General features: G+C 42.0%; 1 long non-coding RNA gene and 1 other non-coding gene across 2 annotated transcripts; one reads left to right on the top strand and one right to left on the bottom strand.

Moving 5' to 3' along the window:
- The first annotated feature begins 12,378 nt into the window (after positions 1-12,378).
- On the top strand, positions 12,379-56,031 carry LOC118656788. Its single transcript, XR_004967692.1, has 6 exons — positions 12,379-12,461; positions 14,325-14,516; positions 25,854-25,977; positions 26,271-26,308; positions 28,425-28,576; positions 55,754-56,031. It is a non-coding gene; the product is annotated as an uncharacterized LOC118656788 (long non-coding RNA).
- LOC118657155 lies at positions 55,839-55,944 on the bottom strand. Its single transcript, XR_004967889.1, has one exon. It is a non-coding gene; the product is annotated as a U6 spliceosomal RNA (small nuclear RNA).
- Positions 56,032-72,089: the final 16,058 nt, after the last annotated feature.

Here is a 72,089-nt window from a genome sequence, read left to right as displayed (position 1 = left end):
ATCTACTGATGGGCACTTAGGCTGTTTCCAAATCTTAGCTATGGTGAATTGTGCTGCTATGAATATAGGGGTGCATATCCTTTCTAATTGGTGTTTCTAGTTTCTTGGGATATATTCCTAGAAGTGGGATCACAGGGTCAAATGGGAGTTCCATTTTCAGTTTTTTGAGGAAACTCCATACTGTCTTCCATAGTGGCTGCACCAGTCTGCATTCCCACCAGCAGTGCACGAGGGTTCCTTTTTCTCTGCATCCTCTCCAACACTTGTCGTTTGTTGATTTGTTGATGATAGCCATTCTGACAGGTGTGAGATGGTACCTCATTGTTGTTTTGATTTGCACCTCTCGGATGATTAGTGACTTTGAACATGTTTTCATATGTCTTTTGGCCTTCTGTCTTCTTTAGAAAAGTATCTATTTAGGTCTGTTGTCCATTTTTTGATTGGGTTGCTTATCTTCCTTTTGTTAATTTGTATGAGTTCCCTGTAAATGTTGGAGATTAAACCCTTATCGGTGATAACATTTGCAAATATGTTCTCCCATGCAGTGGGCTTTCTTGTTGTTTTGTTCATAGACTATTTTTGCTTTAACTGTTTTTTGTTTTGTTTTCTTAGTCTTATATATCCTTTACACAGTACTCTCTCCTAATTTAACAATAGGGTATATTGAGGTTAGTAGCTGGACTTCATTCATTGCTTTTTATCACATTTAACTTCCAGTCCAAAGCTACTGATTTTCAGTAGTAGAGTCATCACTTAAATGACATCTGGATGATACTGTTATAGACTATTCAAACAATTTTAATTCTTAACAACTGTCAAATTTAAAATGAGTACAATGGCTACTAAAATCACTGGTGGGAGTCTGGATGTACATAATGGATAATGGAACCTGCTGATCAAAGGGTGCAGGTATTTCTGTTAACCAGGTAGGTGACACTTTCCTATGGCATTAACAGAAACACAGTTTGCAAGTCATTCAGCTTGCCCATCTTGAAATTTTTCAAGTTTTGACAAATTTTTACATTTAAGGAGATTCATATAGTTTTAAATTTTGCTTGAAACTGAGGCTTTATTATGATGATGTGTGTATTGCACTACTTGAAATAATTCACATTCACATGAGATGCAAATATTATAGAGTTGGTGATGGTGAGACCTTGCCAACCTGGCCTTTCCCTCACTCCCCCCATGTTACTGAGATGGGAAAACATCAAAATTCCATGAATTTGCATTAAGTTTCAAGTTAGACTCAAGAATTCTAAATACCAAGTGAAAATTTGTCCAATCCATTCAGCCTTTGGAGCTTGAAACTCCAAAATTGGCTTGGGTTATCTTCAAGGATTTATGACCTGGGTCGAATTTGAGGTTTATGAAAGGGCCCAGTCAGAGTTGCTTTAGTTTGGGATTTCAAAAGAAGTGTTTTGCACATTACTTTGTAAACACATTGAGCAAGTTATCATCATCCGCTGATTTATGTCCTGCTCTTCCTAAATGAGTGGACTATCTACTTGGGTCTTCATTTCTTCATTAATATCATGGGTGGAATTTTGTGTCCCCCAAGTTTATATGTTGAAATTCTGACTCCCAGTATGTCAGAATGTGACCTCATTTGGAGATTGGGTTTTACAGAGGTAATCAAGTTAAAATGAAATAAATAGGGTGGGTTCTAACCCAATATGACCAATGTCCTTATAAAAAGGGGAAATTTGGACACAGGGATACGCACACTGAGAGAACACCATGTGAACATCAAGATAGAGATCAGGGTGATGTGTCTACAAGTCAAGGGATGCCAAAAGTGGCCTGCAAACCATCAGGAGCCAGGGAGAGGCCTGGAATAGCTGCTTCTTCACAGCTAGCAGAGGGAACCAACTCTGCTGACACCTCAGTCTCAGACTTCAAACCTCTGGATCTGTGACATGATAAACTTCTCTTGTTTAAGTCACTCTGTTTGTGGTACTTTGTTATAGCAGTCCTAGCAGACAAATACAATTTGTAAAATAAGAACATAGACGAATGGCATTTGTTTGGAATTTTGACCTAATTATCATAATGCATTACATCGGTTGATTTTCATAAGAACTCAGAAAACTAGGCATAAATTTCATTGAATATATAAGTTAATGGAGACCAAGATACTTGAACAATATTACACAGCTCCTTTCGTTAGTTGACATTGGGGCAAAGAAGTCTAGTCCTCTAGTGTTTATTACTGGCAGGGTTTTGGAATCAAAGGCAGGATTAACAGAGATTATCTAATCTACATTATTAGGAATTGAATTACATAATAACAATAGCTAATGTTTGTTAATCTCTATGTGTCAGGCGCGGTTTCAGACTTTACCAAATTAGGTCATTTATTTTTTTTTATAAGAACTCTATGAAAGAAATACTATTATTTTTCTCACTTCATAGGAAAGAAAAGTGACACAGAGATTATATAACGAAAAAAGTGTTTACAGCTATGTGAATGAGTTTCTAGGAGGGAGGTGGAGATTGCCCAATTTCTTTCTCTGATAATTTTATTTTAGTTTATTTTTATGTATAATACAGACATCATATATCAATTGTGAGGAAAAAATTCATGAGATTTTACCACAATACCAGATAAATTATTTTAACGTTTCTACACTGCCTTCCAGACTTTTTCATTTGCATAAATAATCTCTACCTAAGGTAATAGTAACATGTATAAAAATTGATATTCTGCTTTCTTTCCACTTAATATCATACAGAAGCCTTTTCTTTGTCATAATGTAGTATCAGCTGTGACCATTTTAATGAATAGTTCAGAAGCACTCCATTAAGCTTTAGAGGTTCTTCTTTTTGGGAGAATTGAAGAGTAACCTGGCTAAACTTAAGAAAAAGCTTAACACGACTCTTCAGGTTACCTACAATATTATATATCTGTGCTTTGGTGCTTAATTAGCAAGCCCCAATGATATTTGTAGAAAGCTGTTCCAGTTACCTCTTTTTGTTGTTCCAGTTACTATTGCTACATAACCTATCATTCCAAACTTGCTATAAAATAGCAATCATTTTCTTATGTGAATGGATACTATAGGAAGAGAATTCAGAAAGGGTATAGTCAACAGAGTGGGAACAACTTATTTCTGCTCCATGATGTCTGGGGCTTCAGCTGGGAAGACTTGGAGATTGGAGGTCAGCTTGATGAAAGTCTAAAACTACCCACATGCCTATGGGTTGATGCTCACTACTGGCCGAGATCTCAGCTGGAACCTCAGCTGGAACATCTAGAGCCGGCTTCTTCATACTTGGACTTCTTCAAAGCCTAGTGGCTGAGTGCCAAGAGCAAGCATCCCAACAGAACCAGGCAGAGCTGTGAACCTTTTATGAACTTGTCTTGGAAGTACATAGTGTTAGTTCTACCATTAGTCATAAGTCCTCATAGAGATCAAGGGAGGGAACCTAGACCCCCACATCTTGATGTGAGGAGAGTTAAGATTACATTGAGGGCCTGTAGGATGGGAGCTATCATTGCGGTTAGTTTTGAAAAATAAAATCTGCCATAAGGTCCTTGAAGTAAAGCTCTCCATTTATTTGTGACTGCTCTCAGTTTGCTTTCACAGTTCTTGGGCCAAAAGTAGGTTTACAGTTGTGAGTACACGAAACACAGAGTTTATTCTTGTATTATTATTGATTAATTACTGTATTATTTTCCATATGCACAATGTACACTTACTTTTTTATTTTTATTTTATTTTATTTTTAAAATATATTTTATTGATTTTTTACAGAGAGGAAGGGAGAGAGATAGAGAGTTAGAAACATCGATGAGAGAGAAACATCGATCAGCTGCCTCCTGCACATCCCCCACTGGGGATGTGCCCACAACCCAGGTACATGCCCTTGACCAGAATTGAACCTGGGACCTCTCAGTCAGCAGGCTGACGCTCTATCCACTGAGCCAAACCGGTTTCGGCTACCTACTTTTTTAGTTGACACTGGGACGAAGAAGTCTAGTCCTCTAGTGTTTATTACTGGCAGGGTACACCTACTTTTGCCACATCCTGTATATTTGAAAATATAATTATACTTCTCTTTTATCCAGATTAAAAAATTATGATCTTTTTTTGGGGGGATACATTTTGCTCCTAGTAAATAGTTGCTGAACAAAAGAACTAATCCTGGTTTTATCAACAACTTTATGACCTTGGACTAGTGACTTTTCTCAACTTCAGTTTCTTCATCTGTAATATCAGAACCTACTTCATAGGGCTGTTAAAAGAGTTAAATACATTAATGCAAGTAAAGCAATTAGTATCATGCCTGGTTCATAGTGAGCACTCCATAAACCAGGGGTCCTCAAACTATGGGCCGCGGGCCACATGCAAATACAAATATTGTATTTGTTCCCATTTTGTTTTTTTACTTCAAAATAAGGTATGTGCAGTGTGCATAGGAATTTGTTCATAGTTTTTTTTTAAACTATAGTCCGGCCCTCCAACAGTCTGAGGGACAGTGAACTGGGCCCCTGTTTAAAAAGTTTGAGGACCCCTGCCATAAACAATAATTGCCATTGTTGTCATCATTGTGGTCAAGGCATGGATGGCCTATATCATTTTTTCCCCCATAGCAGAGATAAGGGGTGCCTTGACCTAGTGCTTTGAGAGAAAAAAAATCTCAATATTACATTGTTTTAAAATTTCAAATATCCTTAAAGGAAGATATGGGATAATAAAAATATGATTAAAAAGGGTGGCAGAATGAATTTAACTGGAGCTTGAAGAATAGTATGTTGAATTGGTGTCATGACTTGCAAAACCCAAATGGAAAGAAAGTCCAGTGAATCTTAAATTGAGGAAATGGGGCCTTTGAGGAGTTGACTGTATATTGAAATCCCCAGTGGTATCGCCTGGGGCCCATGTCTTCATTTCTTCACCTCCCACCTCTTGGCTCAGGCATGTCTAGCCCTCTTTCCATAACTCTTTGCATGTCCTTGTACTCATAAGGCTGGGTTCCCTAGTCTTCCAGGGCCATCTATATTTTATATTCTACAACCTTTTGGAACAAACCATTGCATTTTCCAGCTTTTACAAGGAATTGAATCCCACCGAGGACATTTATCATGATTTTTATAGGTCTATTAAGGACTGGGGCTTTGGGGGGAAAAGGTTCAGATTGTAGAGCATTTAATAACCTGTGCATTCTTGCCTCTTCTTCATCCCTTACTCTTTATACCTCCTAAAAATCTGATCTCTAGATACCAGGCCCTTCCAAACTTGATTAGCCCCCTAGAGGGATGATCCAATTTATCATCTAGACCAGTGGTTCTCAACCTTCTGGCCCTTTAAATACAGTTCCTCATGTTGTGACCCAACCATAAAATTATTGTTGTTGCTACTTCATAACTGTAATGTTGCTACTGTTATGAATCATAATGTAAATATCTGATATGCAGGATGGTCTTAGGCGACCCCTGTGAAAGGGTTGTTCGACCGCCAAAAGGGTCGCGACCCACAGGTTGAGAACCGCTGACCTAGACACTCTAGATTCTAGAGAGAATAAGTAAGAAAAAATGTAAACAGAAGAGAATTTGGGAGAATTAAAATAAAATATTTGCCTATATGAAGTTTAGTGCTGCTTTTAACCATGGAAATGCAATTTGACTGGAGTATGCTGAAATATATTTTGTATGCATTATCCAACTTCATACTGAGATCAGCACTATGACTGAGTGCTATTATTAATCCTTATTTTGCAGCTGAGGAAACTAAAGCTCAGTGAAGTAAAGTAGACAAAGCTATTTGAAACCATGATGTCTAACTACAGAAACTTCACCTTTAAATATTATTCTGTTCTATGTTATTGCTAACTCTGTATGGTTTTCCCACCACTGGGCGAAGAATTTTTCAAACTCAAATGGTTTAAGGAAGAGTTGTATGTCTTCCCTGATCTTCAGGAGTGCTTTTTACCTTTTAGGGGGAGGTTCTGTGATCCCTTATTGATAAATTGGCGCTCTCCCAATTTTGTCTTTTTAAAGTGCTTTTTATATACTTACTTAAAACATTTTAATAGAGAAATCACCAATGTGCCAGAGTTACAAATGAATCATTAAACTGTAAACGATGTTCAATAGGAAAATAAGACCTCCCTAGTTTTTTTAGCAATTATTTTATGATATTTCTGATTAATGATTTCATTCTGGCCATTTTAGTGTTCAGTGGTCTTCATTTGTTAGTGTTGATTATAGAATTCCATGCCTCATTGGAATCTGACTCTTTTTGGCCAAGAAATGTGAATTAAAATCAATAGAAATATCATTAGCATCCTAATATCATGAAAGATAGTATAACCATTTCTCATACATTCAGTTTTATTAAAACTTGCTAAAGTGTGAAATATGTAGGACAAGTAATGATGTTTTAATCTTTCACCAAGGTAACAATTGAAAGCTGATTGATTCCATTCAGTAATTATAAAATCAGAATGATGGAAGATTGTAATCAAGTAGGATTCATTCTCCTACTTTGTCACTCCTCCATGCAAGATAAAACTCTAATTTGCATCACCTCTTTTATCAGGAAAGAAATCAAACTTCTATTTGCTTCACTAAATCCAATATAGCCTTTCCTGACTCTGGAGGGGATGGCAAGGCGGCAGCTGACTACTAATGTAAGAGAAGAGGGGACAGTCTTTAAGACTAGATCGTCCCTGTGAGAAGGACCAACTCAGGATCTAAGTATTCAACTACAACATTCCTCCAACCTTTGCATGACCTACCTATACTGAATGAGGTAGGGGCTTGTCTATTACAGTGCTGCTCTGCCTGACTCCCTATTTTTTTTTAAAAAAGGTTTTATGCCGGGAGCCGGTCCATGCTTGCTGTTTCAAGGGACCTGACATATATGGCATACTGTTCTTAATATGTTTGCTCACCTTCTTGGCACTATGTGTTTTAACCAAGGTCTCTGAGAAAGGTTGTTTCCCCAGGTAGGGATTTTCCCCTGAAGTTAGGGAGGGAATAAAACCTCTTAACTAGTGCCCGGTGGGTAATTAATCACTTTAACTACGAACAATCTGCTTAAGCTACATAATCTTTACTCCCTGGAATGGAGATAAGAAACGCCCTAACCTTTGTAATAGAGATTGATAGGATTGAATCAACTGGTATAAATACAGATGTAATAAGACAGTAAGACACAGAACTTAGAATACGAAACCAGGAGAGAAAGAACCTAGGCACAGAACCTACACAGAACGTTCTCTAGAGACAGAAGAACTTCGCTGGAGAGAACATGGCAAAAGATCCTGGACAGAAACTGGCCTCAGAACCTAGAGACAGAACCTAGCAAGAGAACATGGCAAAAGATCCTGGACTGAACCTGACTACAGAAACTGGCAAGAGAACCCGACTAGAACCTAGTGACTGAACCTGGCTGGAGAACCTGGACAGAACCTGGCTGGAGAACCTAGCGAGGGAACATGGCTACAGAACCTGACTGGAGAACCTGGAGAGCCTAGCAAGAGAACAAGGACACAGAACCTGGCTGGAGATCCTAAGCAGAACCTCTCTGGAGATCCAGACCAGAACTTGGCAGGAGATCCTGACAAGAGAACCCGGCTATGATGATCAACTGAACGCTGTATCCATGTCATTCCTTCTTCGCCGACTCCGTCCACACCTTTGGGGACCCCTGGACCCGCTGGGGTTGGACCCCGGCAGTTTTATTGATTTTAGAGAGGGAGTACGAGATAGAGAGATAGAAACATTGATGATCAGCTGCTTCCTGCATGCTCCCAACTAGGAAAAACTTTCTAACAAGGCAAGCAAGTTCTTATGCAGGTCAGGCTCCTTAAGAGAAAGACATGGAAACAACCTAAGAACCTAAGTGTCTACTGATGGATGAATGGATAAAAAAACAGTTGTGGTGTATATATTATTTATATATATACTAGAGGCCCAGTGCACAAAATTTGTGCACGGGGTCAGGGGGTCCCCTCAGCCCAGCCTGCACCCTCTCCAATCCAGGATCCCTCAGGGGATGTCTGACTGCCAATCCTGGGGATCGGGCCTAAACCGGCAGTTGGTCATCCCTCTCACAATCCTGGACTGCTGGCTCCTAATTGTTCACCTGCCTGCCTGCCTGATTGTCCCTAAATCCCCCCCCCCCCCACCCCGCTGGCCTAGTCGCCCCCAACTGCCCACCTCTGCTGGCCTGGCCACCCCTAACTGCCCCCCCCTGCTGGGTTGGTTGCCCCCAACTGCCCCCACTGCCGGCCTGGTTGCCCCACACAGCCTGCTTGTACAGTCGTTTGGTCGTCTCTCACTAACCCCCCTGCTGGCCTGGTCGTAGGCAGCCATCTTGTGAGGGCATGAGGGTTAATTTGCAAGTTATCTCTTTATTATATATATATATGTATATGTATTTCTCAGCGATAAATAATGAGGAAATCCTACCATTTGCGACTAAGTGAAATATGTCAGACAGAGAAAGACAAATACTGTATCATCTCACTTATATGTGGAATCTGGAAAAAACTCATAGGAAAAGAGATCAGAATTGTGATTATCAGAGGCAGAAGATGGGAGAGGGGAAATTGGAGGAATGTGGTTGAAATGTACCAACTTCCAGTTATAAGATAAATAAGTACTGGGGATGTAATGATGACTGTAGTTAGCACTGCTGTATGATATATAGGAAAGTTGACTCAAAACGATGTCCATCTTCTTAGGCCTTCTGGTTCCCATTCTACCAGCCTTACTGTTTAAACACCTATACTAGGATCTGATTATTCATGGTTTAGAAATGACCTTATAACACATCACACAAGTTGATCAGGAAGTATTTTCATTCTCATAGGAGTTGAAGCTCTAAAGATTTTTCTTTAATGTAGTTAATTAAGGATGTGAAAGCTAGGACTTAAGGATGCCTTTCTACAGTTCAGGGAGTTAGGAGAGAACATTAGGGTAATTCTGCTCTTTGCTATATAAATATCTACTTTTATTGTTTTGTTACAGTTACTGACCTTCCAAGCAGTAGAGTGTTGTGCAAAGATTATTATTTTTGGAGCCAGGCAGACCTGAATTTGGATCCTAGCTCAAACAGTTACTAGCTATGAGGCCTCTCATCTGTGAACTTGGAAAAATAGTGCTTGTTTTGCAGGGTTGTCCTGTGGATTAGAGATACTATATTTATAGTGCCTAACATGGTGCCTGATATATTGTTAGAGCTAAATATATGATATATATATATTTTTAAATATATTTCTTTATTGATTTCAGAGAGGAAGGGCGAAGAAGAGAGATAGAAACATCAATGATGAGAGAGAATCATTGATTGGCTGCCTCCTGCACACCCCACACTGGGGATGGAGCCCACAACCCAGGCATGTGCCCCTGGCCGGAATCGAACCTGGGACCCTTCAGTCCACAGGCCGATGCTCTATCCACTGAGCCAAGCCCGCTAGGGCTAAATATATGATATTTTATAGGGAGGATTATCACTGCCAAATTTCAAAAAGTGAAAATTGATGGCCACAGAAGCCAGGTAATGTATTTTAAAAATTCACAACAAACTGTGGGATGATGCTGAAGAGAAATGAATATAGTTCTTTTTAAACTCTGTGGAGAGAAAGGCTTTTTAGAATGTTGGAGAAAGTTTAATATTCAGGAACACATGGGCATTGACTCTGCTTTTTCTGTTACCCAAGTTGTGGCTTTGCTGATGAATAGTATGTTGTAGAACCATAAGAGTTTGGCACTGGAATACATTCCCCTAGATGGGGGTATATAGATTATTCGTGTAAATTCTGATATGGTGATTTAATCCCAAGTTTAAGAAGAATTTGGGGTGTGTGTGTGTGTGTGTGTGTGTGTGTGTGTGTGTAGCATTGGTAGGACCCTTGCTTGCTTGGTAAATGTCTGTACCATCTGCAAGCTCTGTAAGGGAAAGAGAAAAGCCAGATCAAAATACATAGGATCTACTGCTGTTGTGGGTGGAACTTCCCTTCTGTTATGAATTCTCGACTAGAAAGATTGGGAATGCAAAGCAAGTGTATGTGAAGCACTCCTTGCTACTCCAACCCCTCTGGAGGCACTGCATTCCCTCAGCCCAGTGGATCTCATCCTGGCCTCATATTAGAAGCACCTGGGGAGTGATTAAAAATGAGTGATGCCTGGACTCCCTCTGACCAATTAAATAAACATTTTAGGAAAGGGGTCCAAATATCCATGTTAAAAAACACAAAACAAACCTCCCTAGGTGATTTGAATGTTCCAGGGTTGAAGGTCACCGCTAGTCAAAATTTCTCAATACTAACCACACTATAAAACCCCAGGAGCTCCCATGCAGGGCAACAGTGAATAGAAAGGTAGATAAGACATAAAAGAGCTTATAACTCTGCTTTGGTGTATTTGTTGGTGGGCATCGATCTGGGAAATACGCCTTTGGCTAACATCACCTGGAATCAAGAGCTCATTGTTTATTTTCAACCAATAAAACCCCATAGGAGGTGAGGTGATGGGTTCTGGGAATGGGATGTCAAGATGTGTCATTTTGGTTGCTGAGTTTTTAGGAAATGTTCTTCTTAGAGCACCTCCCTTGGGCCTGATGGTTTGGCAGCTTTACGTCTAGCACTTAGCTGCCCAATCCCACTGGGGATCCTTCCTCTGATTTCCGGATGCTGAAGATAACTTTATTGGCAAAAGCAGCATTTAAAACCAGCCCCTACAAAGAGCTGCTTCATTGTTATCCCTTCAGAGGTGAGGACCCTACCAGGTAGGCACCTGTCACCTGGATGTTAACAGAGCGAGTGGCACCCATCCCCTAGTCCCCGTGGAGGAATCAAGATCACAGTTGCTAGAACTGAAGGGACTCGAGAGGTGATGGGTCACTTCTCTCGGTAGGGACACCGAGGCCCAGAGAGGTAACTCCAGAGAGTGAACAGTTTTAAGCAGTGACTTAGGAAGCAGCTGGTTTATAGTGTAGATCCTCATACCAAGGTTAAACTTTTCCCATTTTATATTATTTTCTCCATTTTCTTTATGTCCTTATTTTCCTGGCTTTCTCTTTTCCTTTTCCTAGTTTCTTCTGACTACACACACACACACACACGCACGCACGCACACACACACACACACAGATTTATTATAAGGAATTAGCTCATGTGATTATGGAGGCTGAATGATCCCATGATCTGCTATCTGTAAGCTGGAGGCCCAGAAAAACCAGTAGTGAAATTTGAAGACCTAAGAGTCAGAGATTCCAAATTTGATTTAAAAGCCTGAAAACCAGGAGTTTGCCAAGGGCATAGATGATGCCTCCCTGCATTGGGGGGGGGGGGGGGGGGGAGGGAGGGGGTGCCATCTGCTCTATGCAGTCCACCAATTCAAATGCTCATCTCTTCTAGAAACACCCTCACAGGCACACTGTGGTCATGATTCCTCCTTGGTGGTTATGGATCGTGTTCTGGGCTTGGGGAAAAATGACTCTTCTTAACATGCTTATTAACAGACTGTAGTGGGTATTAACTTATTTTTGGTGCCCATCAACTCTTCACCTCTTCTCCATGCTGAGATCATGTAGTTAAATGAAGCTGGCCCACTTCTAGCTCCAGGGGTGGAACATGTGACCCAGGCCTAAGCCAGTATGCACATAGCATTTCTCCTGCTTATAGCTGTTGGTTTGAGATTAGCTTGTGAGTCTACGGAGCCAGTGGGACTGTTGAAGGAGAACCATGCACTATTTTGCATTGGAACCTGAAAAAACATGAGCTGTAGCTGTAGCCAGTCATAAAGGAAAAGTCCATTTGAGTGTGAACCAAACTAGAAGATGAAGCCTGATAGGAAACAGAAAATGTTTGAATATACTCGGAGGAGATTTAGACAACTGGACAGTTAGGGGAAAAATTAGTGGAGATAAATGTTATGGGTAAAATAGTGCCCCCCAAAAGACATGTCGAAGGCCTAACCATTGGTATTTCAGATGTTAGTAAGATGTCAGTTAAGGTAAGGTCATACAGGAGTAGAGTAGGCCTTTAATCCAAGATGACTGATGTTCTGATAACAAGAAAAGAAGGGGAACAGAGAGAGAAACAGAAAGTGAGAATACCGTGCGAAAATACAGACATACACAGGGAGGAAAGCCAGGTGAGCTCAAGGCAGAGATATGCCTACAAGCCAAGGAATGCCAACGAATGCCGACAGACACTAGAAGCTAGGAAAGGGGAAAGGAGGACTTCCCTGGAGCTTCCAGAGAGCATGGCCTCCCCGATAACTTGATTTCAGGCCTCTAGCCTCCAGGACGATGAGACAATACATTTCTGTTGTTTCAAGCCCCTTAGGTTGTGGTACTTTGTTATGGCAGCCCTTCGAAACTCAGTAAGTGTATAGAAAACTTAGACTTTTTTTTTTTCAGTTCCAGGGAAAAGCAAAACTTGTTCGAGAAAGGAAAGATAAATATGGTATACCACATGACCTACTTGTTGAGAATGTAATGGTAATAGTACTGTAAATATTGATTGTTTATCTTACCAAAATTATACTGAATGTAAGAGTGATGGGGTCGTGTGTGTGTGAAATCATCTCCCCTTGTGCACAGTTAATATAAGGTGATTAAACTGAAATATGAAGAGGTAGCAGCATAAACACATAACTTAGAAACATGGGGGCAAATCGTAAATGATTCGGTTAGGAGAGCTGAAAGTACCTGTTTCTGGGGGGCAGGAAACAGAAGGTGGGGGCTGCGGGGACGGCTGTTTTTTTGGAATGAGTCTTGTAGAACTATTTGACTCCACCCTGTGCATGAGTAACCTTCATATAAAGAAATGCTACTTAAAAAAAGGAAAAGAATTTGAACCTACGAATCAAATTTCTTACAGGACTAAGGAATGTCCTGACCTTGGACAAAATAAGAAATAGAATAAATTTGTGTTGGGGGCTAGTTATCCTCAGATATGTATCCGTTTCCTAGGTGTGTGTGGGGGTGGAGGGAGAGTAGATCCTCTATGAAGCTTTCACATCTAACTTTGTCCCATATTCAAATGCTGCTCTTATAAAAGAATGCGGCCCTACCTGGTTTGGTTCAGTGGACAGAGCATTGGCCTGTGGACTGAAGGGTCTCGGGTTCGATTCTGGTCAAGGGCATTAAACCTCATTTTCAGGCTTAATCCCCAGTAAGGGCCATGCAGGAGGCAGCCAATTGATGATGTTCTTCTCTCAACGATGTTTTTATCTGTCTATCCTTCTTCCTTTCTCTCTCTCTCTCTCTCTCTCTCTCTCTCTCTAAATAAATAAATAAATAAATAAATAAAATACATACATACATATAAAAGAATGAGAACCTATGTTACCCCAAGTTTGTAGTTACAGTTTAAAACCATAAAGTTAATTTTAACATTTTAATAGGGATCTTTCCTTAAAACTGAAGGAGGTTCTTAAGATGAATGATATGTTTCCTTGGGGTGGGAGTTACAGGCACTTTCTTATCCCACTGGAATTCTGAGTCAGATAGGTTTATTTTCAGCTAGGAGCTAAGAGCTGAGTGTACTTGGCTTCTTACACTGATCTTAAGGCAGATGCCCTCTCAGCCATTCTCTCCAACCTCTCATCCCCCTTAAGGAAAGAAGCGTCGAGCCTGCACTGCTGCTTTTCACCATCAGAGGGCAGTGTGGGCGCGAGTGCCTGGGAAGGAGGAGGAAAGATGCTTAGCACTAAGGGAGTGGGAGGAAGTGTCTTGCAGTGTTTGCACTTAAAGCATCTCGGTAGCTAGATATTGCATTGGTACAAATGATACGTTTTCGTCTAAATTTTGTGCCAATCAAAAAGACAAGAAGTCCCGACCTTAATGCATTTGGCATGGCTACCTATCTCACCACAAGCCAGGACTTTATTAGGAAAATGAAGAGAATGGCAAGAATAAGTTTAGAGATCGTCATTCCGCTCCCCCCCCCCCTTTTTCCTACTTGCAGAATAGATTCTGAAAGAACACGGTGTCGGCTGGAATCGTGCTCTGCTTTCTTCCCTATTATTCTAAAATAGATGTGCTTCTCACACGCATGGATAGACCATTTACCCCTGATTTGTATCTCAGGGACAAATCTGGCTTATTAGCACCATTATTTGTAAACTGCTAACCTGTTTCCCTGTGCTGGTGTAATGCTGTCTTGATGGGCTGCTGTGAAAATGTGAAGATGTCTGTCAGGCAGGAAAAAATTATGTAAAAATGATGTGGGTATAGAAAATAGGATCGACAAAATGTAATAAACTCCTCCTGGGCTGAAGAGCAGAGCTGCATATGTAATGAAGTACTTTGGGATTACGTCACCTTTTATATAACATCTGGCGATGACTTTTATTTCAGAGCTAATTTGAAGAAGCCAGGCGCTTTTCTTTTCCCCTCCCCAAGACTGCCTTTATCTGAAAGAAGAAAGAAAGAACTGTTACATTTTGCATGCAAAGAAAGCCTGAGTGGCTAGATTACTCCCTCAGGGCAATGGAAAACTGAAAAAGAAATTGAAAAGGGTCAGGCAAACACGGCAGAAACAATGAAGAGGTATGTGTGATTCTTAGTGAAATTGGACCGTCTTAGCAACCAGACAGGTAACCTTCGTGGCTTTACCCTCCTCCCTTCTCTCCCCTGCCTCTGTAGACCTGACCCAACGATGCTCTGGAAAGCATTTGTCCCTAAATAGCTGATCTGAAGTGAGAGACTGAGAAAATTACTGAAAAATTGGAAACATTCTAAATTTTCTTCCTTTCTTTTCCCTCAAACTGACACCTTTCTCCCCCCAATTATATTCACATTTTTTTTGATCTGTCACGACGGATTATTCAGGTGGTCAACTCGCCATTTTAATTTGTCTACATAGACAATGGGGAGAGGTCTCCAATGACATTGAATGGACTTCACTTTGAAGGCAGGAACCAGGAGGGAGAAGACCCTCTTTGCACCTCCTCTTTTCCCATTGTCACAGGTTCTCTGCCCATGCTCACCTCTGTACATGCTGGACCTTGCTACCCTGTGTTTGCCAGACTCATCACGTTATGTTAAAGTTTCCCATTCGTGCCTCAACCCTGGAAATGCCTTTTCTTGAATTTCAAGGCCATGCCTACAATTCAGAAGAGGCGGTGTCTCACTTTTGTACCGAATGGGTTCCCAGTCACATGTTTGGAAGTTAGTTGGACATTTGAAAATTGAACAATAGCTTTGCATGTTGTAAGGAAGAATTTGTTCTCAGGGAGCTAAAGTATATGATGAGATCTCTAATTTTGGTTTCTGATAGTGACACCTCCCTCTGTGTGGGTGCGAACAGGCACATGGGACAGAGTGGGTGGCAACTGCCAGTCATATGGGCTGGGGATGTTGACCCAGGAATCTCTCCTCCCAAGACTTAGCTTTTCTTTCGTTGGCCCACCCTGAAAGGGCAAAGCTGGAGTGAGAGGGTCTGGTTCTCAGCCCACCTCCAAGAATGACCACAAGGTGGTAGATGTGAGGTTGCTAGCTGTGAGTTTGCTGGAGCATTAGAGGGATGGGGCAGGTCAAAGGGCACTGCCAGGGATGGCGGACCTGTGTGGGCTGGCAAACTCCAGGCTTTGTGGTCTATGATTTCTGGAGTACTTGGTGGCAGGGGTTGACTTTCAACTTAGCCATGTAGACTCATCTCTAGCCTCCGGGGAAGAGATTCTTCTATTGTTTCAGCTTGGACCTGACCTTTCCTTCTAATAGCTGCGGCTGCCTGGCATGAGACGATTCTATCACTATTCCAGGCAATGTAGGAAAGACTGAATTTTGAGTATGAAAGATCTGAAGATGCCAGTGTTTAATACTGGCATACCTTGAAGATATTGCAGGTTTGCTTCCAGGCCACCGCAATAACGTGAGTTGTAATCTTTTTGCTAGTGGAGGGTCTTGCCTTCAATTGGAAAAATAAAAAAGCCGTGTCTGTGAAGTGTAGTAAAACAATAGTGTGGTATCTTGGTTATGTATTGCTGCATAACATACTACCCCAAAACTTAATGTCTTAAAATAACAACATTGATAACAACAACTTTTAATTATATTTCATAATTTTGTGGGTCAGGAATTTGGGCAGTGCTTGGCTGGGTGATTCTTCTGCTTCCCATGGCATTGACTGGGTACTCTTCAGTTGGTGGCTGGTATGGTCTGAAGGTTCAAGATGATTTCACCCACATGCTTGATGTCTTGACAGAAATGGCTTTGGGCCCCTTTCCCTCTCCATGTGGTCTTAAGGCATCTCTCCACATGGACAGTTAGATTTTTGCATAGTGCTTCGTTTAGGACTCAAGAGAACAAGGAGGAAGCTGCCAGTTCTCTTAAAGATTGGACTTGGAATTGGCATGGCACCAATTATGCCATAGTCCATTAGTCAAAGCAGTCACAGAACAGTCCAGAATCAAGGAGGATGGAAACAGATCCCACCTCCCAAGGAGAGTTGTGTCAAAGAATGTGTGGCCATCTCTGATCTACCACATGGGGGTTACATAAATGTAGTTGGTGTGGGAGTGGAGCCACAAAGAGGATATGAGGGGGAAAGACATTCCTAACTAGGAATCAAAGTTTTCCCAAGGGAAATGGTTTCACTGGGAGGCCTAAGCTCACCTTTTCTGTTGTTACCTGAGAAAAAGGTACTTCTGCTAAGCCAGGGCAGTAGGGAGATTTGTGTACCCTTTTGTACTTTTGGTTCCAAATAAAACTCTGGTTTAAGTGCTTAGGAACACTGCTGGTAGGTGCACTGGAAAAACATCAGTGGTTAATGTCTGCAGGACACTTTGCAGATGATATCGGCGAGTTTCCAAAGGAAGAGTGGGAACATTTCTGTCTCTCCATTGTGTCACACAGCTTTGCCAATAACTAAGTAAGCAATGGATTTTGCAGGTTTTGAAAATGTTTCAAATTTTTCTTCTGATGTAGAGAAGAGGAGGGGAAAGAGAGGATTTTTTTTAGTCTAATTTAATTTTCTTTGTCTGTAAGTTCAATACAAGATCCCAGCAAAAGTTTTGTAAAACATGATAGCAGCAGTATGTTTCTCTTTATTGTAGACGTGATATAATATTGTCAGTGTCATGAGGTCCCCTTTTAGGCACAAATTTAATGTAACTAATTAGTTTTTGAAAACATAATATGTGCACATAGTACAAATTTTAAGGGAACAAAGGACATATAATAAAAATCTCCCCCACATGCTTATCCCTGAGTCCTCCATGTGCCTTCCTCAGAGGCAGTCACTTTTTTTGTTTGTTTGTATATACTTCGAAATTCTTTGCATACCCAAATTCCCCCAACATGTGCATGTGTGTGTGTGATTATAGGATATATAATTAAATAACTCCCCCCACAAACAGAAGCATGCTGCATACTGTTTTATACTTTGCTTCTTCATAAAACAATATATTAGAAATTGTTCTATATTAGTAGATACATGTCAATTTCTTCTTTCCCAAGAGTTACGTTATATTCTGTTGCATGAATGTAGTATCATCTTTTTAAATTTTTTTTAAAAATTTTAATATATCTTTATTGATTTCAGAGAGTAAGGGAGAGGGAAAGAGAGAGAAAAACATCAACGATGAGAGAATCATTGATTGGCTGCCTCTTGCACAATTGGGGATTGTACCTACAATCCCGGCATATGCCCTCACCAGGAATCAAACCGTGACCTCCTGACTCATAGATTATGCTCAACTACTGAGCCACCATGGCCAGGCTTATTATTATTATTTTTTAAATCAGACTTTTGTTGATGGATATTTAGATTGTTTCCAATCTTCTATTATAAGCAACACCACAATGAGTAGTCTTAGACATGCAATGATAGTTGTGTATATGTGAGACTACATGTAGAAATGGAATTGCAGGGTTGAGAGCTATGAATATTATAATTTTGATATTGATTATCAAATTATCTTCCATAGAGGCTCTATTTGTTTACATTTCTCTACCCAGCTTTCATTTTTAGATTCTGGGCATTGTCAGTGGAGTTTGTTCTGAGAAGGTCATAGACAGAAAAAGGCTATACGATTGAATAAGGAAAGATTGCCATTTGTATTTTTATATCAGCCTCATTTTATGAGATTTCTAAGTAGTTTATCAAATATTTTAGCAAAATAGACCCTGTGTCAGGCAGTCCTCCCTGCTAGGAAGCCTGCCACATGGAGGAATGAGAAGATTGGGTACAGAGTGAGAGGAATGTTTCCAATCTGACATCACTAGGACTCACTGTGGGATCCTGATTACGCCAATTATTCTTTCTTTGACCTCAGTTTTTATTTCTTAAAAAAAAGTATTTTTATTGACTTCAGAGAGAGGGAGGGAGAGGTAGAGTGAGATAGAAACATTAATGATGAGAGAGAATTATCAATGGCTGCCTCTTACACGTCCCCTACTGGGGATTGAGCCTGAAACCCAGGCAGGTGCCCTGACTGGGAATGGAACTGTTCATGGGTCAGTGCTCCACCATTGAACCACACGGCCAGGTTCAGTTTTCTTATTTGTCAAATAAGTACTTGTCAAATGATCTCAGAAGAATCCTTGGATCCAAAATTGATTCTATGAAACTCCCTTCACTTTTTATCTCATATAATAAAAGCCCAGCAACCATAATGGAGTAATGACCAGAACGACCACTTGACCAGTCGCTATGAGATGCATTGACCACCTCTTGATCTCTCCCCCTGGCCCGCAGGCTCCAATCACAGGGTGGTGAATGGGGAACCATGGGGAACTGGGGTGGGTGGCGGCGGGGCGGGACTGGGGACTGGCGAGCGGGCAGAAGATGGCCCAGATTGCAGGCTAGGCCTAGGGACCCTACCTGCACACGATTTCGTGTGCTGGGCCTCTAGTAATGTAATAAAAACTTCTGTACAGGAACAGCTACATAATTTCCAAGACCACACGCAAAATAAAAATGTAGGGCCCCTTGTTCAAAAATGATTAAGAATGCCAAGATGGCCACAGTGGCGTATTAAGCGAAGTGTGGGCCCTTTTAAGTGCAGGGACCCTGTGCAACTGCACAGGTCATAAGCCCATGAGGCTGGTCCTGTGCCTATGAAGATTATTGCCTCCAATCAATGGTGTATTGCTACATAAGTATTTAGTGGCAGTTTGATATAGACGTGTGCTTGAGACACCACTGTCCTTTTCTAAGGAAAGCTGCCTTTGTCCACAGCGCCTTGATAAGGAAGTTGCCCTAACCTGTATCTTGTGCACTGGGTGTCTGCTGATTAGACTAGAGGTACACACCTGACTGGAGGGCAGTCAGTTCATAGGCAGGTGAGTAGCTCGTAGGATGACCTGACAGCAAAAGCTCTGACCAGTGGGAGTTCAGTAATTAATTGGTAAACAGACTCTTTCTGGAATTTGAACTGAGAAATATGGAGAAGATCAGCCAGCCAGTTTGGGGCTTTAGGGTGTGGTATGAGTGGAAGTGGATAGGTAAAGAGAATCCACACATATTCCCTGTGTAACTCAACAGTGAACCCTCATGACTGGATGTAGCTAAGTAAAATTATTTCTGTTCTTTGCAACCCCAAGAACATAATTAACCCAAGGTTATGCTAGACTAGAGCATAGCTTTAGCCTATTAATGCTTAAGCCATCTAGGGAACGTGGCTTAAATACAATGAGAAGTATGAAAATAGAAAAATAGTTTCGAAACCTCGTTTTCTCCTTCAACTGCCAGCTACTGCACTGGGATCGGCTGGAGAGTAGCCCGTGCTGGCCAGGTGAGTGGTGATCTGAGCTCACTGAGTGCTGCCCTTCTGTCTTTCTTGCTTCTTGGCCAACTTTCTTATATATCCCTGGGACTGCTTTTTTTTTTTTTTAAACTTCTCCTAAGTTTTATTTTTGACATCTTGTTCTACTTCCAGTGGAGTAGCCCTAGGAAAAATGTAGCTGTCAATTGTGCAAAAAGACACGTATTTTCTTGGTATATGTCTTTTTCCTTTCTGTTGGACTGTGCTAATGGGTCCCTGGAGTCTGCAGTAGGCTGAGGCAGGAGCTGCACGAAATGACCTCTCCAACCTTTGGCAGGTTACCCATGCTAAGAAAAGGATTCCAATATAGTCATTTCCCAACCCCTAATTATAGAATGTCTATATAATTGTTTGATGCTTTTCCTGTTCCTTCACGGTTCAATAGAGGCGAGTTTGTTGGTCTTCAAATGCATACCCAACTAATTTGGTCAGGAATGTCACATAACTTAGCATTGACAGTAATTTGCTTTCTAGGATGCATTAAAATCTGTAGCGTGTGGGCACATTACTTATAATAGCACATACTGCACATGAAGCATGTATAGAGCGGCACTTTGCAAATGGACCCTGATGCATAGGACCCTGATGCAATCACTCTGTAGCCTGCACACCCTGGATAAACATGACATAGACTCAGAGGGCTCATGTTCCTCATAGATAGATGCCTCTCGACAGTGCAGGGTTTAGCCGTGTTAAGGGGTAGACTAGGAAAACCAGTCATCCAATTGGCATTATTGTGGAGAAAGGGACATTTATGTTAATGCACTGCCTCCAAGGTTTTGCCCTGCAAAGGCTTCTGTCTGAGGGGCGGGGGGTGAGGGGGTGAGGTGGGGTTGGAAACTGGTGAACGGCCTAGAGTTCTATGTTCTTTTTTGCTTGGGCCATCAGCTGCACTTTGCCACACCCTGTGGGTATTTCGGAGAGCACTTGAACAGCAGTGAGGGACTGGCTTGAGCCTGTGGGCTGTCTGGGGTGATTGCTATGGGAATGTGCTAGAGCCATAGGTGGGTACCAGTTTTGTGTGTAGGAAAGGAAAAATGAACCTTGTAGTATTTCCAGGTTCAGATTTTGCTGTAAATTCCAGGAACCTAAGCCTTTCCGTGTCTGTATCTTCTCCTCGTAAATGGAAATGCTAAACATCGATGTTGCTCTTAACGCCGAGACATAACCCCCACGTATATTATTGCAATACTTTTTGCTTATATGAAATATACCTAGGTTTTTGAAGATAAAAATTTAAGTCAGATTTTATCAGAAGAGTTAATATTGGGGAAAATATGGCTGGTTGAAAAGTAGTTCAGGAAGATCTATCTATCTGCCTATCTATCAATCATCTGTCTATCAATCAACATTAGAAAATTTATTAAGAGGCCACAGTGTTAACAGGAGGATGGCATTTATTTAGGCATTTAAAGCATTGCCGGTAAAATGTCTCTCCAGAATCACAAACTCAACGCTGGTAATTGGAAGTGGGAGGGAAAGAACTCTTATGGATTAGAACCTGGTTATCCTGAGGAAATCCAGAGGGGAAATCAATAGCTTATTTCTGGGATGCAGAGGGATTAACAGCAGATTACTGCATTTCTCTCTACCAGAAGCAATTTGGTTTATTTTATCATTTCTATTTCCCATTTGGTTATGAGAACATTCCCAGCTTACATATTTCATAGCCCACACATAAGTTCTGAAAACAGTGTCATTTAACTTACAGACCTGTCAGTGAACATTACCAATTTATACAGAGTCATGGTCTCTGCTGCAAATCCTCAAAGAGAACAAAATAAATGGCATAAACAGAACCTGGGGTCAGTGTCTCCTGTTTCTATGTGATACTGCCATGAATTGCAGTGGGTAAGTAACGCTACTCCCCACCTCCAGGTGACAGGGCCGTGATAGGCGCCCACAGAACCCGCTGGCTCTGGTGTGGACTAGAAGAAAGTATATAATTTTTGGATTAAATGAAATGTCCGTGAACAGTAGAGATTAGGCAAAATTGTGAGACATTCCAGAGTTCAGAAGGAGTGAGGGACTTGGGCAATAAGATGGAACATTCTCTTAAAAGTTTGCCACACTTTCATTTATCCTAGTTGTAAAGTATTCAAACAATTTAGAAAAATATAGAATAAACTAGATGCTCTATGCATGAAATTCATGCAAGAAGCGTGGCCCTCACAACCGCGGTGGCTTGCCTCAGCCCTCGCAGCCCTGGCTTTGATGGAAGGTTGTCCGGAAGGACATCAGGAAGGTCGTTTGGCTGTCCGGTCTAATTAGTATATTATGCTTTTATTATTATAGAAGGTAAATATCTCATGTTCTTACCCTCCTGAATTTTCTTCCCTCCCCAGAGGTAATGATTATTTGGTGTTTTCAGAATATGCGGACTTTTTACGCCCAAGTATATGTTTGTACTCAAGTGTGTAGGTTTTTTAAAAAAGTAAATGGGATATTTTATACATAAACATTGTCTTGTCATTGAGCACTATGTCTTAGACCAACTGCATTCTTTACAAAAATCTTTATTGTTGTAAGTATTACATTTGTCCTCTTTATTCCCCATTGACCCCTTCTAGCCCGCCCCCACCCCACACCCCAAGCCTTGACCACACTATTGTTTGTGTCCATGGTTATGCATATACGCATACAAATTCTTTGATTGATCTCTTCCCATCCATCCACCTCTGCCTTCCCGCTGAGATTCACATTCTTTTTGTTTTTTAAAGATTTTTAAATTGATTTTAGAGGGAGAGGGAAGGAGAGAAACACCGATGTGAGAGTGGAACATCAATCGCCTGCCTCCTGCGTGCTCCCCCACTGGGAACTGAGCCCCCAACCTGGACATGTGCCCCTGACCGGGCATCTAACCAGCAATCCTTCCATGCAAGGGATGATGCCCAACCAACTGAGCCACATGCCCAGGGCCCAGCTGAATTCTTTTACATTATAATATGGCTCTCCTTTAGGTGGGCATTAGGCTTCTTTATGATAAACAATACTGCAGTGAATATCCTTGCTTATGCTTCTTTGTGCACAGGTACAAATATTTCTCTAGAATAGAGATTTACCAGTGGAACTTCTGGGTAGAACTATATGGATAGTTATATTGACAGATGTTGCCAAATTGCCTTCCTACCAGGGTATGAGGGTATCCATTTTTTCCATATCCTTTATAACTCTGGACACTATCAATCTTGTTAATATTTGCCAATGTTGTAGATGAAGGATGATTTAGTTGTTTTAATTTGTGTTTCCTTGATTGGTAAAGGTTGAGCATTTTTTCTATACTAATTGGCAATTTGCTCTTCTATAAAATGTTCTTGTCCATTGCACATTTTTTCCCTATTGTGTTGTTTGTTTTATTGACTATAGTCACTTCTTAGGTATCTTATGGATATAAATGGCATGGGTTATATATATTTCCCATGTTTTATGTACTTTGACACTTGTTTTTTCCTATATCCATGGTGTCTTACTTTACCCAGAAGTTTATGTAGTTGAATCTGTCAGTACTTTCTTGTATGGTTTAATAATTTTATACCTCTTCCAAGGTTATAAAAACATTTCCCCTAATACTCTGTAGCTTAAAAAATTATTTGGCCCTTTAATGACTCTGATATATAGTTTTGTGTAATGTAGGGAAACTTTCCTTTTATTTTTCTGAAACAAATTCTCATTCTAAACATTCCCACCACCTCTGATCCACCTCACATGTTTCTCTATGACATCTTGGATTTGTGGATTCTTTGGATGTCTGTAGAGATATACCCTGAAATTGTATGCAGAATTTTGTGTGATATATGAATAGCTGTGAAAGATTCTGGACATACTAGGAAGGTAAAATAGACTGGAATTATTTGTTGAGCTATTGAATATGGGGATTAGTGGGAAGAAGTCAGGGGTAATAGCCAGATTTTGGGTTTGGGTGATGGGTTGGTTGGTTGGTGGAGTCATTGCTGAACTAGGAGCTGTAGACTGAGTACCAGATTTTAAGGAAAAGCTGAGTTTTACTTTGTACATTTGCAATGCTGCATATTGATATAGAGGCAGTAGTGAACGTGATCACCCTAAGTGAGAGTACAGACAGAGCAAAGATCTACAGAATACCAATGTTTCAGGTGTTTTTGGAGAAAAGGGACAGTTATAAGGTTGAGAAATAGAGATATGAGAAAAGTCAAGGGGAAATATCCCAGTAGCCATGGGAGGAGAGGTTCAAGAAGGAAGGAGTGGTCAATAGGGTGAAATACTGAGAGAAATCAATTGAGATAAAGACAGAAAAGGTCCCACTGAGTAAGCAATCAAGATCATTGGTGACCTCTTAAGAGCACTTTCTGGGGAGCAATAGGAGTAGATGCTAGTGGGAGACAAGATGCGATCGTGAGGAATGGGGTTGGGAGAATAAATGGAAGGTGAGGTGATAAAGGTAGTAGGTGTAGCTAAGTCTTGCCCCAGGCTTTGCTGTGAAGGTTTGATGGTAGCTGAAAAAGATATGTGGAAAAACTGCTATTTATTTTTTACATAGTGGAGTGATATTGTAAGGATGTAAAGAGCTAATGAACTCAGTTGTCCGGTAGATATATTCTATTCTTTTTTTTTTTTTTTATTTTTATTTTTATTTTTATTTTTATTTTATTTTTTTTTTTTTATTGCTTAAAGTATTACAAAGGGTATTACATATGTGTCCATTTTATCCCCCCGCCCTAGACAGTCCCCTAGCCTCCCCTATCCCCCAATGTCTTATGTCCACTGGTTATGCTTCTATGCATGCATACAAGTCCTTTAGTTGATCTCTTACCCCCCTACCTCCTGCCCCGCAACCCTCCCCGGCCTTCCTGCTGCAGTTTGACAATCTGTTTGAGGCAGCTCTGCCTCTGTATCTATTATTGTTCAAAAGTTTATAATGGTCTCTATTATCCATGAATGAGTGAGATCATGTGGTATTTTTCCTTCATTGACTGGCTTATTTCACTTAGCATAATGCTCTCCAGTTCCATCCATGACGTTGCAAATGGTAAGAGTTCCTTCCTTTTTAGAGCAGCATAGTATTCCATCGTGTAGATGTACCACAGTTTTCTAATCCATTCAAATTCTTAAAGGATTTGATAGTGAACTTAATAAAGATTTTCTTTGACTTATATTTGGGATGTTAAAAAGTATTTAACAGCTGAATTAGCTTGGTCATTGACCAATCAAAATAGAAGCTATAACCTGTCACAGCAGATGTTGGCTATAAGTCATTGGTAGGGCTGTACTAATGTCTAACAGTCCTGTTCCTATGGACTGTCTGGCTGTATGTATAGATGTTTTTCTGGGAAATACTTTGGTTAAAAGGACTGATTTTCAAGATTGGATTAGCAGAACTTCCAGGCCCCCAAAGGATCAGAACACAGAGGTTAGAACTAGCATTGCAATATGTATTCACACTCATCTGCTAGGTTTGATTGAAGGCGACATTTGTAATCAAGAGCCTTGGGGGCAAAAAGGACAGAAAAGTGAACAGGAACACTGAAAAATTGTGTTTTTCTCTCCCTAAAAACTAAAATTAACAGTACGTGACAAGTTGTGGAGGAACAACAAAATGAAGGCAACACATTCCAAGTAAGAGTTGTAAGGGCAAGAACGATTTTCATTTCAAATTGTAATTTTACTTTGAGCTGTAAGGTTAGGAACAAAATGGATTTTTCTAATAGCAGAGCACATGTGATAGGGAAATTTTCTGTTTGCACGGATGTTCCCTCCGTGACCAGTGCTAGTGTTGGAATGAAGATGATAGGAACTAGTATTTTCTTGTATGTGTACTCTGTGTTTTTATGATAGTGTGGGGGTTCAGGGGGCAGAGAGAGGCCTACAACTTAAACTATATGCACTTCATCATTTTAGTTCTACTCCTCATTTTTTCCCCGGTTGGTAAATGTACAAACTTACATCATCCCAGGAAATAATTTTTCCAAATAGAAACTGAAGCTTATTTTTTTCTTTGACAAATGTCACATAGATAAACCTCTCACCATAATTGGCTCTCTTTCAGAGGTTTTCATGTGGAATATTTATAGTGAAATGTAAGTGTGTCTGGTATATAAACAGAGTTAATCACAGCTATTATTCTCACTTTTACACTTCTCAGAGATTGCTTGGAATGTCACATCTCAATAAGCTTTAAGAAAAGCTGGAATTAAAAGTTCGTTTTTAAAAGAAGGCAGAAAAAACAAGAGTTCTGAGGGGCGGATAAAATAGTTAATGTTCTTTTGGTAGGTAGAGTCAATAATATTACCTTTTTTGAGTAAAGAGAAAGAAAAAACTATGTTTGTTTACCTGAATTTTATGTCTGTTGTCATTGTTTCTTGGGCGAGGTTTTGTTGTGTGTTGCAGTTGACTAGATAAAATAAATCAGGAACAGGCTCGATTGCTGCCATCTCTTAGATAGGCTAGAAAAATGTTCCTACCAAGGAAGTATAAGAAAAGAAAGAAATATCCAGAATCAATATTTTGTCTGTAGATATAATACTGTTATTTGACAACGTTTCTAATTCTTTTTTTCCAGGTCACACCAATTTGAGGGGGTAGGTTTGAAAAAACAAGGTAAAGGTGATGATCACAAATAGTTTTAACCTTGAGAACTTACCAGGTGGAATCAATAGGACCTCAATCTTTTCCTCCCTCTTCCACTTTCCAAGCTCTTCCTTTCTTTGGTGTGGTCCTGATTAATGTACATATTCTCCATGGAAGCTGTCAACCTCTCAAACATCTGTTCTGCTATTGCTGTTTGACTGTTGGCTGGCCTCCATTGGGAGTTCCTGCCCACCACCTTGATGACCTTGTTGTGTCTGTCTACGGATGGTGCTCATGCTGTTTCTTCACCAATGTTACAGTTCCCCAAGTGAAGAACATCCTAAAGAATAGTCTGGTATTTCTCTCCTAAACTCTTTGTTTTAAGGAGATACAGACACTCAATCCCAAGGATGGGTTGAAGATATTTGAATGGCATCACACAATGCTACAACATTTTGCCTTTATCAGCACCAAACCAGTGTCCCAGAAAGGCATCCAAGGTTTTCTATCTATCCAGGCACAGTTCTCTTAGAGATGGGGGTGGGAGGCAGAATTTTAGAGACTCTGCCAATTGGTCCTCTTGGCCAGGAAGCTCATAAATTCCTCTGGTACAAAAGATACCTTGAGAATTGATTCTGTTCTGATGTTGCTCAGGAAATGGTCATGCAAATTAAATTCTACTTCTGAAGACCTATTGAAGCATTTAAAAAAGAAAAATTCTTCCACAAATGTGCTGACCTGATATTTCACTTAAATACCTAGAGTCTTAATTAAAACAATTTTTTTTTTTAGCCATTTTCTAAAGTAATTCTCTAGGGTTACCAATAGTTCTATTTTCTGCAAATGATAATGAGGTCATGGAATTAGACTTTATGGGAAGCCTGGCCATATCTCTAGTCCTAGCACAATCTCTCCTTCATCCTAACCTTTGCATCACCAGAATTTGCATTAAGCAAAAAGTCCTAGCTGTGTAAGTTGCTTTTCACCATGTGTAAATTGCTTGCCTTTCTCAGTCAGGAGCATTTACGGAGTGTCCACATGGCTGCTACCAGTACCATAAGAAATCACTAGCCTCTGCTCTTAAAATCCTTGTAGTTTAGTTGACATTGTCAGGTCAGGCAGTGGCTAGGATGTGGTCTAAGATATCAGAAGCCACATGTTTTGTCAGTCCTAAAGGAGAGAGAGACCTGTAAGAGAGACTGCAGGGCTTTAGCCTCTCAGGAGGGAGGCAGTATAGTCTAATCTTTCAGAGCATGGGCTTTTGAGTAAGACATGAGTCCAAAGTTTGGCTCCACCATGCATTGGCTGTGCATCTTCAGGCAAATTTCTTAACTCCTTTGCGTCGTAGTTTCCTCTTTTGTGAAAGAGGAGTGATAATGTAATACCTACCTTATGTAGGTTTGTCTGTCAGCACAGAGCCCACAACACATTACGTGCCTGAAACATGATAGCCTTCATATTAAGTGGCATATTGGCTTCTTCTTGGGATCTGCTTGTCCTGAGGAAGGCCCAAAGACAGAAATAACTCAGAGATATTGACTATATAGAGTACGCCAAAGGAGAGGGGTATTTTTTTTTTTCTATTGAGAGCCACTGACCCATGATAGAAAAGGATCAATGGAAGGCTTTGTAAAAAAACCAACACCAAACTAATTTGCTTTCCCCCCCTCAGGGACATATAAAATATTGAATTTACCTACTTTTAAGAACAAGGAACATAGCACTTTACTCAATAACTCAATAAATAACCTGAATAGATTTCTAGAACTGTAAGGGACCTCAGAGACTATCCAGTATAATCTCTTTATTTACTAGATGAGACACCTGAGGACCAGAAGTAAAAATTTACTTCATCATAATTACCTACCTTCACCATGACAGACCAAAGGAATAAATCCTTTACTTCTAAGGCCTAGTATCTTCCCACTACATTATGTTTAGTAAAACAGTAGGGAGAGAAATAGAGAAAGAGACGATTAAGAGGAGGGAGAGAAAAGGAAAGGAGTTAGAAAAAGGGAGGGAGATACACATAGAAAGAGGAAAGTACAGAGAATGAGAAAAGGAAGAAACAAGGTAGTCATTTCCAACAACAATATGGTTTCATTGAATGTACATCATGTTAAGTTAACTTTCTTTTCTTTTTCAGCAAAATCTGTCACTCTGAATGAATGACAGAACCTCATCACCAGTAAGGAATCGATGGCATAATCCAGATGAGAAATGTTAATAACGTGGACTAGAGTGGCAGCAATAGAGACTGAATTTGGGATATAGGCCGGAAAGATATATTGTTGGGAGGTAAGTGAATGGAAGGATAGAGGGTAAATTCAAAGTTTTTGACTTAAGTAATTAGGTGGATGGTGATAACCATTTACTGAGATGGGGTAAACCTTTGGACAAGCTTATACCTGATTGCTCAGGAAAAATTCTGAGTATACAGTTGGATATTTGAGGTGGGAGCTTAGGAAAGAGCAAGGCAGAAGATATAAATTTGGGAGTTTTCAGTATAAAGAGATTATGGGACTAGATGAGATTACCTAGAGATGGAATGAAAATAGAAAGGATAAGAATGCTGAGGTCTGAGTCTAGAGTACTCTATTTTCAGAAAGCCAGGAGAGGAGAGGGTGCCAGCAAATGAGATCCTGAGTTATTAGTGAGGGAAATGCTGAAGATATGGGTTATTCAACTTTTAGTTAGTAATGTAATAGATTCATTTATACACAAAGAATGGAGCCCTGGCCAGTTTGGCTCAGTGGATAGAGCATCGGCCTTCGGACTCAAGGGTCCCCGGTTCGATTCCAGTCAAGGGCATGTACCTTGGTTGCGGGCACATCCCAGTGGGGAGTGTGCAGGAGGCAGCTGATCGATGTTTCTCTCTCATCGATGTTTCTAACTCCTATCCCTCTCCTTTCCTCTCTGTAAAAAATCAATAAAATATATTTTTTAAAAAAGAATGGAATGTGGAAGAATGTGGGCTGGATAGTAGTACAGTTAGGACTCTGTGTACCAAAGTAGTGACACGCAACAGATTAATGGCAACTTGAAGAGAAGCTGTGGTCTTACCTCAGGTCTTGCCCCTGTCTCATGAACCTAATTGAAAATCCTCTTGAGTAGCCTGGCTTGTGTGGCTCAGTGGTTGAGTGTCAACCTATGAACCCGAAGGTCACGGTTCCATTCCCAGTCAGGGCACATGCCTGGGTTTTGGGCTCGATATCCAGCAGGGGGCGTGCAGGAGGCAGCCAATCAGTGATTCTTTCTCATCATTGATGTTTCTACCTCTCTCTCCTTCTCCCTTTCTCTCTGAAATCAATAAAAATATATTTTAAAACCAAAACAAAAACCCCCACCTCTCGAGAAGAAATAATTTGGGTCGGATCTGCAGTAATAAGAGTGGAGAGAGAGTTTCCACATCAGATTGGTTAGTAGGCCTTGGCAAACATGAAAAGCCATAGTGGATGCTGTGTCTATGTGCTAAACCAAGTGTGGGTGATGAGGACCTGGCTGCGGGAGGAGAGAATTGGTTTCTTGAGACATTTGACAAAGAAGAGTTGGCAGTATTTTCTGACTGACTGGACATAGGTGATGAAAGAGAGGAAACAGGCCCGACTGATTGAAGGGTACTATAATTAGTGTATGTTTTTAGTGTAGGAAGGAAGAATAATTAAACAAGAAACATGAGCTAGTAATTTATTCTTTAACAGAACTGTTAATAACTCTGAGAGTTTGAACTTATATAGTTGGTTCTGTATATTGAAGGGATAATATAAAAATTTAGTAAAAATAATTACAGCAAATTGGCTCTCCCAATTAATTAACCAATTAACCAGTTAATTGGTTAATTAACCAATTAATGTGTTTCTGTTAGCATAAAAACTGATAACGAAGGCCAAATGGTATAATAGGATCAGTTTAGACTTTTTGATGGTCTGCCAGTTGAATATTGATAAGACTGATTTATTTATGAGGTTGCTAATAATTTGAATTGCTCTGTGAGGGCTTACATTATTTTACAGAACCGTTCTTTCCTGCTTAACTACATGACATTAATCTGACCCTTCTGAAAGCAGCGACTTCTGTCCAACTAGAGATTTCTGTCCTGTATTGAGGATGCTCTCAGTAACTGGAAAGTGTGAGTGCCCTGGCGGAAAGGCTTGTTAGCTTTCTTCATTCCTCAGAGACTTTTCTAGGCTCCTGGATAGTGCTCACAAAGTGGGAGGAAGCATGTTCAGTTTTAAGGGAAAAGCCCTTCCAAGCACTTATTTATATAAGCACTCATTTACATATAACCGTTGTTCTACCCTAGTTTGAACTCAAGTATGTCCTTGAAAAGAAAGAATATTATTGTTTTAAAAACTCTCAATTTTTGACTTTTCCAGGACTCCCTATAAAATTAGATCAAGTTCATAAGTTTTGCCATATATGTCATTTTGTGCACTTTATGCCTGATTTACTTATATAAGAACATCAGCCACTTAAACCAAGAGAAGAGCTTCTATCTCCCCTTGTCAAGTTTTGAACAGATGACATATATTTAGATTAGTTCTATAAGTATTAGGAGAGTAGGAATTTAGCACTGGAATGGAAATGAGATATTATCAGATAAAGGAACAGAAGTATAAAAAGGTGCATTATTTGGCCAAGTTCATATACCTAACTGATGATAGAGATGCTATGTTCTCACTGCCTCCTGTCAGTTGGCACCTGCTTTTGATTTGTCCCATTACTGGTGATGTTAACTTTGATTATTTGATCAAGAGAGTATGTCTATCAGTTTTTTCCACTATAAAGCTATTTACTTTCCTTTTGTAATTAATAAGCATTTTGTGAGAAAGTACTTTGAGACTGTATGTATTTCTCTTCTCATCAAACTTTACCAACTATTATCCCTTGATGTTTCTTGACTAGATTCATTATTACTATGATGGTTACCAAATGGTTGTTTTCTAATTCTATCATTCCTTCTACAAAGATGAGTTGGTATTTTATTGAAAGGAAATTTTTTTCTTTCACTATTTAGAAACATATATATGTTTGCATATATGGATTTCTTTTTAATTCAATGGTCTATAGTCTATTTCTATTACTATTCTGTCTTTGGGCCTTCAATGGGAGTCTATTTCTGTTACATTTACTATGATGTTCAAATTCTCCCAGATGGGCCAGTGGGGAGTGCTTCAAACTGGTTTCTCTTTTCTTTTGACATGCCTCTATCATTTTATTTTTCTCATTTAATTTTTTAATTATGGCAAAATACATGAAACATAAAATTTACCATTGTAATCATTTCTAAATGATTAGTGCCACTTAGTGGCATTAATCACATTCATGATATTGTGCAACTGTCACCACTATCTTGGTCCAGAAATTTTTCATCACCTCAAATGAAAGCCCTGTGTTCATTTAGCATTAGTTCCCCATTCCCCCACCCTTTTAGCCTCTGGCAATCAAAAATCTGCTTTCTGACTCAATGGATTTAGCTCCTCTAGATATCTATAATAATAAAAGCAAAATAAGCTAATTAGACTGGATATCCTTCCAGACGACCTTCCGGATGAAGCTGGGGCTACGAGGGAAGCCTGGGTCCCAGATGCCGGAGGGAAGCCAGTGCTGGCACCTGGGGGAGGGAAGGCCTACTCTTGCATGAATTTTGTGCATTGGGCCTCTAGTTTCATGTAAATGGAATCATACAATATGAGGTCTTTTATGTCTGCCTTCTTTAACTTAGTGTAATATCTTCAAGATTTATCTATGTTGTAGCATGTATCAGTACTTCATTATTTATGGTTGAATAATATTTCATTTATAGTTAGGTCTTTGATCCATTATCAGTTAAAATTTTTAATGTATGGTGTTAGGTGTGTGTGTGTGGGGGTCCAACATCATTTTTTTTGCATGCAGATGTCTAGTTCTCTTAGCACCATTTGTTGAAGGGACTGTTTTCCTCCCCCCTCCATTATTTTTAAGGTGCTTTTCTAAGGCATTGAGTTTTATTCAAATTCTTTGGTTTTATCTTTGCATTTATTTTTCCTCACATGGAAAGCCTGTTTTTTATTTATATTGATGTGCTTATTTCCAAAATACCATACTTACACTTTTAAGTAAAATATATAAACAAAGGTTAAGATTACTTTGCAGATAGTTTGCACCATTTTTTTGGTTGCTATTTTTTTAGCTTTTTTGACAAATAAAAATATATATTTCAGGTGTACAATGTTATGATTTGATATATATATACATTGTGAGATTACCCAAATCAAGTTAATTAAGATATCTACCACTTCACATAGTTACCTTTTCTTTTTTTTTGGTGAGAACACAAGATTTACTCTCTTAGCAAATTTCAAGTATACAATACAGTGCTATTAACTATAGGCATCATATTGTAATTAGATAATCAGAACTTTTTCTTCTTTTACTGAAAGTTTGTACCCTTTGATCTATATATTTCCTCATTTCCTTTACCCCTTGGCCCCTGACAAACACCATTCTTCTCTGTTTCTGGATTTTTTAAGATTCCACATATAAGTGAGACCATACTATTTATCTTTCTCTGTCTGGCTTATTTCATTTAGCATAATGTCCTCAAGGCTTATCCATGTGGTCTCAAATAACAGGATTTTCTTCTTTTCCATGGCTGAATAGCTTTCATTTTATAGTTTCTTTATCCATTCACCTGTCAATGGACATTTAGGTTGTTTCTATGTCTTGTGAATGGTGTTGCAATGAACATGGGAGTATAAATATCTCTTTGAGATTGTGATTTCATTTCCTTTGGATATATACCCAGAAGTGGAATTGCTGGATCATATGGTAGTTGTATTTTTAACTCTTTGAGGAACCTCTTATTAGTAGCTCTACCAATTTACATTTCCATGAACACGATCACTTAATTTCTAGACTAACACAGTATTTTATGAAGGCTTTTCCTGCACAAGCCCTGGGAGTAGCCATTTCTCCAAGAAGTCCTGGTTCCTTTTAGTGAAGAATGGTATTCAGAAAACAAGATTTGGCACTAGGTGTGCTCATTGCTTTTAGGGTGTTGATGCTCATAGACCCTCTCATTGGACAGAGCTATGTACACATATATACCTACACACACAGTGAAAACCACGACTTAACATCAATACATCCAATTCCAAACCATCATAGAGTTTACTCTAGTTTTCTCTCCTTATATGCAACTCTCTTCTCTGACAGTGAAAAACCTGGCTTTTATTATTCTCAGTATATTTACTTATAACCAGTCTCTCTCCACTGCCACTCTGTCCCCCACTACCCCACCCCAGATCTTCTCTTCACTCGACACTTGGGCTTTGGCCCTTTGTGCTGGGCTACTACCGCCTGTCTCCTGTGTGGACATCCTCTTACCTTCTTCAGCTTGGACAACCCATACTAGGCTGCGCAGATGATCTCATTTTCCTCAAGCTTCAACATCCCATGCCTAGCAGCTGTCACTTCCTTCCCCATGGCCCCCTGATACCTACCTTGCTTGGGCCCACCTAATAGATTTTGGACTGAACTATTCATGAAGGAAGGAGGGAAGAAAGGAAGGAAGAAAAATTAAATGGATCAATGTCTAAGCTTATTTTTTTCTTTGTAATCCTATAACTTTTCTTGTGCTTAATGTCCCTCTTGCTGATGTATAACCTTTAATAATTATTTTAATGCCTTTGGCAGGTGGATTGGCTGGCTGTAAATTCTAGCTTAACAGTCCCCCCCCCCCCCTTCTCTGCACTTAAAAAAGAAAAAATAAATTTCTAGACCCTGACGTATCATTTCGATACGCCAAGGTTATGGGTTCAGTCTCCTGTCAGGGTATGTACAAGAATCAACCAATGAATGCATAAATAAGTGGAAAAACAAAAATCTTTCTCCCTTCCTCCCTTCCTCCCTCTCTCCTTCCCTCCCTCCCTTTCTCATTTTTCTCTTTCTTTAAAATTAATAAAAAAATTAAACTATTTTTAGGAAATTATTTTTGACTTATAAAAAATTTGCAGAGAAAATACAATTTTCATGTACGTCTCATCCATGTTCTCCTTTATATTAACACTTTAGATGACCACCTCTCTGCACTTTTAAGATATTTCATTAGCCCAGCTGGTGTAGCTCAGTGGTTGAACGTTGACCTATGAACAGGAGGTCATGGTTCGATTCCAGGCCAGGGCTCGATCCCCAGTGAGGGGCATGCAGGAGGCAGCCAATCAATGATTCTCTGTCATCATGTGTTTCTATCTCTCTCTTCCTCTACCTTTCTTTCTGAAATAAATGAAAAAAGAAAAAGATATTTCATTAACTTCAAATGCCTAAGTTTGCTAACAAGAAATCTGCTGTCAGTACAACTATCACTCCATTTTAGATTACTTGTCTTATCTTCCTTAGAGGTTTCAAGACTTTCTCTTTACTCTTGACTTCCACAGTTTCACTTTAGTGTGTCCAAGTTTGGTTTTATTTGTATTTACTCTGCTTAGTATTTGGATTGTACTGATTTGATAATTCATCATATTTTTTGTTTGTTTAATTCTAGAAAATTATCAACACATTTATTTCAAATATTGCTTCCCTATTATTCATTTCAGTTTATTCTTCTGGAATTCCTATTCATGAAAATTAGACTCTCTGAATTTATCTTCCACGTTTCATTTAAATCTATCTATCTATCTATCTATCTATCTATCTATCTATCTATCTATCTATCTACGTACCTACCTGTATCTATCTATCAATCATCTATCTACCTACTTACCTGTCTCTGTCTAGAGAGGAGAATAATTCAGTTTTGTTTATTGTATGTTTGTTTTTTTATCCTCACCTGAGGATAATTTTCCCATTGATTTCAAAGAGAGTGGAAGGGAGGAATTGGGGGGGGGGAGGGGAGAGAAACATTGATGTGAGAGAGAAACATTGATTGGTTGCCTCCTGCATACACTGGACTGGGGCCAGAGATTGAACCTGCAACCCAGTGCATGCCCTTAATTGGGAATTGAATCCAACACCAAGTGTTCAGGCCGATACTCTAATTACTGAGAACACTGGCTGGGCTGCTTATTGTATTTTTAAAATTCAATCACTATATATTTCCTTTTTAAATTTTGAATTGTTTCGTTTAAATATTCACCTATTCTTGTTTCTGTTTTTACTTGTTTTTGTTGAAAATGTATTCCTTTAAAGTAGAGGTTATGCTGAATTGTTTATCTTTCTTCCTTTCTCTCTTTGCAAATGCTCAATGTTTCTAATTTAAAGTCTTTGTTAAGCTTTTCTATAAAGTTAATTTTCCAGACTGAATGCATGATGGTTAATTTTGCAGGTTTTTCTGTCTTAGCAACCAATTATTGTTTTTGGAATATTGGTTCTCCACTAATTTTAGATGGGGCTTTTTTGTTTTTTGTTTCTCTTTCTTTCTCCTGTCTCTCGGCATCTGTCTCTTTGTCCCGCAGTTTCACAGTCTCCTGCCCCACGACCGTTCTTCAGATCCCCAATCTGTAATCAGGCTTTAAATTGCTGGTGGGGGTTCCTGCCCTATAGTAATGGCGGAGTACCCAAGGACCAGTCAAATGGCCAGGGAGCAGTTTGGCTCAGTTCTTATTGGCAGCACTGTGAGGTTTAAAACTATGGCCCATGTATTTTAAACAGGGCAATATTGCCCCCATTGAGGTAAAAGAGTGATTCTTGGAGGATAAAAATCTTAGATATTATAGTGCCCCTTCCAAGCTCAACCCTATCCCTAAAAATCTTATTCCATAGCATTTAACTTATCTCTTTAGGGAAAATTCAAATAAAAATTTCTCCTTAGGGGGATAATAATAGAAAAAAATCAAGAAACATTGCTATAGTTCTAGACAGAAGTTCACTGTGTTTTGTTCAGTCTACTTTCTTCAGTAGTGAGCCTTACTCCCCATCATCTGTGGAGCTTTAAAAACTCTTTAACTCCTGAAGAGCTGAGCTCCTGGGCAGCCATAGCTTCAGCTTGCCTCTTAGTTTTGCTTGTCTGTTCCATGGAGATGTATATCTTGTTTTTCAATCTGGAGCCTTTTTCTATTTTTATATCTTACCACATGTTACTATATAATTGCAGCATAAAGGTGGTAATCAGAGCATGAACTCATTGCAGCATTTTTATTAGAAGTCAGTATTTATTATTTCATTTACCAATGACTACTCTAATCCTATATAATAAAGAGGTAATATGCAAATTAACCCTCATGCCCTCACAAGATGGTTCCCTACAACCAGGCTGGCAAGGGGGTTAGTGAGGGATGACCAAACGACTGAACAAGCAGGCTGCATGGGGCGACCAGGCCAGTGGGGGGGGGGGGGAGCGGGGGAGGGCGTGAGGGCAACCAGGCTGGCAGGGGGGGCATTTGGGGGCAACCAGGCCAGCAGGGGGGGCAGTTAGGGGTAATCAGGCCAGTACGTGGAGACAGTGAGGGGTGATCAGGTTGGTGGGGGGGGGGGCAGTTAGGGGTGACCAGGCAGGCAAGCAGGTGAGCGATTAGGAGCCAGTGGTCCAGGATTGTGAGAGGGATATCCCCCAAGGAGTCCCAGATTGGATAGGGTGCAGGCTGGGCTGAGGGACCCCCCCCCCCCCGTGCATGAATTTTGTGCACTGGGCCTCTAGTATCTTTATAAGTGCTTTTCTTATATAAGACTCAATATTTATACGATATAATATAGGACTATCCAGCTGATATATATCAGTCAGTTATCTGTGTTTAGTTTCTAGCTTAGCATTTTGAGGTTTCTGAATTATGTAGATCCTTTTTATTTAGACCATCTTCTCTGGGAGATCCTGGGGTTTTGAGGTCCCACTGTTCTGCAGCTGGAAGTTTATGGTGGAATCACTCTAGGGTACCATTAACATGCTCATAATCTGTTCTCTGGTAACATTTGCTATTGTACTCCAAAAAGCCTTTTCTGTTGTTTTAATCTGGAAAGCATGCCTCTTCAACCACATTTCTTATGGCAGTTTAGCATAGTGGTGAAAGGGTATTGGGACCTCTGTCTCTTGGATTTAATACACTTATTTTAGGAAGAGGCTCTCTCAAACTTTAGTAAGGTTTTCAGTGACTGACAAGACAGTGGAATTGTCTTTTGATAAGAGAATTATTTCACAAACTTTTTGGTTGATTTCACATATCTCTAATCATTTAGAAAAACATTAGAAAATACAGATAAGCGAAAATGAAAGGCATTCACAATTCTGTCACCTATTTTGGTGTATGATTTCCAGGCCCCCAAATCCATCCACAGGTTTATAAATAATATACTACTATGAAAGTGATTATGCTGTAGTTATCACTCTATTATATATATATATCTCATTTATTAATGCAAGGTAAAATATATTCCTGGGTCAATAACTATGGAATCCACATCATATTCTATTGTATCAATTACCTGTTTTAGACCATTTAGATTCTTTCCAACGTTTTGCTATTTTAAAGAATACTGAATTGAACGAGCTTGTATATATAATTTTGTTTATCTGTTAGTGTTGGAGGCGGTAACTGAGGAAACGTAACTGCTGGTTGACCTGTGAGCTGAACCGAGCAATCGGAGGCGCCTCACTCCTTCCCTTGTCCTTGGAATGTACGCTCTGCCCACTGTTCCCACACTGAGTGCTGATTTTGAGGATGCAGCCTTGAGAGAGTAAGGTGTTGTTGAGACCATCTGGATGCTATATGTGACTGAACCCAGTTAAGGCCTTAATATACATTTTTAAGATTCTGGAGGGATGATGCCAGGGTCTACTTGTTTTGTGGCCACCCAAGAAAACAAGCCTTGTAAGTAAATCCCCTTGCTTATTAAGCTGCCAGCTACAATCTGGAGTGACCTGCCTCTTTCTTTGGTCTCTCTTTGCCCTCTGTATATTGGGGCCAGTTTGTGAGCTAACAGTTAGGAAGAATTCTCACAACAATCAGAAGGAGATTGAAAGCTAAGGGAAGGGCTACAACATGCCTACCCTGGAAAGTGGCAGGCATGTAGTAAGACCTGGGTAAATGTTATTAAGTGAACAAAGTGTCAGAGTTTGCACTAGGATTTTTGTTAAGATGAATGAGAACAAATAGCTCTGAAGAGTTTGAGGAGACAACTGGGAAATATAACTTTGTGTCCTTAAAGAAGGGCTTTGTAAATCCTGAAAACTTGGAGGTATGTTTTATAGCAACAAGTCTTGCCCTCTTATCCACTTTAGCCCTGAAACAAAATAGAATTTTATTTTTATGATTGAATGAGTTCAGAATACATTATGTCCACTCTTATGTCTGGAATCATCTTTATCTCCCTTTATTACATTATCTTTAAGTGAACTTTTCCAATTTTCCATCATGCACTTTGGTGGTCTTTTTTTACCCTCTGAAGTTATGGGACAGGTTTGAATTGAGGAGGTAAATATTTGAAAATTTGGAGCAACCAGTCAGATAGGAAAGAATAAAAAACAAAACAAAAAAACAACCTTACTCTTGCTCTCTGTTTTCTTTTTTTTTGTTTTAATTTTAAAATTTCACATTTTGTTACATAGTTGTGGTCCTTTAAAGTCACCGACTTGTTCCTCAAGGGGTCATTGGGGAGTCTGTATTTTAAGTATAGTTCCCAGGTATGAATTGAGATGAAGTGAAAGATTCAGCTTCCTAAAATATATGTTTTGAATCATCTCCCCAGAACATAGTAAGAACCAGGAAGTAGGCTGATAAGACTCAGAGCAGCCAAAATAGGTGGCATCACATTGATGAGCGGAGGTGGGGTCATTTTACTCATGGCAGAGGCCTTCAGATTCTACTCTTCCTATACACTGAAACCAGCACATTTTATTTATTTACTAGAGGCCTGGTGCACAAAAATTTGTGCACCCGGGGGTGGTGGGGGAAGGGTCCCTCAGCCCAGCCTGTGCCCTCTCGCAGTCTGGGACCCCTCGGGGGATGACCACTTGCTGGCTTAGGTCTGCTCCCTGGGGGATTGGGCCTAAGATGGCAATCAGACATCCTTCTGGCAGCCTGGCAGCCCTCAGGGGATGTCCATTTGCCAGCGGGGAGCAGGCCAAAACTGCAGTCAGACATCCTTAGCGCTGCTGAGGAGGCAGGAGAGGCTCCCACCACCACCACTGTACTGGCAGCTGTCAGCCTGGCTTGTGGCTGAGCAGAGCTCCCCCCTGTGAGAGTGCACTGACCACTAGAGGGCAGCTCCTGCATTGAGCGTCTGCCCCCTGGTGGTCAGTGTGTGTCATAGTGACCAGTCATTCCCAGTCTTTCTGCTGTTAGGGTCAGTTTGCATATTACCCATTTATAATATAGGATAGAGGCCTGGTGCACGGGTGGGGGCCGGCTGGTTTGCCCTGAAGGGTGTCCCGGATCAGGGTGGGGTCCCGCTTGGGTGCCTGGCCAGCCTGGATGAGGGACTGATGGCTGTTTGCATCTGGTCACACCCCCTTCAGGGTGGGGGTCCCCACTGGGGTGCCTGGCCAGTCTGGGTGAGGGGCTGAGGGCCATTTTCAGGCTGGTGGGCGACTGAAGCTCCCAACCTCTCCTTTTTTTTCTTTCTTTTTTTTTTTTTATTCTGGGATTTATTTACCTTCTATGGCTGTCACTGGAGCTGAGAGCCGGCTCCAGTTCTGAGGCCTGGCTCCAGCTTGAGGCCTCGGCTGCTGAAAGCAGGTATCTGGGGTTTGTTTAGCTTCTATAATTGAAACAAAGTTGTTTTCAGAGCTGTTGCTTTCAGGCTCAGATCCAGGCCGCGGCAGGCAGGGAACCTTGGCTTCCTCCATCACTGGAGCAAGCAAACCTCCTGTTCCCTTCAGCTGCATGGCTGCCGGCCGCCATCTTGGTTGGCAGTTAATTTTCATATTGCCCTGATTAGCCAATGGGAAACGTATCGGAGTTATGGTTAATTACCCTATTTTTCTTTTATTAGATAGGATTTTTAACTAAAATATCCAGTTAGTGCTAGTTGGTATTTTTTTTTGTGCTAGTGTAAATGATGTCATATATATTTGTGTGTGTGTGTGTGTGTGTGTGTGTGTGTGTGTGTATATATATATATGTATATATATATATATATATATATATATATATATATATATTGATTTCAGAGAGAAAGAGAGAGGGAGAGAGATAGAAACATCAATGATGAGAGAAAACCACTGATTGGCTGTCTCCTACACGCCCCACACTGTGGATTGGGCCTGCAACCCAGGCATGTGCCCTGACACAGAGTTGAACTGTGACCTCTTGGTCCATAGGTCCACACTCAACCACTGAGCCACGCTGGCTGGGCAAAACCAACACTTTTTAATAATTGGATTCTGAACACCCAGCTCATTACTAGCAGTGGATTAGAAAACGGAGTTGGAAAGCTGGAAGGAAGCAGAAACAGTGAGCTCCTTAAAGGAAAGGAACAGAAAAACTGACTCCTCAGAAGAGAGCAGTGCGGGGCTAACAAATCTACGTGCAAAGAGTCTCACCCAATGCAACAGTCCCCATGGAGGCCGTTACTAGTGTACATGAGGATGAGTCATCAGAAAATGTAATCTGTTCAAGAAAGTAGAGAACAGAGACTATAACGGAGAATGATTTTCATTCAAAACCACGAGTGTCTTTAAAGTGTTGATGCTTAAAGGAGTAGGAGTTGCAGTCATCTAGGAAATTTGGCTTTTTCCAAAGGATTCTGGGTGGCTGAGGTGTCACTAGGTGATTGAGATGGATTCTTTTCTTCCTGCTTTGTCGAGCTTAAACCACTAAATGTTTGGTGAGATATGGGAATATTGGTCACTTACCAATGAGGTTAAAGATGACTGGGTTGTGTGGAAAGGAGATGAAATGGAGAGAAGGGAAAGCTGTTGTAAAAATTACTCGGGTTTAAGGTGTGGAGGTGTCTGATGCTGGACGCAGAAAGAGTGCTAAATGCATGTGTGTGGGATGGAAGGGAGCTCCTCTTGGGACGGACTCTCACCAGTGCTTTGGCTGTCACACTGACAGCTGAATGTGATGGAGGACGGCTGAGGGAGGAGAGGGAACGTCAGCCTGGGAGCTCGGGCAGGACCAGGCTCTGAGGTAGGGGTTCCAGAAATGGAAACTGCTTGTGGTAGCCCTGGTGCCTGTGCTAGAGCTGTTCTGTGTGGCATTTTGATCCTGGAGGTGTTCCCCCCATTGAGAAGCCTGGCTGACTTCTCAACTGTGGCTGCCCCTGCTCTGTCTGGGGCCTGTGTGGTGCCTCACCAGGTTGGTGAGGAGCCCCTTGTCATGCCTGGCCCTTACGGGCCACACTGACTGTGTGAACAGCAAACCAAGAAGAGCCCTGAGGTTATAATCTTGCTAAATCTAGCCCCCATTTCAATAAAAACAAAACAAAAACTGGACTATTAGGCTATTGATATACTAGTAGACAGATTTCTTTTTTTGTATTCTACATGTAGAATCATTTCATAGTAATTCACTGGATATAAGTTAAACAGTCTTAGTTTTTAAAAGAAAGGATATATTTGTAGAGTTTTAAAAGATACAAATTTTACTAAAATTTTCATTGTTAGTTGACAGGGCATCATTTCCTCTCAAGTCTTTATGTAAACTGTATAAAGATCATATAATCACTTAGCATATAATTTAATACTACTGGTATTTATTTATTTAAAAATATGGTTTTATTATTTTTTTAGAGAGAGAGAGAGGAAGGGCGAGGGATAGAGAGATAGAAACATTTGAGCCACACTGACCAGGCACTATTGGTATTTATTTACAAAGCACTTATTGGAAAAGTTTTAATTATTTACAAAAGTCTTATGAAGAAACTAATATGGCTCCTATTTTATAGATAAAGAAAAATGAAGCTCACAGGAGTGAAATGAGTAGCCACACGGAGTACCAGAAAAGGGGTTAATGTTCTGAAAGAGAAGATAAAAATTCTCTGTAGTTTCATCTCCCTTCTTACAGATAAAAGTCAACATTTTTGTATATGTCCTCTAAGCTCCTTTCCTTTGTTATAAATGCAAAGTATATTATAATATTAGGCAAACCTTTTCTTATGTTATTCAGTAGTCTCCGAAAACATGATTTTTAACACTTCCCTCATGCAGATTTGACCACAGAGTTGATTTGACCACTTTTTCCTTGTGGGATTTTTGTTGTTTGTTTTTTATTTTTTTCTCTTGTAAAGAATGCTGTGAGAAAAATGTCTGTACACACAACTCTAAGGGCAGAAAGGCCTAATTTGTGCAGAGATTATCTGAAAAACCTAGAGAGGTAGGAAGCCACCATCAACAAGCATCTCGACATGACCTGAAATACGATTCTTCTAAGTATGGAAGAATAAAGATGGAAAAGACAGAGTTAACATCTCGATTAATACTTAGAATATACAAGAGTACACATGAAAGATAATAATACAAGGCAACAGTAAATCCAAAGGGCATGGAATGAACAGCAGCACATAAAGACATGCCGTGCAGAGAGTGAATACTAAAACATGTTGATCGCTTTGTTTTGGTTTGCAAGAGCTGAGAGTTTGGACCACTGAGAAACAGTTGGGCCCCAAGGACCGTTAAGTGTGGTATGGATTTATAATAAAATAGATCTGGCTTCAGCTATCAGCTCTGCTAATTACTATTAACGATAGGAACTTGGACCAGTTACTTTTTCTCCATGCTCAGTTTTCACATCTGCGAAATGGGAATAAGGATAACAATGTTACAGAGGATGAAATAGAATAATGACTGTGAAGGGCTTTCTGATGTTATTAATTATTATAAATGGAAACATTTCAGAAGAGTGCCTGGGATTTTGATGTCACTTTACAGCCACTGTATAATAAGATAGTGTTCCACATAGACAGAAAGTATCTTGCCCTCTGGTAGTTGATATGTCAGAACAAGCAGGAGTTTGGGGCAGCAGTAAGAGTTTCAAGAATTGCTGTTCTAAAGTGGGAACAAGCCCGAAAAGGAACTATCAGAGTACATGTCAAGTGCTGCATCTCATTCTTCCTTTGAAATGGTTTTGCCTCTAGAACATTAGCAGGTCAGTGCTCCAGGGACACTAAATGGCTTGTTGGCAGCACACACTGTGGGACTCACAGTCGTTCCGTGTCCTCCAGGGCTGGTGAGGAAATGTGTTTCTGCCTGTGCTCAGAGGAGGCACGTTAGGTAGATGGAGGGTAGCATCTCTTCCTTGTCAAAATTAAAACTGCACAAGATTCTTCCCTCGCTGTGCAAGCAGAGAAGCTGGAAGCATAAGTAGAATGGAAAAACAATCTTTCCTTTTTAAGGTCCTGAGGAAGAGAACATCTTCGCTGCTAAGGGGAGTAGATGAAAGACAGACTCTGCCAGCATGGAGCATGTTTAGGAGTGTAAATGGGTTGGGTGGGATAGAAATGTGGGTTCCTATATTTTACCTGGGAAGGGCTTATGCATAGGGAGGAGGTCCTGAGAGTGGGCAAGGGAGAACGGGCCTGACCGAGTCCAGGAATCCTTGGGCTGGAGTGTCCTCAGACCAACATCCTGGGGTTGTGCCAGGCAGCACAGAGGAGAGGTTAGGCGGGAGCCAGGGAAGGCCATTACTGTTTGTGTGAGTGTGCAAGTATGTGTGAGCAAATGTATGAGTATGTGAGTGTGTGAGAGGTATGTGCTTTTGAGAATTGTGAGTGTGTGAGAATTATGAGTGTGTATGTGTATAGGAGTATGAGAAAGCATGTGTGTATCAGAGAATGTGTAAGTGTATGTGTGAGAGTATGAAAATGTATGTGGGTATGTTGTGTGTTTGTGAGAACACACGAGTGTATGTGTGTCAGTAAGGGTGTGTGTGTTTGTCCAGTCAAAGGAAATTGCATATTGGAGACCACAAGTGAAGGGCTTCTCTGATGTGATGTCTTTAGAGCCTTCTGCAGGAAACACTTCTAGGAGATTATCCACGTGCTATGGTAGAGAGGGCAGAAGGATCTTGCACCCTCTCTTCATCCCCTCTGTTTGCTATATACTGTATAGTAAATTGTAATCAGGACAGGCGAGAGGGTGCTATGGGGTTTGAGTTTTGAACAATCAACCGTCATTAATCCACACCCGTGTGAATTCTGTAACTCCCTTGGCTTAGACCTCAGTCAGTTGGTAATGACTTGCACATCTGCTGAAAACGAGGAAAAGGCCCTGAGCTCTGGCTAACGCCCACCATCCGGCATCAGGCCCTTTCCCAGGAGAGTGTTGACTGGCCAGTAGAGGGCTCTCTTCTTTTGGGAAAAATAAAAAACGTCTCTGGGAGCGGTTTTAAACTTAAACCCACACATGGAGTGAGGCACTTCTCTTCCTTGTAGTTGCCCAAAGTCACACAGGTAGTCACTACTTAGGAGCTACAAATTCCCCAAGTGCCCTTCCCCTGGAGACTTAGGGATTAACTGAGCACTGCCGTTGTCGGTTTTGGGGGTGTGTTTAAGGGGGATCTGTGGGGGAGGAAGCGTGTTCAGCATTCCACAGAGGTTTTAGGGCAGGGCCTGGGATCTGACCCAGATTATAGCTTTTCCCTTCTTGAGGACGTGAGGCCTTGTTCTGTATTTTAAGATTTAGAAAGCACACGTGCCTAGACCAGGATCCCTGGAATATGCTGGTGAGACCTGTTAGCGGGGCCCTGAACCCCTGTTTCAAAGCCCTGTGATGTAACCCCTGGCGGCTGCTCTTTGAGGTGAATGCCCTCACCAGGTCAGATGAAAATCCACATCAGCGCCTGGAGAGGAAGAGGAGAGGAGCCAACATGAATTTAGCATCTCCTGAGGTAGGCCTGGTGCGGTTAAGCCTCGAGGCCGTATTTCTCTTCATCCTTGTCTGGTGGATATTATTCCTGCCCTCACGCCCTCACCTAGCTTCCAAAGCAGTTTAGGAAATCAGGGTTCAAGAAAGGGAGCGTATTGCGCAAAGTCACACGGGTCGTCACCACTACCGAGGAGCTACGAGTTCCTGGCTCCAGTTTCATCGCTGGCTGGTGTGACTACGGAGTCCAGACTTTGTTTTCCAGGACAGCTCACCCCTGCAGAGCTTAACCCTGACCTGAGCAGGTCGAGGTCACGGACTCAGCAAGGACCTTTCCCCTCCACTTCTGACCTCCGGCCCAGTTTGAGAACCAACTCAAAGCACTTTTCTTTTTTTATTTTTTATTTATTTATTTATTTATTTATTTATTTATTTATTTATTGCTTAAAGTATTACAAAGGGTATTGCATATGTGTCCATTTTATCCCCCCAAAACGCTTTTCTTTTTTTCCGGATGAAGGTAGAGTGATGACCGTGAATTTCTGTGTTCCTTTCTTCAGCGCATACATGGGCTAATATTGAACAAGCTCTGAGAAAATAGACACAAGGGGCTTGAGAAGGTGAACCTGCTTCCCGCAATGTGCCTCGTCTGAGCCCCGAGTGATCCAGCGCAGGTGTGGGGAGCACCTGCCTCCGGCCACAGGGCTCCCGCTGGAGGGGATGGCAAGGCTCAGGCTGGTCGGCGTTTCCCAGCCAAAGCGGCCTCTCAGTCTTACTGTGGTTTAAGAAAGAAGGACAGAAGGAAGAGAAAGGATGAGGCAAGGTGTTTAGGAGCTAGTCAAATGAGCCCTACAGGTGCTTTTCAGGCTGATCCAGGCAATTTTGTACAAGTAGAGAGCACTTTAATGGGAGCTGATCAGCTATAGCCAATGTAGATAACGGCACTTTGCCCTTTTTAAAACTCAACAATATTTGGTATGCTGCTTTTAAACTTAGTCTTACTAGACTGCCTTACAGGATTTTGAGAAACTGTTTTTTTGCATTATCTATTACCATTCACAATGTTTCACACCTGTCACACATGTGCTAATAATGTTTATTTGTTCAAATCTCTCTAGAGCGGTAGTTCTCAACCTTCCTAATGCCGCGACCCTTTAATACAGTTCCTCATGTTGTGGTGACCCCCCAATTTCATTGTTACAAATTGAACATAATTAAAGCACAGTGATTAATCACAAAAACAATATGTAATTACATATGTGTTTTCCGATGGTCTCTTAGGCAACCGCTGTGAAAGGGTCATTCGACCCCCCAAAGGGGTCGCGACCCACAGGTTGAGAACCACTGCTCTAGAGTTACAATAAGAAATCCATGGACCTTTATAACAGAAAAGGAATTATTCAAGGAATGGATGTTAAAAAGGAGTTACTGCTGACTCATTTCCCAAACTTTGAGTATACATTTCTGGCTTAGTCCAGTGGTTCTCAAACATGAGCCTGCATCAGAATCACACGGAGGGCTTGTTCAAACAAATTGCTGGGCCTCCGCCGGGCCGGTGTGGCTCAGTGGTTGAGCATTGACACAGGAACCCAAATGTCACCTGTTCGATTCCTCATCAGGGCAGCTGATCGATGATGTTTCTCTCTCATCGACATTTCTATCTCTCTATCCCTCTTTCTCTAAATCAGTGGTTCTCAACCTTGGCTGCACATTAGAATCACCTGGGAATCTTTTTTAAATCCTGATTTCTGGGCCTCATCCTCCGGAAATTCTGTTTCTTTGTTACTAATGTTGCGGCCCCACCCCATAACAAAGAAACGGAATTTCTGGAGGATGAAGCCCAGAAATCAGGATTTTAAAAAGATTCCCAGGTGATTCTAATGTGCAGCCAAGGTTGAGAACCAATGCTCTAAATCAATAAAAACATGTAAAAAAAATTGCTAGGCCCCAACCCCCGAGTTTCTGATTTTTTAAGTCTGGAGTGGGTCCCAAAACTTGCAATTTTTTTAAAAAAATATATTTTATTGATTTTTCACAGAGAGGAAAGGAGAGGGATAGAGAGCCAGAAACATCAATGAGAGAGAAACATTGATCAGCTGTCTCCTGCATACCTCCCACGGGGGATGTGCCCGCAACCAAGGTACATGCCCCTGGCCGGAATCGAACCTAGGACCCTTCAGTCCGCAGGCCGATGCTCTATCCACTGAGCCAAACCGGTTAGGGCAAAACTTGCAATTTTTAACAAGTTCCCTGAGGGATGCTGGTGCTGCTGGTCCAGAACCATACTTTGAGAATTACTGAGGCAGCACTGGAAAAGCTCAACAGTAGATATGTTGTTGCTTCCCCTTACCCCTCCCTCCCATGTCTGGTAGGAGACGGTAGCTCTGGACTCAGAGATTGGAGTTTGGATTCTTCCTCCAATGCTTTCAACTATGTAATCTTGGCTAATTTACTTAACTTCTTAGCACCTCAGTTTTCTCATTTGAAAAATGTGGATAATAGCATCTAGTTCATAGGGTTATGTGGAGTGAGACAATGTATGTAATTGGATTAGAACATATATAGACAAATACAATATATACACAAATGGTAGCTCTTCTTTGTAAGAGTTCTTGCATAGCCCTGAAGTAACTTAGTTGTTAGGTTTACCAACAACAGAACAAAATAAAAATAATTAAATATAAGGCATGTTTTAAAATAATTGGGGAGGCAGTATTTTTTTTTTTTTTTTTTTTTTTTAAAGAAACACAAACACAAAGAAGCACAGCTCTGGCATTACTGACTATTGTTAATACCTGAGGTCAAAGGCGGGCCCGAGGCCTCTGAGCTCATCAGGGCTGAGCAGGTGGGGGAAAAGTTAGAAGAAAGTTTAATTGGGTTGGTAGCTTTTAAATAATGAAACTCAAAACCTTCCCAGCTGTAGGAATAAGAAGGGTGTTTTACACTTTAAAATTCGATCTTGACATTCCCAACCCTTGTAAAATTGCCTCCCTTCCTAGCCTATCAGGGTCATGGAAATTCCCACTCTTTCAGTTTAAGGCTATGTGTCTCTGGAATGCAAATTGTATTTTCCAGGAGTAATGGCACATTAATCTGATAATACTCACAAACTCTCTCTGATTAGATTCTATAAATCAGCTAGGTGTTACCTTAGAAAACCCAGTGTTTTGCCCTGAGGGAACAAGACACAGAAGAAGCTGGATGGGAGGAAGGACTGGAGTCTGGGACAGAGTGGGGACTGCGGGCCACCCAGGGCACTGGGGGGCAGAAGAGAACTGCCAGTGACCAATTTAGTCGGCCGCTCATTCTGCCGGGATAGTTGCAGCCAGGCCTTCCAGCTAGTTCTCTGCGCCTTTAGGTCCCACCGTTTACAGGAAGGTTGGGTTCTGACATTGCTTCTTTGTGGGGAAACTCGGGAGGACGGCTTTGGCTGCAGAGGCCTCGGGAGCCTCAATGGTACCATCTCCTCTCTGGGCCCCTCTCCTCATTTCTCATTTGGAGAGCCACCCACCCTGAAAAAAAAACAAGAAAAAAAAACAACATTATTCTGTGGTGCTAGTTAAGTCCAGCCAAGCAGTGACTGCTTTGGGGCGTTTGGGCAGAGATAACCAGTGAGTTCTCCCCCTTCTCTGCTTCTAACAGTGACGACGTCACCTGGAGCAAATGTTACATAAGCTTTGTCCTAATGTCATGGGAAATCCTGAGACTTTGCAAGGATAAGACTTAACTGAAGAGGAAGCGATGACTTTGTTTCATCTTATTAGCTTGTGCTGACTGGGAATCTTAAAGCAGATTCCACTGAATATTTTCAGGGATTTTTAAAAATTAAAAAAAAAAATATTTCAGTTACTGTTGCCACTCAACATTATATTAATTTCAGGTGTACAGCATAGTGGTTAGAATTTTATTAGTATATAACTTACAAAGTGATCCCCCCACCAAGTCTTGCGCCCACCTGACACCATAAATAGTTATTACAATATTATTGATGATATTCCCTGAGCTTGTACTGTATTTTACATCCCGTGCCTATTACTGCCAATTCGTACTTTGGGGCATTTTCCCAGCGATAAGACTGAATGAGAGCACAAGGTCTGTGTCCCACTTGAACTTCAGCACCCAGGCTGACCTCGCTTTGAGACAGAAGCACCATGCATCGCACATCTGACTGTAAAGCCAGGAGGCCAGCAGTTTCGTTTTGTAGCCCCTCTCAGGTCTTTGGGCTTCGCTGCAGGCTGGGGTCCTCCGTCCTTCTCCAGCTGGTGGCCTTCCATTTCAAATCCAAAGTCAACAAATGTCCATTTGCAATGCCCCGTGGCTGGACAGTGCTGCCAGCTGGGGTAATGGGGCTGAAGGTCAGGGGCAGGCTCGTTCAGGTCTAGCTGGTCTGGTGTTAAACTTCATCAGACCTGTCTTCGTTTGGCAACTGGAGAGGGATGGAGGGGAGGTCATCTCTGTGGCCAGTGTCCTCAGACTCCATTGGGTTTGTGTTTGGAAGGTGAGTTCGTTTTGTGGCCTGTGCAGGGGGCCCAGTGGAGAGTGAGATGGGGAGGAGAATAGCCAGGGACTATTCAGGAGGCTAAGCAGCTTGGCATGGCGCTGGCAGGTTGTGTGCATATTATAAGAAAACATTAATATAAATGTGGACACTCAAAAATAATCCTATATAATAAAAGGCTAATATGCAAATCGACTAAATGATGGAACGACCGGTCACCATGATGTGCACTGACCACTAGGGGCAGATGCTTAATGAAGGAGCTTCCCCCTGTTGGTCAGTGTGCTCCTACAGGGGGAGCCATGCTCAGCCAGAAGACTCCCCCACCTCCACTGCAGGTGGGCGGTAAGAAGTGAGGGGTCCTGGATGGTGAGAGGGATGTCCTACTGCTGGTTTAGGCCTGCTCCCCTAAGCCAGCAGGTGGACATCCCCCAAGGGGTCCTGGACTGTGAGAGGGTGCAGGCTGGGCTAAGGGGACCCCCCCCCCCCCCGCCACCCAGTGCATGAAATTTCGTGCACCAGGACTCTAGTAATAGAATAAGACGGTTAGAGACATTGAAGGCATCTTGACTGTCATTTAGTGGCTCCTGGTACTATTGTATTTATATCCAAGAGTCCTGTGGGCATTTCCTAGAAATTACTTCCCCAAATCCAGATCTGTGTAAAGAAGCCCCATGTTAGGGCTGGGAGAACACAGATAAGTAGAGTTACAGTTGGGGTTAGATCTGGCAGCCTACAAGTTTCTTTCTAACTCCAAGATTCTCTGAATTGTTCCAGACTTGTAAGGTGAAACTTCCGAAGCACCTCTGTAGGTAATTCTACAAATGACCCTGCTCACAACCGCCACACCTCTTCCAGGAGAATGGCTCTCTTTGGGGCTTGGAGTCACTTCAGAAATGAGTGAATTCTCTAGGGCAAATCTTTTTGAGAAGCTGTAGGCAATTTGGTTGAAATCTTCATGCACTGTTGCAGGCTGGGACCCTCCCGTGCTGATAAGGGTCAGACAGAGCATTAGTGCCTTGATTAATTCTCCCTCCCGGAGGAGTCTTCTTTACCTCAAGCAGAATGGTTCTTAGTTTGTTTGAGAAACATAATGTAAGTCTTACAGAAGGAAAAGGACTCCGAAATGGCTTTCTAGGTGCTTCTTAGAATCAAGTCTTGCTTCTGACAGAGGTTGAATTCATGAGGATTGGGGAAAGTAGGTTTTCAATAGCAGTATTCCATTAAATGCAAAAAAGGGGATCACTCCAAAACCAAAAGCTATTCTTGCCTGGTACATTACCCTTCTCAGAAACCATCTATCACAACATCAAAATTTCAAATGCGTAAGAATAACAGTACCCATTTCGACTCTCCCTCTTTCTATTATTATTGTATTTGTCAATGTAAGAACCATCCACACCTGTAAGAATTTTTATGAATTTATTTGAGCCAAACTGACGACAGTTGCCAGGAAGCAAAATCTCACTGGATTGAGAAAATGTTCTGGGAAATGGCAGTTTTGCACCTTATCTATCCTTCCTTCCTATATAATAAAAGGCTAATATACAAATCGACTGAACAGCTGAGCAACTGGTCGCTGTGATGCGCACTGACCACCAGGGGGCAGATGCTCAATGCAGGAGCTGCCCCCTGATGGTCAGTGTGCTCCTGCAGGGGGAGCATCACTCAGCCAGAAGCCCTGAGCTAGGCTCACGGCTGGCGAGCCCAGCTGGCAGTGGCAGGAGCCTCTCCCACCTCTGGGGCAGTTGGACATTCCCCAGGGGCTCCCTGACAGTGAAAGGACACTGGCAGGGCTGAGGGACCTCCCCTTTCCGAGTGCACAAATTTTGTGCACCGGGCCTCTAGGCTATATATAAAAGGCTAATATGCAAAGTGTCCCCTTGGGAGTCCGACCATGAGACCGGGAGTTTGATCGCTTGCTATGACGTGTGCTGACCACCAGGGGGCGGTGCAGAACATGGCGGGTGACCAGTGGTGGTGGTGGTGGAGGTGCACTGAGGGAGCGAGGGAAGGAGGAGGTGGGAAGGTGGGGAGGCGGGGAACCTGATTGGCCCTGATCGCCAGCCAGGCCTAGGGACCCTACCCGAGCATGAATAATTTCGTACACCGGGCCTCTAGTTTTACATATTACAATAAAAAGAGGAAGGGTAAGTGGGTTACATGAAATCCATTGGTGATAGATTAAGGAGGTGAGTACAGGATAGTTAATAGTTAACAATTAACAGGGTAAAAATAACAATAAGGGCATTTGTGGTCTCTGTAAAGGCATGTTTATCAGGTATGTTACCCTAAGATAACAACAGACAGGCTCAGTTAAGGTAAAGACTGACCTTTGCTAGGAAAAAATACTGCCCTAGGACATGACTACCTCCTATGAACAGCTTTTAGTTAAAAAGTTTTAATTTTAGAGCATCCTATGTGGTTACTTTAGGTCTCTGAGTTTGTAAGGCCACCATGCAGGCCTTCCCTGAGCTAGTCAGATTTAGCACGTAACCCCTTTTTGTCCACATATTGAATCTTTAGAGAATCACTTTGAGGTGAATTTTATGGATGAAGCTCTGAGAAGTATTTTGTGTAACATGTGGCAGCAGAGAAGTAATGAGTGTTCTTTCCACTCCCCCAAGCCCCTCTGATGTTCCTTAGGCTCCAGCCATTCCACATCTACCACCCCTGGCTCTCACCAGCATGTATCTACTCCCTTAGGCAAACTTATTGCCACTGTCTTGATTCTTCCAGACTTCTGTGTTTTCAGACATTGTACCTTCCTCTTTCTCCTGCAGAAGAAAAGCAACTTCTCCTCAACTGCTTGGTAAACTTTCCTGCCTGGGACTTAGTTTCCCCATCTGTAATGCCAGGAGTCATCTTGCTTGTTACCCCATCCCTCCCACCTCAGCCAGCTCCTCCCCAGGCACTATGAGCCCATCCTCTGATACACTGTAGGGCAGGAAGTACACAGGGAGCTCAGGACTTTTGTTACTTATTCTATTCTTAAACTTTTCTTAATGTCTTTTTTTTTAAATTAAAAAATATATTTTATTGATTTCAGAGAGGAAGGGAGAGGGAGAAACATCAACGATGACAGAGAATCATTGATTGGCTGACTCTTGTGTGCCCTCATTGGGGACAGAGCCTGAAACCCAGGCATGTGCCCTGACTGGGAATTGAACAGTGATCTCCTGAGACATGCCGACTGGGCTCTAAATGTCTTATTATTGCTGCCCCAAACTAATTGCTAACATGCTTGGCCAGAGCTTTCAAACTTCTATTGCTTTGTCTCTTTCCTGGTTCCTGAATCTCATCTTCTCCAGTTAGTAGCTGTTGACCTTGGGCAAATAACATCACTTTTTTGAGCCTCAGTTTTCTCATCTGTAGAAAATGGGTTGATAATATCTCTGTTGCATGGATTAGTTGTGATGATTATAACAGACAATAGCTTATAGGAAAACACCTGGCAAAGAGTAGCCACTTGGTTTATTTTAGTTTTCATTTTTCTTTATTTTGCCCTTGGGAACAGTAATCTTTTACACAGAAATATCAGTAATCTCTTAAACCTAGTCTGCCCAGACATCTGAGCCCCTTCACATTTCTGCCTCCATGTGCCCATGTGTATCCTCTATTCCCAGACCCTCAATGCCTTTGAGATTACTGGTTTTGGGGGCCTGCCCCCTCCTTCTGCAACACCCTTTCTTGCTTCCCTGTTTCTTCTAGGCTTACCTCTGTGCCATTACCGCCATGCTCTTTTTGATGCCATAGCCACGTGCTGCTTTGCATACTTCAGGGGTTACTGTCAGGATCAACGGGGATGATTTATGCAATAAAAAATGCTTTGCAAAGTAAGATGGGGTGCATTCACATGCATTATGATGATGATGGCTATCACTCCTGCACTATCTTCAGATGACTAAAAATATCCACCCAGCCTGGACCTTCTCAGCATAATCTTATCTCTTGGACTTCCCCACACTGGCTGAGCAGTCTGACAGTTTAAGCAACTGGAAGAACTTGTGGGAGACAGCAGTGTTGGGGGTGGAGAATGCCTGAGTAATGAATTACCTTCTTTAGGGTCCCAGTGGGAAACCAGGCACCCCGGAAAGCGTTAATTGACCTCAGTTGAGTGAATGCGTTAGGCCCAGCAAGCATTTCATTTGCTCAGGCAGCCCATTGTGATGATGACATTAAATAATCATTATCATTAAATGGAAATCCTGTCAACTTGGAGATTTAGAAAGTGTTTCTCAAGTCACATACATATAAGCGACCGAAATGCACAGAATGTTCATCTAGAAGAAAGTATTTGTGAAGACAACATTTGTTTGTAATTGTCAGCATTTGGCAAAGGCAGGAAATGAAAGAATGAAATGAACCACAGCTTTGGATTCCTTCCAGTGTTTTTTCCAGTCCCAAATCTTCAAGGCTAGGGAGGGAGGCCTTCCTGTCCTGGGCCATGAGCTCTAGGGAGGGGAGTAGGAGCCTGCAACTCCTGCACCCCCTCGTCTAGGAAGTCATTTCAAAGGGAGCTGCCTCCAGGGAAAAGCAATAGCCCATTGGCCAATATTTATTTATAGTCTTATACCCTGTAAACTTGTCTTCTTTTAAAAAATTAAGAGCAAAAAGTATTTTGGTTCTTGTTTGTTTGCACCACCTCCAGGCACTTGTATCTGTTTTCCTTATTTCTGGGCTGGTTGCTCAACATCTTTGGTCTTGATGAAACTGGTTTCATTCCTCAGCCCTTCCTTATTATTAATGTTCTTATTATTGGTTAGTTCTTTTATGTTTGCAGTGTCCTTGACAATCTTTTTTTATTAGCTGTTCTTTACAACAACACAGTAAGGTGGATCAGCCTTACTGAATATTTATCCAACAAATTGTCCAACATTTTCTTTTGTTGGCTTTTCTTAAGATTTATTACGACCATTTTTTTTTTTTCCTTTCTCAGAGTCGCCCTTCTGCAAGAGACTTATTTCATGCTTGCTCTTGTGGGGCTGCAGGAGCCAGGGGCTGATGTCATCTGCTTTCCATTGTGTTTGGCTTCTTCCTCCCCTGTGGCTTTCTCACCCTCCTCACGATTATTGTTGCCTCTGCTGTTCATGCAAATGGTGCTCAAGTCATCCAAGGTGGGTTTGAGTAGAGGGCTTCTTTCTTCTTTTTCTTAACTTTGGGGCACATTTCTAAGAGGCCACTGGCTATCAGGTCTTCAGCACATGATTCATTACCAAATAATATTTTGTGGTTGTCATTGCTGTGATTGGGTATATATTTACTCTAAGGTGAATCACTGGACTGCCAAGTTATAAAGAGGGATGTTTCAGGGATGGCTGGGGATTTGCACTTAAAAAAAAAAAGATCTTAGAGAGAGGAAGGGAGTGAATGAGGAAGAGGGGGAGGAAGAGGGATAAACATTGACCAGTTGCCTCCTGCACGCACCCAACTAGGGATCAAACCTGCAACCTGGGTATGTGCCCTGACCAGGAGTCAAACCCACCACCTATTGGTGTATGGGACAAAGCTCCAACCAACTGAACTACACCCGCCAGCGCTAGGGATTTGTACTTTAACAAAAAAGAATATCAATTCTGATCAACCAAGAAGTGACCACATTTTCCCAAACCCACCATCATCACCACTTCTACTACCACCATCTTTTCCACACAAGAATTGCTATACCCAGTCTTGTACCACCATGAAAAAATACTATATTATGTTTCTCTCTATGCACATATACCAAGATATTCTGGTGTCTAGGACTTTATAAGTAAACAGATTGTCTCCAAATACCATTGAAAAATTATTTGAATACATAATATGTTTGTACTTCTCCATTACACTTACATCATGTTAAAGTTATTGTTGACTTGTCTTCCTTACTCACTGAACTCCGGTTTTCTTGAGGGCAGAGACCATATCATACTCTTCATCCACCAAGTACTGTGCAAGGCACTAGCGAAACTTTTTAGGGAGTTAATAAATGTCTGTTGAGTGAATGTTAAAATGCTCTGATTAAATGAGAAAATGCTTTTGTAAACTATAAAATGTTTTATAAACTAGTAAGGACCATTGAAATATAACTTCTTTTTATTATAATTGCATTACTTTGTCTATACAGCAATGAAGGATTAATTTGAATCCTGTGAAGCTTGATAAGAAATACTTATCCACTTTATAGAACAAGAATGATGGAATTTGATGGAATTTTCAAAAGATTAAAAAGATTATTATTATTATTATTATTATTATTATCTTTGTTTCTGATCCCATGCTTCAGCATAGAGTCATCCACATGAAGAACAACCCTGTTTCCTGGGCTGGAGTTTAGAATCAGCTCACCACTGGATTGCACCAGCCAACAGAAAAACATGGAATGCTTCAGGAATTGGCATGTCATCTTCACAGAGGGCCATGCTAATCTCCTCTGTACTGTTCCAGTTTCAGTATATGTGCTGTCAAAGCCAGCACCAGCCGTAGTATTTTGACTGGTTTCTGATGTTGGGCCTTCTTGGTCACCTGTGGCAATTGAGAGTCCAGCAATGGGTGGGATGATAACCTCTGACTGTGTTTAAAATTCATTAAAAAATTCTCTGCTGCCCTAACCGGTTTGGCTCAATGGATAGAGCCCAAATTCAATTCTAGTCAAGGGCATATGCCTGGGTTGCGGGCTTATTTTCCAGTAGGGAATGTGCATGAGGCAGCCGATCAATAATTCCCTCTCATCATTGATGTTTCTATTTTTCTCTCCCTCTCTCTTCCTCTCTGAAATCAATAAAAAATAAAAAATAAAAAATTCTCTGCTGTACCAGTAGGTATTTTAGAAAATGTCCTAAGTGAAGTTGTACTTACATGGGTTCTAGGTGTAGGTGGTTCTGGAAAGCTATGAGCTATTCTGTGCTGTACCAGATTTAAGCCAATGGAATAGCAGTTGCCAAAGCAATCAATGTTCTTAGCAGTTTGAAAATAGTCCAATATTCCAGAACGCTCCCCACTATGGAACTTATCTTAGAGGCTGTGAAGAAGGGAGAAAAGTGTTCTTCCATCCACAATCTCCTGGCATACTCCAAAAAAAAAATATACATGAGCCAGTTATTTCTGCAGAACAAACATTACACATAGTGATTAAAAAATAAGTTCTACTTTTGAGTCTGGCACATTTCAGGTACTTAATAAATACTGGCTGAGTGAATAAATGAATGAATTTAGCCTTCCTGTCCTAGCTATCCAAGATGTTTAACATTTGCATGTAAAAAAGGCCCAGGAATAACTTTACTGGCTTCCACCCAAGGGTATGCTGGGGTCAGTCAACAATAGGGGAAGAACTCTGAGTTGGAGCCAAGTCCACTTACAAGAAGCAGCTTTTGATAAAAGCTCAGTTCTCTTATCAATATTCCTTCAACTGTTTCTGTTTCAAAAACTTCTTTTGAAAAGCAAATGCACTGTAGGCAGAAGCTGAATCAGAAAGCCAGAATTCGAGTCCCATCCCCAGTTGGGTGGCAAGACATGTCAAATCAACCCATTGGTAGATTTTGGGGTTGGCTTTACAGAAGGCTGACAGCACTTTTGAGTCTATGTATAGAAACATTAAGATTGCTGCTGGAGGTAAAAAAATTAGTCGTTAGAATCTACTGTGTTAAATGAAGTTTCCAGGAAGCCGCACTACAAGAGTCTGGCTTTCATGCCTGATCTTCATTCCTGGCCAGTGGTAGAAACAGAACATGTTGACTTTGGGATCTGGTAATTGTTGTAAATTAGTGGCTTAAAGGCCACAGAGCCACTTTCTTTCCTTCTTGCCTACTTTTCTGCCCCTTATTTCTACCAGTGATTCTGGTTTCGTTTCCTCATGTGCTAATCTCTGTTTGTCAGCAACTGGCCATCAGAAGACTTTTTTGTCTCCTTGGTTCTTTGCGTGCTGAAGATTTAGCTAGCTGGGAATTGAATGGAGGAAAGAGTCAAGCAGGGAGGTTTGTGCATGGAATGGATATTTTGTTCCTCCGAAGATTTGTCACAGCAGATATAAAGTGTCTTTCTCACTCAAAGTACCTCCAAGCACATTCACAAATCAATTAGTCACTGGCAGGGCCCAGAGTGGAGGCAGCATAAGCCCTGTGGTGATAGCCAGCGACCCTGGCTGCTCACTCTCTCCGGCGTGCTGTCCTTGATCATTAGATAACACAGTGACACTTCACCCCCTGGCGACTGTTTCCATTACAATCAAAACTTCAGAGAGAGAGGCTATGGCTTTCAGAGTATTGCTCCATTAATAAACAAACACCCACAAGGAGAGACTGGGGAAAAGGGAGACAGGCCCTCCCTTTGAGACAGAAAGCCAAGAAAAGGAAACAAAAAGAAATCCATCTTTTATTTGCTCACTGTGACTCCAGAACACTTATGTATTCTCTGGCATGTTCAGTCGTTGACTAAGGTGGAACCCCAGCGTTTCTCTCAGTTCATTAGACAGACCAATTAAGCGCCACAAAAGAGTCTTAATTCTAAGAGGATGAGACTCTCGACACAGCCCTTCTAAGCTTACAAAATAGGTGCGACGTGCCTCCTGCCAGTTACTCAGCAAGCAGAGCCGACAACATATGCCTCAGGGGCCTCGGACGTACTGGGTGAGGGCGGGATCTGAAGAACACCTAAGACTGTGTCCAGCTGAGCTGTCAGAGGAGTTCTCATCAGTCACTCTGCGGGAACAAATAGAGTTTCTGAAATGCACACATCATTTTAGGAACACGCTTTGAACTTTGAGTTCCCAGCTTGTTGATAATGGGCTTAGGGGAGGGGTGGAGGCCCCAGGATGGGAGAACAGGGTGACCACTGCCCTAGGTTCAAGAGAGTAAAGGTGAACACCATCCTTCATAAGATTTGGCGCCTTTCAGACTACTCAGCAAGCTGAGGGGTTCGAAAGAAAAATTGCTTCTTGTATAATAGCTGAGGGCTCTTATCTCATTCTTGGGAACAAGCTGGGGGTAGGTGGCAACTATTCTGGTCTTTCGTTTCACAGTTGGCAGAGCTGAGGTACAGGGAAGGGAATCGGTCTGTCAGCCCACTAAGCTAGATGTGCATGTGGAGAGAGCTCCTTTGATGGCCCTGAGCACCTCCCCATCCTCCATCAATGCCATTTACAACCTCTGCTCAGAGCCCTTTGGCAGCTTCCTAGAGAACAGGAGTTTACTGCATCATTGAGGTAACCCGACAGAATGGGAGTCCAAAGACCTGAGCTTGAATTCTGGCTCCTGCTCTTACTAGCTCTGCAGTCTCAATTTGTTTCTCTTTTAAAACGAGATGACAATTGTGAGAATTAAAAGTGTTTGAAAGCTTTTAACCCAGTGCCTTGTATACTCAGCAAATGTTAATTGTATATGAATTTAAGGAAAAATTAATATGAGCCCAGCCCTAATTGGTTTGGCTCAATGGATAGAGCGTCGGCCTGCAGACTCAAGGGTCCCAGGTTCGATTCCGGTTAAGGGCATGTACCTTAGTTGCGGGCACATCCCCAGTAGGGAGTTGATCGATGTTTCTCTCTCATTGATGTTTCAAACTCTCTATCCCTCTCCCTTCCTCTCTGTAAAAAAATCAATAAAATATATATTTTAAAATGAGCCCAGATTTCCTTCTCTGACAAGCAGGTTCCAACTTACTTCAATTCATATATTTCCCTACATCAGTGATTCTCAAAGCTTGGTTTCTGGACCGGGAGCCTCAGAGGCACCTAGTAACCTGTGAGAAATGCAGATTCATAGGCCCCATCTTAGACTTGAACCAGAAACTCTTGGTAGGGGGAGGGAGGGCAGCAATCTCTATTTTAATAAGTTTCCCAGGGGATTCTGATGCACACCACAGTTTGAGAACCACTGCTTTATATTAACTTCATAATGGCAGGAACAAAGCACCGGTGGCAGCAGCTGACATAATCATGGTTGCGACATGGTTGACAGCTTGAACTCAGGCATATATTGGTGGTACCACTGTACCTGTCCTGTCTTTGTGCATTTGTTGAGAGAAAAGAAAAGGAAATTTGCTGAAGTTGACCATCCTGCTGAACATAGAAGACATTCTGCTATTTTTTTTTTTTTTTGGTGCAGGAGGTGGAATTGACAGAACATAATGGGTCTGCATGAGCATGAAGGTGGTAGAAGAAATTGTCAAATATAATCCCCAAACCCCACAGGCCTTGTAATGTTGGAGTGTGCAGAGACAAGGGAGGCATTGTGTTCTGACAGAAACTGTAGAAGAAGATGCCAACATTTATTCGCTATTCAGATCAATGCATACAGTGTCGGCAAGTATTGAAATGATTTTGAAAGTACTTTGAAAGTTGAATATGTGATGTAAAGCTTGGACATTTTAGAGCTGTGGAGAAGATCATACTTTCTCTTCAATTCTCCAAGAGGGAGTAGGAGGTTGTGTCACTTGATTGACTCCTCATTTATCCCACATAACTTCATAGTGCAGCGGTTCTCGACCTGTGGGTTGCGACCCCTTTGGCGGTCGAACGGCCCTTTCACAGGGGTCGCCTAAGACCATCCTGCATATCAGATATTTACATTATGATTCATAACAGTAGCAACATTACAGTTATGAAGTAGCAACGAAAATAATTTTATGGTTGGGTCACAACATGAGGAACTGTATTTAAAGGGCCAGAAGGTTGAGAACCACTGTCATAGTGGCTTCCACAGAGCCTCTTAGCAAGAATGCTACTGTGCCCTTCCTCCGTGCCCTGCCCCTATTCCTTCTCCATCATTTTGTTCCTTTCTGGAAAAGTTTAGAAGCCCCCCTAGCTTATGCTCTCAGGTACTGACTGCTAAGTGGCAACTCAACCAATGTCCCCCTCCCCGTTTCAAGGGGGAAAACATTGGCTGAGTTGCCGCTTAGCAGTACCTGAGAGCATAAGCTACTTAAATCCAAAGACTTCTTATCACTATAATTCAACACTCTCAGATGACAACACTGAGGTGCAGAGATGGAATTCCCTGACTCCAACCAAGTTCAATACTCTTGAACCTACTCCCTGAAGCAAGCATGCCAAACTCAAAGGCTAACACAGGTTAAATAAAAGAGGCATGAGGCCCAGGCTGAGTTTGACATGCTTGCCCTAAAGCAGTGGTTCTCAACCTTGGCTGCACATTAGAATCACCTGGGGATCTTTTTAAAATCCTGATTTCTGGGCCTCATCCTCTGGAAATTCTGTTTCTTTGTTACTAACGTGGTGGCCCCACCCCATAACAAAGAAACAATTTCCGGAGGATGAGGCCCAGAAATCAGGATTTTAAGAAGATTCCCAGGTGATTCTAATGTGCAGCCAAGGTTGAGAACCACTGCCCTAAAGGAAGCATCAGTAATTATGGGGTGTGGCACAGAAAAAAGGAGCCATGGGATTAGAAGCCTTTTCCCTCCTAGTTTTTCAGATATCATACTGGGGAGACAAAGAGAATTACTAAGACATCCCAACTGGGCAGGGAAGGCAGGGTGTGCACAGAGGTATGAACTTGAAAATGTATGGAAATTGCTAAGAAAAACAGCGTGCAGATAACCAATCACAAGGCAGTAAGGCGTATAAGCCAATCCCAAGGATGTTGCTAAGGCAAAATTCTTTGAAAAACCAATCAGGAGCTAGCAAGGCTGTCTCCACCCCCAAATTAAAAGGCGTGCACTTTCTTTCCCGAATTTGCTCTCTTCTTCCCGGCATGCAATGGGTTCTTGTTCCTTGGTTCCTGTGGTGGGGCCTTCACACGTGGACTATTAAACTTTAATTAGCTTGTTTACTAAACCACTCCCGACTGTAACATAGAAAGGGAGCTCTGGACCCTGGCCTGCTCCTGGAACCCCAGCTACACCTTTTTCAGGACTGGCTTCTCCCAAAAAACCTTGGTTCCGTTAATCGTTTTTGTCTACGACTTCATTGATTGCACAAGGCAAGAACTCGGACTCAAACACCCACATTTTGGTTTCCATACCTGTTAAAGAGGTCAGTCTCTATGTGGATGGGTATAATTTTCTACTTTTGTTTAAATAAATGAGGAATGTGATGTTTGATTGGCCCATTTTTAATTGTAGGCACTGGAGAATGGGTGGAAGTAAAAAACAAGTCCCAAATGGCCTCCAGTTTATCCTTCTGACAGAAGAGCTCATCATTGGCCGGCCATTAGCTTTTAGTTGCTGCCAAAGTCATGCTGTTCACTTAAAAGGGAAAGAATAGGTGGGACCCAATCCTCCACATCATATTAATAATTTTTGCTCACAACACATGAATTTCTAGGCCCAATCACTCTTTTCTATCTAAAAAATAGCTATAAAATAGGAACAACATACTCCTCTTTTCCTTTGGCATTAGGAATATTAGGTGTTTGCTTAGTAATCCTTAAATTTTGCTTGGCTTTCTTCATGCTGACATTCTGAAGTGCCCAGGCCATAAGTTAAGTAATTTCTTAGATGTTCAGGGTACAGTGCATACAGCCGACACATAATTTTTCAGGATAATGAGAGAAAACCTTGGCCTGGATTACTTCAAACTAGACAGATCATCAGAGTAAACAAAGGTGTATGTGTGTGTGTGCATGTGTGCGAGCATTATTTTCTCTCTGACCCTGTAAATGGGACTCAGTGGTAAGGGCACATGTGAGTACTCATTGTACATTCATTATAATAACAGTAACGAACACATTAATTGAGCACTTATTATGTACAGGCGCTTGTGTCTGTAATGCCTCCTTTATTTCTCACAGCTCTCTATGGAAGAAATTTTACCCCTGTTTTACAGTCTCAGGGAAGGTAAGTGATTTGTCACCCGTCACATGGGAAGAAAGAGGGAGTGGCAGCATTGGAACCCACTGTCTGACTTACTGATGTTTCACATGCCTTTTGAAAGTGTAATCCTTTCCCCATGTCCCTATTTGCTGGTGGATGTAGTGTGCTGCTGCGAAGCCAAATGGCACCTAATCCGTGTGTAGATGACAAATTGTGCGTCAATTAGGTGAGGAAGAACTTGAGTGATGTGTCTTTCTAAAAGAGCCTATGTCTGAATGGTCAAAGGTGAGGGCATTAACCACCCAGGGCAAAGAAAAATAGAGGATGTTTTAGGAAGGGATGGCTGACAGGGTAGATAAGGCCAGGAGATGCTTTGGGTTAGTCTCTATGAGAAAGATCTGGGAAAGCTACTTAACCTTGAACTACATTGGGTTTTAGAGTAAATAACACCTGCACTCTGTGCCTCCTCCCTCCCCCAGTCCCTCTCTACGTAGAAGCAAGAACAACCATCTTAAGTTGTCAGTGGGAAAGTTGATGCCTGGTTTACCGCCCTTCATCTAGATGTGATGGATCCATGGCTTCCTAATGCACCTAGAGTAAAATCCAAAGTTCTTACTTTTGTCTACAAAGCTGTAGCAGGGCTGTTGATACTTCCCTGGGACTCACTGTGTCTGTGTAATGGGCACCTTTCTAACTGTAGGCACCTGCAACTTTCTGTCAGGTTTTTGGGCTGCCAGCTGGATCAGGAAGCCCCTGGGAGTTAATGTCCCAGGAGCTGGTGTCAACCAGTGATGGACAAGAATTGGTGGATAAATATCCCAACTCTCCTTGCCCTCTGGTGGTAGGACTCTGAGGTGTGCTGTGTGCAGTCTTCCAGAGGTCTCACAGGGTGGAGCCTTACTGCTACAGCGGTAAACGGCTCACTGATGTCCCTGTACTGCTTGCCTTCCCTTCCTGTCTCACTTTCTTGCTCCCTTCCTGTGCTTCCTCCAAATAAATAAACAGTTGCATTCAAATCTTTGTGCATGGCCTGTCAGCAGAACCCAACATAAGCCAGAGGTCTTGTTTGACTTGGCCTCTGCCCATCTCACCTGGAGCCACTATACTCCACGAACTGTTCTCCAGCCACATTGCTCTTCTTTATGTTTTTAAAACCTTCTAGGCTTCTTGGTACGTGCTGTCTCTGCACTTCCCAGGCCCAGCTCATCAGTTAGACTTCAGCTTCAAGGTCACCTCCTTAAGAGGCCTTAACTGATATCCCAAAAAAGAGCTTGAGGTCCTGGAACAGCTTTGGCTCCAAATGCTGTGAGATGCCGAACAGTGAGAACAGTGGATGTGATGGTCACATTCCGCCTCCCCTTCTTGCTCCCCATTTGATCCCCTGATTCTCCACATTCCTGGTCTTAGGTGTGACAGGCTGGGCTCATTCACTGTGCAGTTTGGACATCTGAGCATTCCTGGGTTTATCTGTGGCACCAGGGTTAAGAGAGAGACTTACAACAGAAGGAGAAAGTAATGACCAGGCGCTCAGGAGAGACTGTGGAGGCAAGTATTCAGAAGGTCTGTCGGACACATCAGAAAACGTTTGAGCCGAAACCGGTTTGGCTCAGTGGATAGAGCATCGGCCTGCGGACTGAAAGGTCCCAGGTTCGATTCCGGTCAAGGGCATGTACCTGGGTTGTGGGCACATCCCCAGTGGGAGATGTGCAGGAGGCAGCTGATCGATGTTTCTCTCTCATCGATGTTTCTAACTATCTCTCTCCCTTCCTCTCTGTAAAAAGTCAATAAAACATTTAAAAAAAAAAAAAGAAAACGTTTGAAATTATGGATGGATCATCTGAATCCAATTGTCAGTGTCTTCTGAGGCCTCTATACCAATAAGTGTCCTTAAAATCCTTTATTGATTTTGCTCACAACTCTTTGTAAAGGGGCAGTTCTTTCATTTCTTTAAAGTTGGCTTTGTTGTCCAAGTGAGAGGAATGAATAAGAAATGATAGACCCTCTTGTATTTGAGCTTTCATTCTCTTACCATATAGGCTAGTAGCCAAAGGTACATTTTCATTGAACTGTTGCTTTTCCTTTCAAAGGAGCTCAGATGATTCCTTTGTGTGAATTAAGAAGAGGCTGCCCCCGGGGCTGAGGACGCTCTGCCCGTGCTTGAGCAGAGCCCGCGTCTCCAGATGGAGATAGGGTGGCCCTGCCACCAGCAGTCCGAGCTTCTGAGAAATGGCCTTTGGACCTACGATCATCCTAGGCACTGCAGTTGGCCATTTCCTTCTCTTTGAGCTTGATTGGATCACGAAGTATCAGCACTAGGAGCGCTAATGAGCACAGGTGCCAGCCTCTGATTTTACCCAGGAGGAGACGGAGGCTTACAGCCACTTAACAACGTACTCAAAGCCACACTGCTGATCTGTGGCACATTTGAGATGAAAACGGGCTGACAGTCATGGGAACGGTCTTTTAAGATAGTAGCTGTCTAAAAGGTTTTTGTCATGCTCAGGAAAGTCACCAAAGGGTCTGATGGGCTGTAAGGATGTTTTAGGGAGCATTGGATCTATGAGGAGGTCCCTTTGCAAATTTTCACTTTGGGCTCTCAAAGTGAAAAATTTTGCCACTGGATGTTTCTTTCTTTCAAATATTTTCAGAATTGTGGTGACTGCTTTGAAACACCAAACAATACAGATATGAGGTAAGAATTGGTGTCAACCTTAGATTTTATTTTAGAGAAATACTATTGAAACCTTCAGTTCGAACTTTTTTTTGTTTTTGTTTTGTTAGGGCCTGAAATAACTCAGTGACTAAGGCATTTCATTGAAAAACAAAGCAAGAAAAAATGTTTTATCCTTTGGAAAAAATTAATCCTCACAGAAGTATGGTAAAATAAGTATGGGCTTGTGTCTGTGGGACCATTATTAAGTAATGAAGAATGAATTCACCTTCTTTGGGCTCAGATGAACTTGGGGTTAAAATCCCTTCAACAATGGCACATCCTACTATCCAACCATCTGCTGCTGCACATTACTGAAACATTGGCATTTCATTTAGTTAATCATCAAATATTCATTGAGCACATTTTTCATTACCCACTGAGTTATTACATTCCATAATTCCAAATAGGAGAGACTTTAAGAGCTTGTATGCACAAACTTGTCTGAAAAAAAAAATAAAATCAAAAGAATATGGGAAATGAACAGGAAAATCACTCTTCACAGAAGATGGCGGATCACGTTTGTTGCATGTTTCTGCAGTGGGTCTGATAGTTTGTGCTGAGTAATTCATGTTACTTTGCCCAAGCCCCTGGAAAGCACTGGCATATCTCTGAGGGACAGCTGGCTAAGTGGAGGTACAGACTGTTGCCACAGACTTGAATTTTGCTGAATGGCCTCTTGGGATTTTTTTTTTTTTTTTTTTTTTTTTGTAGAACAGCATTTGAGAGCACTGGCCATGAATTAAGCAGATCTGGGTTCAAATCCTAGCTGTACCGTTTGATTTGGGCAAGGGAGCTAACCTCTTTTAGTCTCCATTTCCTCATGTGTAAAATGAAGGTAAAAATTTATCCTCATAGGGATCTGTACATAGAGTGTTATAGGAACACAAATTATATATTTTAAATGAAAGCTTTTTCCCCAGGAGTGTGGATCTGGTTAAAGAAGAGGTCCCTTTCCTGCCTAGTGCCTTGGGCTTGGTTGTGAAAATCTGGGAACAGGAGTTGGGGGGTAGGTCTGTATTGGGAGGACTTCACTTTAAAAAAAAAAAATTTAATCATTGGTTGGCTGCCTCCTGCATGCCCCCTACTGGGGATTGAGCCCATAATCCAGCACGCACCCTTGACCGGAATCAAACCCGGGACCCTTCAGTCAGCAGGCCAATGCTCTGTCCACTGAGCTGAACTGGCTAGGGCAGAACTTCACTGTTTTTAGAAGAGGGTAAAGAATGGGGCAAGGAGGAGAGAAGGGAGGAGAGAGGTGAGAGGAGCCAGCAAGAGGGAGGGAGGCAGGAAAGCAATGAGACCAGTGAAATGGCAAGGTGACAGGGGTGTTGGGCCAGAGGACGTTTTAAGAACTGTGATGCTTCCATGTCTCTGGCTCTATTTTGTTCATCAGTAAATTTTGCTCATTAGCATGGAACAGACTGATGAATCTCAGAGGGAAGGGGGGAGAGGGGGACAGGAAGAGATTAACCAAAGGACTTATATGCATGTTTGTATAGCCCATGGACACAGACAATAGTGTGGTAGGCCTGGAAGCGGGGGCAGGTGTGGAGGGGGTGAAAGGAGAGCACGGGACATATGTAATACTTTGAGCAATAAAGATAAAAAAAAAAGAACTGTAATATTCCCCAATTTATTCAAATTGTGTGTTGCTGTGATGGTCTCCATTTTCCGTGCCCTCAGCTGGTCTACTTGCCTTCTCCTCCTCCTGGCTTAATTTTTGATAAAGTCTGCTAAGTTCACTAATGTTGCATGGAAGTTCGGTTGTGTGTGAGTTACATAAGTGGTTGGAAGGCCTGGGTTTTATGTCTGATTATTGAGATGACACAGGTGCCCAGGAGTCAGGGATCAAGAGAACGGAAGCTCTTGAGAATTTCTAGAAAGCTTGTGAGAACTTCAGATTTTCATAGATCTTAGTGGTTCTATCCAAGCTGACCTAGATTTCAAGGGCTCAGGCTTTAACTGATAGCTGAATATCAGTATACTTTATTTATTGAGCTTTTACTCTGAACCAGATGCTGTTATATGAACATTGTAGGCATTTATCTCCTCCCATTTACTCAAAAAATACTAGTGAGGGGCCAATTTAATCCTCACAACTGAGCTTAAGGGAGATATATAACTGCCTAAGGTTATCCAGCTAATATATCTATTTTAAACTCAGATTTTGAGGTAAGTTATATCTCAAGATATTTTTAAATCCATGCTGTCAATTGTTATGATAGCTTACTCCTACCATTATGTATTGCTTTATGCCATGGAGATTGAATTATGATTGGTATTTAAAGTTCTTGGCACATAGTAGATAGTTTAAGTCACATTCCCTAGAAGCAGAGCCTGAGATAGGAATGCTTGTTTAAGGGATTTGTTAAGGGATTGCTCTCAGGAGAGGGCATATGAGAGAAGGAAGAATAGGGCAGGCATATGGTGAATTTTATGTGTCAACTTAAGTAAGCCACTGGGTGACCAGACATATGGTTAAATGTTATTCTGATGTGCCAGTGAGGGTATTTCTTGATGAGATTAATATTTGACTTGGCATCACTCATTCATAGTGTCACCAGGAGTTGGAGCTGACTCAATAGCACATAACACAATAATAATAAAGATTTAAAATTATTAAAAATATAAAAAGTAGATAATTGAGGTGAAGGAGAACCAAGATGGCGGCATAGGTAACGCAGGAGTTTGCTGCTTTGAACAACTACTTCAAAAGTGAAACTAAAAGACGGAAAGGACATCACCCAGAACCACAGGAACGCTGGCTGAGTGGAAGTCCTACAACTAGGAGGAAGGAGAAACGCATACGGACACTCAGAGGAAGCGCAGTGCTGAAGTCAAATTCTGAGGTGCGGAGTGCGCGGAGCGGGCTGGCGGCGGAGGGCGCGGTTGGTGTTTTCAATTGGGAGGGAGTCGCAGACTCTGAGCTCCAGATACAGGCGAGTCTTTAGGGACCCAGACTCAAACGGGAGAAGCGGGACTGTCTGGCTTCGGTCAGAGCGAGTGCAGCTTTCTCTCCGAGCTTTGCAGCGGGTGCTGGGACTCAGAGAGGCAGAGCCCCGGGGGACAGGACTGAGAGCCGCCATAACTGCTCTCTCCGGCCCACCCTGTTGATCCTGTGCGACCCGCCCTGCCCAAGCCCTGCACAGAGGCATTTGCCGGATAGCCTCAGGCAAAGGCTAGATTAGCACCTCCCTAGAGGACAGAAGTTCTCTCACTGCAGACACAGCTGATTCTCATAGCCACTTGGCCTGGAGGTCAAACCCTCCCTGGTATTAGCTACAACAATCAAGGTTCAACTATAAGACTTCGAACAAAGACCACTAGGGGGTGCACCAAGGAAGCATAACAAAATGCGGAGACAAAGAAACAGGACAAAATTGTCAATGGAAGATATAGAGTTTAGAACCACACTTTTAAGGTCTCTCAAGAACTGTTTAGAAGCCGCCGATAAACTTAATGAGATCTACAAGAAAACTAATGAGACCCTCGATGTTATATTGGGGAACCAAATAGAAATTAAGCATACACGGACTGAAATAACGAATATTATACAGACTCCCGACAGCAGACCAGAGGAGCGCAAGAATCAAGTCAATGATTTGAAATGCGAGGAAGCAAAAAACACCCAACTGGAAAAGCAAAATGAAAAAAGAATCCAAAAATGCGAGGATAGTGTAAGGAGCCTCTGGGACAGCTTCAAGCGTACCAACATCAGAATTATAGGGGTTCCAGAAGATGAGAGAGACCAAGATATTGAAAACCTATTTGAAGAAATAATGACAGAAAACTTCCCCCACCTGGTGAAAGAAATGGACTTACAGGTCCAAGAAGCGCGGAGAACCCCAAACAAAAGGAATCCAAAGAGGACCACACCAAGACACATCATAATTAAAATGCCAAGAGCAAAAGATAAAGAGAGAATCTTAAAAACAGCAAGAGAAAGAAACTCAGTTACCTACAAGGGAATACCCATACGACTGTCAGCTGATTTCTCAACAGAAACTTTGCAGGCCAGAAGGGAGTGGCAAGAAATATTCAAAGTGATGAATACCAAGAACCTACAACCAAGATTACTTTATCCAGAAAAGCTATCATTCAGAATTGAAGGTCAGATAAAGAGCTTCACAGATAAGGAAAAGCTAAAGGAGTTCATCACCACCAAACCAGGATTATATGAAATGCTGAAAGGTATCCTTTAAGAAGACGAAGAAAAAGGTAAAGATACAAATTATGAACAACAAATATGCATCTATCAACAAGTGAATCTAAGAATCAAGTGAATAAATAATCTGATGAACAGAATGAACTGGTGATTATAATAGAATCAGGGACATAGAAAGGGAATGGACTGACCATTCTTGGGGGGGAAAGGGGTGTGGGAGATGCGGGAAGAGACTGGACAAAAATCGTGCACCTATGGATGAGGACAGTGGGTGGGGAGTGAGGGTGGAGGGTGGGGCGGGAACTGGGAGGAGGGGAGTTATGGGGGGGGGGAAAAAGAGGAACAAACGTAATAATCTGAACAATAAAGATTTAATTTTTAAAAAAAATATAAAAAGTAATAATGCTAATTGTGAAAAGTTCCAACAATATAGAAGGATATAAAATGATATTAGTTTTCCTTAGCCATTTCATGCTAGTCTCCTCCCTAGATATAATCCCTATTAGCACTGAGTATGTAACCTTTCAGACTTTTGATTTTGTATTTACATATATACTCACACATGCACATATACATACACATCCTAATTTATGGGATCTTATTTTACATACTGACTTGCGACTTGTGTTTTCCATCTAACTATATATCTTGGAGATCTTCTCATGTCAATACATATAGACTTTCCTCATTCTTTTTAATAGGGCTGCAAATTTTGCTAATTATATATATATATCTCCCATAATTATTTAACTACTAGAGGCCCAGCACATGAAATCGTGTGCGAGTAGGGTTCTTAGGCCTAGCCTGCGATCAGGGCCATGTCTGATGCTCTGCAATACCCCCCGACTTCCCGTGACACCCCGAGACATTTGCTGTCCCTCAACGCTCTGCGAAGCTCCCCACCCTGCGCTGCTCAGCGCACCTTGCTGCTGGATGCTCACTGCCGCTTGCCGTTTGCTACTGCTGCTCAACAGTCCCCAGTTCCGCCATGCCGCCAACACTCCCACTGCCCCCCCTACCCCCGTCCCTCCCTCCCCAGTCCCTCCCTCCCACGTTCACTGTTGCATGGAATCGCCATGCTTCGATTGGACTCTGCAGGGTTCGGGGGAGGGACGCACCCCATGGCGACTGGTCGAGCAGTTGTTCCGGTCGTTACGCTTATGGTCCTGGCCTTTTATTATATAGGATGTTTTTATTGATGTCATTTAGGTTTCTCATTTTTTCTCTCGCAATAATGAACTAGATAGAATATTGTGATCTTTTTTTTTTTTTACCTAACTGTTGCTACACCGTCATAATTATTTTAAAACTAGAGGATCCATGCATGAAATCTGTGCATGGGTGTGGTGTCTAGGCCTGGCTGGCGATCGAAGCATGAGTGTCTGGTGTGGAAGGGCAAGTCCCAGCTGACCTCTGGACCCTGGGCAGCACCTGGGCCCCCGGGCCCCCACATGCCCCCTTCCACCTGAGTCATGGCACCTGAGTCCCTATGTGGAGATGCGGTGAGCGTGGCCGGATGCCATGGGCCAGGGCACAGCGTGGGCCTCTGGGCTTCCCAGCAGCGCTGCATGAAAGCCGGGTGGGCAGCATGCTCTCCCCTGGCCGGCCTTGCAGACTGGCTCCTGCACAAACCCACAGGAAGCCTGACCGGCCTCTGTGGTCCCAGTAGCTGTGCATCACCGGAGAACCACCACTGCCAAGTCATAGCAGCTCAGCAGCTCCTGTGTTGTTTCTTCCCCTTGGTGGTCAATGCATGTCATACAGTCACTTAGCCTTTCATATATATATATATATATATATATATATATATATATATATATATATAATTTTTTCCTTATTTTGCATTTTCTTACCAGAGGCCCAGTGCACGAATTCATGCACGGGTGGGTCCCTCAGCCTTGCTGGCAATGGGGGCCGATTGGGGCCGGCTGGCCAGGGGGAGGGACCGTGGGAGGTTGGCCGTGGGAACGCACTGACCACCAAAGGGCAGCTCCTGCATTGAGCATCTGCCCCCTGGTGGTCAATGCGCATCATAGCTATAGGCCGGTTGTCTGGTCATAACGGTCACTTAGGCTTTTATATATATAGACTAGGGGCCCAGTGCATGAATTTGTGCACCTTGAAAGGAATTGTGGGCTGCGAGGCTGTGGTGGGCACAGGGATGGATCTTGGCCCATCCTCCGCACCCCCATCTGGCTCCTCCCGCCACAGCCCCTGGTCCCCTGTCTACTGGCAGTCCCGCTCCCACCGCCACTGCTCCCACACGCTGACAGCGCGGAACAATTAGGGCTGGCCCCAGCAGCGGGTGCAAGCAGGGTCGGTGCTGTCAGTGGGTTTGAGCAGCAGCTGCTGCCCTGATCACCCCTCAGGAGCAGGGGGAGGTAGAGAAGCCCTGAGGGAGATTGGGGCCAGCAGCTGCTGGCAGCAGGTGCGAGTGCCCGCCGGGACTGTGGTGTGCGGGAGAAAAGTATTTTCAGTAACCACCAGAGGCTCACCCCTATGACAGCAACTGGTGCCCTGCCTTGGTCTGGCGCCCCCACTCACCTGCGCCACCATCTCTCTGTGGCCAATGCCCATCATGTTCTGCGCTCTGCTGCCTGCTGCTGACACCTGCCATGTTTCACGCGTGCCCCCTGGTGGTCAGTGCATGTCGTAGCGACCAGTTGTTTGGTTGTTCGGTTGTTCTGCTGTTCTGTTTAATTGCATATTAGGGTTTTATATATATAGATTCTCAGGAGTAGGATTAGTAGATCAAGTCTACAGAGGTTGGCCTCCTTTTTATTATGCTAAATAATCAACTAGACAGCCTTTACATGAATGTTATAAAGATATATACATTCATGGATTGCTATATTGCATTAATAATAAACACAGGTAACTCTGCTATAAGGGGCAATGAATCCTTAGGAAATAGGTCCTAGTCAGTGAATGAGGTAGAATCCTCTCTCCAAGACCTGTGCTGAATGATTGTAAAACTGCATT

This window comes from Myotis myotis, unplaced genomic scaffold (assembly GCF_014108235.1).
Source record: "Myotis myotis isolate mMyoMyo1 unplaced genomic scaffold, mMyoMyo1.p scaffold_m19_p_5, whole genome shotgun sequence".
NCBI lineage: Eukaryota > Metazoa > Chordata > Mammalia > Chiroptera > Vespertilionidae > Myotis > Myotis myotis.
Note: the sequence above shows the minus strand (reverse complement) of the source record. Positions and strands in the feature narration are given on the sequence as shown.